Source organism: Arachis ipaensis, chromosome B2, assembly GCF_059453495.1.
Source record: "Arachis ipaensis isolate K30076 ecotype BB chromosome B2, ASM5945349v1, whole genome shotgun sequence".
NCBI lineage: Eukaryota > Viridiplantae > Streptophyta > Magnoliopsida > Fabales > Fabaceae > Arachis > Arachis ipaensis.
Window position 1 is genome coordinate 36,436,514 of NC_142437.1, and position 72,089 is coordinate 36,508,602.

Here is a 72,089-nt window from a genome sequence, read left to right on the forward strand (position 1 = left end):
GATAAGTTGTCGCCACCTTGTGGATAATGCCATGTTTCTTTATCAAACCTGTCATTCTTTTATTACAAAAATGGAAGTCTTGATCACTCACGATTGCTCGTGGTGATCCAAAGCAGAAAATGATGTTATTTCACGTAAAAGAAACAACCACATTAGCATCATCAGCACGGGTTGGAATTGCTTCCACCCATTAGAAACATAATCAACTGCTAACAGAATATATAAGAAACCATTCGAGTTTGAAAAGGGACCCTTGAAGTCAATACCCCAAACATAAAAAATTTCACAAAACAACATGAGTTGTTGGGGCATCTCATCCCTCTTGGATATGTTTCCAAACCTTTGGCATTGGTGGCAAGAGTTACAGAAAAGATTTGCATCCTTAAAGAGTGTGGGCCACCAAAATTCGTAGTCTAAAAATTTTCTGGCAGTTCTTTGAGGGCCAAAGTGGCCACCACTTTCAAAAGAGTGGCACGCCTCTAAGATAAACTAAATTTCAGATTGTGGCACACACCTCCTAATTATTTGGTTAGCACTATATCTATACAAATATGGGTCATCCCATATGTAATACTTGGCCTCACTCTTGAGCTTGTCCTTTTGATGTTTAGAAAAATGTGGAGGGAAGGTATGACTAACCAAATAATTAGTTATGTGTGCATACCAAGGAACCACTTCAGATATTGCTTGCAAGCTATCAAGTGGGAATGCATCATTGATAGGAGTGGAGTCACTTTTTATATGCTCTAGGCGACTCAAGTGGTCTGCCACTAAATTTTGGGAACCATTCCTATCCTTGATTTCTAAACCAAACTCTTGAAATAGAAATATCCAACAGATTAACCTTGGTTTTGACTCTTTTTTAGCTAGCAAGTATTTCAAAGCCGCATGGTTTGAATATACTACCACTTTGGTTCCAAGTAAATAAGCCCGGAATTTATCCAAGGCAAAAATAATTGCTAAAAGTTCCTTTTCAGTGGTAGTATAGTTAGACTGGGTACCATCTAATGTCTTAGAAGCATAAGCTATGATATAGGGATCCTTACCTTCGCGCTGAGCCAGCGCCGCTCCTACCGCATAGTTAGATGCGTCGTACATTATCTTGAACGGCCTACCCCAATCAGACCCTCTCACAATAAGAGTTTGGATTAAGGCAATCTTCAACTTGTCAAATGCTTCCATGCAATCTTCACTCAAGTCAAACTCTACATCTTTCTGCAGCAAACGGGAAAGGGGTAGTGCAACCTTACTGAAGTCCTTAATGAACCACCAGTAGAAACCTGCATGACCAAGAAAAGAACAGACTGACAGGCCCTCAAGCATTTGATCGATGAAAGGTAGTGGATAGTGATCCTTGCGAGTAGCCAAGTTCAAGCGCCTGTAGTAGAAGCACATTCTCTATGAATTCTGCACCCTTGTGGTCATGAGTTCTCCATTCTCATTCTTGACTATGATGATGCTGGACTTCTTATGAACCACTTGTACCGGACTAATCCACTCACTATCCAAGATTGGATAGATAATGTCGGCTTCAAGCAGTTGGGTCACTTCTTTCTTCACAACTTCTAGAATTGTGGGGTTCAACCGCCTTTGAGGTTGACGGATAGGCTTGGCTCCCTCCTCTAAAAAAATGCGATGCTCAAAAACTTAAGGGATTATACTAACTATGTCCGCCAAACACTACCCAATAGCTTTCATGTTCCTTCGCAGTATATTAAGCAATCGCTCCTCTTGTTGAGAAGTAAGCTCCTTTGCAATGATCACCGAGAGCTTTTGATTGTCTTCAAGATAAGCATACTTGAGGTGAGGTGGAAGCAGCTTCAATTCCATGTTTAGCTCATGGCTTGGCACTTGATTATCCGGTAGCACCGGAGGTGGTAAGGTGTCTTCATCATATTTCAGATATTTCCGCACAGTTGCACCTTGAACCATGTTCTTCTCATCAACTATACCATGGTGGACTTCGGCCACAATATCATCAATCATATCACACCGGAAGATAGAATGGTCCTCTGGTGGATGCTTCATAGTGATGCACGGAAAACTTGTCTCGCAACAAATTTCCCTTCGGCAAGTGTACCGAATTGTCGTCAAGTAAAACTCACAATAGAGTGAGGTCGAATCCCACAGAGATTGATTGATCAAGCAACTTTAATTAGAAGAATGTTCTAGTTGAGCGAATCCAGAATTTGGGTTGAGAGTTGCAAAAAATAAAATGGCGAAAATGTAAATAACAGAAAAGTAAATGCTATAATTAAAGGACTAGAAGTAAATGACTGCAAATAAATTGCAGAATTGTAAATGGGAATGGGGGATTTGCTCATAAAAGTAAATGGCAGAAATTAAAGAGAATGGGTAAGATCAGAGATGGGGAGTTCATTGGGCTTAGGAGATGTTGCAATTCTCTGGATCAAGTTCATTTTCATCTCTTCCTCAATCAATGCACTCATTGATCTCCTTGGCAATCTTAATTGATTGAATTACAATTTCTTGCAATTCAATCTCTCAAATCTTGATCAATAGCCAATTCCTTGGTCAATTGCTCATGAGAAGAGATGAAGTATGGTCACTGATTATACCACATGCATTTCCCAAATCAAGTATTGAGAGGGTTATAGTCACATACCCATCCAAACCCAATTTGGTCCAGCATGAGAAAGCACTTCTAGTTTGATCTCTTCATTCCTCTTTCAAGGTTCAGAAGAGATCCAAGTTTGAATAGCTTCTTTTCCTAGATAACTACTCAATTAGATGAAGATCGAAAGCTTTCAAGTAAAATCAAGAGAAAAGATAGAAGAAGAATAATGAAAATTAGTATTGATCCATCAAATTACAACAGAGCTCCCTAACCCAATGAAATGGGTTTAGTTGTTCATAGCTCTAGAAAATGAAAACAAAGATGGAGAATACATCATAAAACTAGAAATTGCAGAGAAGGTAAAATACAGAGAGTAGTTCTCTTTTCCAACTTCCAGAACTCCTTCAACAATTCAAAGCTACTCCTATATATACTACTTCTCTCAGCTTCTAGTTGGCTCTTCAAGTCTTGGGCCTTTGGATCTTGAGTTTGAAGCAGTTCTCTTCTTCATTTGGGCTTGGCTTTACTAGCAGAGAGAAAATGTGAAGTGGGCAGAGACTTTAACTCAGGACGTTAGGGGTGTTAACGTTTAGTGAAAATATAAGTTCGAGAATGTTAGTGACAATCAACTTTCTCACTAACGTTACAAAGTAAAAGCCACGTTAACTTCAACGTTAGTGGCATAAACGTTGCCACTAACGTTGCCTCTAAGTCCTTCGCACACGTTATTGAGACTTAACATTACCAATAACTTTGAAAAGCCCCCTTTGTTCCCACGTTAGAGCCCACGTTAACTTAGTTAACATGGCTCTTTAACATGGGCTTGCCATCCTTCGAGAACGTTAGTGACACTCAACATTGTTACTAACGTTCCAAGGTGCCCCTATGCCTCACGTTAGAGTCCACGTTAACTAGGTTAACGTGGCTTCTAACGTGGCCATGCTTAGCCATCTCCAACGTTAGTGACAATGTTGAGTGTCACTAACGTTGGCCATTCTTTCACTCATCAACGTTAGCTTCCACGTTAACTAAGTTAACGTGGAAGTTAACGTGGCTCCTTGGGGGGTTGTGTGGTTTCTTCCAACATTAGTGACAATGTTGGGTGTCACTAACGTTGTCGACCATTCTTGCTTCTTACGTTAGCTCCCACGTTAACCAAGCTAACGTTGGAGTTAACGTGGTGTGTTTCTCCTTAGGCCAACGTTAGTGACAATGTTGAATGTCACTAACGTTGGCGTTTCTCCCCCTTTCTAACGTTAGAGGCCACGTTAACTAAGTTAACGTGGACTCTAACATGGCCACTTATGAGCATTTGCCAACGTTAGTGACAATGTTAAGTGTCACTAACGTTGGCTCAACTTCCCCTCTCCACGTTAGAGCTCTCGTTAACTTAGTTAACGTTACTCTTAACGTGGTCAACGATGGCTTCGAGAGCGTTATTGGCAATCACTTTTCTCATTAACTTTGCAAGTTACCTCACATTCCTTGCTTCCTTTGGTCCTGAAATCAAGCAATAGAGTGCATCAAAGTTCTAATATAAGTCATGGGCAATGCAGCATACAATTTGTCACTAAACTCATGCAAAATCTTCATGAAATAATGTAAAATGCACAATGTATGCTTGAATTAGGGTGCAAGTGAATATCTACCCAAAACTAGCTTATTTCCTAAGAAAATGCATGAAACTAACCTAAAAACAGTAAAGAAAAGGTCAGTGAAACTGGCCATGATGCCCTGTCATCACAACACCAAACTTAAAGCTTGCTTGTCCCTAAGCAAGTACTGGAACAAGAGAATGATGAATGGTATGCCAAGAGCAGTGAGTCATTCTTGTGGAAGTCATATCACTGATTTTATGGTGGTTTTATGCATAGCAACTTAGGTTCATTCCTGGCTTTCAGACCTTTATCATGTCCTAAAACACTCACTTTGCTTACATCCCATGAGACTTTTATTCATTGATCCCTTTATTGTTATTTCAGAGCTTATTGGTGTTCTTAAGCTAAGTGCTCTGTAAGGGGGCAACTTTTTAAGATAAGCTTTCAGCCAACACTCCCGAACCAGTTGGTTCAAGGTGCTAGGTGTTGAAGCACCCCTAAGGACTTACTTGCTCAAGTCTCTCCCTCATACATACACACCACAGGCACATAGTTCATTTATTTTCCTTCATGAGACCTTGGTGTCCAGCACCTCTTTGGGTTACTAAATGCTCTGTAGTGAGGGTTACTCTTGATAATGGACTTTCAGCTGATAATCCCGGGTTAGTTAACCCAAGTTACCAAGTGATAAAGCACCCCTAAGATCTTATTCATCCAAGTAGATCCCTCACACAAGAACACCACAGACACATATCTTAAGATCAAAACCATTGGTGCCTAGCTTTATTGCTTACTCTTTTTCTTTTGTTTTTCCACTTTTATTATTATTTTCTCTTTTTCTTATTAGGATCTTGTCATATACTTAGTCTCATGAGTATATTCAAAGCAAAGTATTCAGGCCAGATAGTTGTCATCCCACCTTATGGTTGAACCAACTTAGCTAACTTATGATCATACCACAAACTCATGAATGTACTCCATAGTATGAACTCTACTCTGGTCTTTTTAAACATAAACATTCTCTCTTCATTTGATTTAAAGGGACAAGCATACAAGTAAGTAAAGTAAGGATGCAGTGACATAAAGACTAGCACACAGAGACTTTCTTCAATACCAAAAACTTAAAAGACATAATTGAAATAGGTTTAAACATAACATGGAAGCAAGTTCTATTTCATACAAGATCTTCCTTATTTAAAGCATAGAAAACATGGACCAAAAAGAACTCCAGCACCTGTCATTCATGTGGATGCCCATGCTCCCATCCTTGCTTGTCCTCATTGTGTCTCTCTTGAGTGCTTGTACTTCCACTTCCCTTGCCTTTTCCAAGCAGCTTCTTCCAGAAACCACCATCTTCCATCTTCTTCTTGAGTGTCTCCTTTTGCTGTTTCACTTTCCTCTCTTCTTGTTCTACAAAATCTTTTTGGACCTCATCATATGTAGGGATGGCATAGTGTAGCTGATGCATATTACTGGTCATGTAGTTCAACTTGGCTTGAGTGTTCACATAGAACTCCTCCCTATGTAGTTGCCTTCCTTCATTGAGTACACTGAACTCATTGAAAGTTTTCATTTGGGCCATCTGCCGCTGGTTGAGTTCTTGTAAGTGCTTCTCTTGAAGCTCTTGCCTCTCATTCACTTGGTTGATGGCTTGAGTGAACCGGGAGTAGTGTTCCTGCTGCTGCTCCATTTGTTATTTTTGCCATGCTTCCTGTTGGCTCAGCCAGTTGGTTTAAAGGTTCAGTATTTGCTCTTGTCCTTCCATATGTCTCATCCCCAGATCCTCAATGGCTCTTAGAAGGTGATTCATGTTCAAGTTAGCTGGATTATAATACTCTCCTTGTTGATATTCCTCCTGATGAGGTTCCTCTTGGTGAACTCTTTCTTTTGCTTTTGGTTTCCCTATTTGTGGCCTTCTTTGTTGCTGAGTAGGTGTAGTATAAACTAATCGCTTGAGTGTAACTGGCCTCCCTGGGTTCACCCAGTCTGGGTTGCTGTCCTCAAATACTACTTTGGCCTTGTTGCATAAGCAGAGAATGGTGCTGGGGTACCAAAGCCTGGCACCTGAATCAACCTTCTCAGAAGAAATTTGAATCCCCTCGGCAATGAGCTCATTCACATTGATTTCCCCACCTTGTATTAAGCAATGCACCATAGTAGCTCGATTGATGTTTACCTCTGAATTATTTGCAGCTGGTAGAATGGACCTCCTTACGAGTTCAAACCACCCATTGGCTTCAGGGCTCAGGTCTCCCCTCTTGATGAACTTGGGTCTCCCATCTGTGTACCTCTCCCAGTCAGCTGCTATAACACAGATGTCTGACACTATCTCTGAGAGCTCATCATTATCAGGGCTTCTACTTATCCTTGCCTGATAACTGTCCTCATCAAAATGAGGTGATTTCAGGTGAAGAACTCTTGTTATGGCATTTGGGCTGAAGTCCACCTCCTTTCCTCTCACGTAACTTTTGAAGGTTGGGGCCTTGGTTTTATCTTCTCTTACTACATTTGCATAAAATTCTTTGATGAGGTTTCCATTGATCTTCTCCTCTGGACTTGTGAGCAATTGCCACCTCCTCTGTTCGATTTTCTCCAGAATTTGTGGTGACTCATTTGCATTGATTTGGAAGATTAACTCTGGAAATATCTTTCTGGCCCTTATCCGTTCGAATTCACGTTCATGAAAGGCAGTTTTGAATTTCTTCTCATCGAAAGGAACACTCTCCATAGGTTCCTTCCTCTTTTGCCTCTTTGAGCTTGATGATGCCATGAATTGAGTTGCTGTTTTGAGGGGGGGTTGGAGGATACGGATAGATGAGGAATAGGTTGGCTAGGACAGAGTGCGATGAAGGGGGTTGAGCAAGCCAAAAGTATGAAGTGTGGAGAGTGGGAATTTGAGTGTGAGGAATGATCATGCACTAAAGTTCACTTATATAGGGAGATCATGAGTGGATGGAAGGTGTGGATTGCAAGGATTTTTGCTTGATGGACGGTCAGGGTTGTGTACGAAGGAAGGACAAGGATCATCACTTAATGAGAGTGATTGGTTCGGTCTTCAAGGATCTTCCTTCTCCAATGTTGCATGGCAACGTTTCCCCATGCGTTCCCTCTTGAGACATATGTGTAGTGCTCTTCATTAAGTGGCGGAATCTCCCCCCATTTAATTGTCCAATCAATCCATTTTTATGCTTCTTTTCTTTTCCTATAAAGATTTAAAATAAGGAAATTAATATCATAAAAATCAAACTCTACGGCTAGAATAATAAAGAGAAGAAAAAGAGTTTGTTTATTTATGAATTTCAACTAACTAACTACTTGTGTATCCTTATGCATTTTGGTGGCACCATGGGGTGACACCAAACTTAGTTTGAAGCAATGTGATGAAAAGTTTTGTTCAAAGCTCTCAAGACTAGCATGCATCTTGGTTTGCTTTGAACACCAAACTTGTTCTTCACTATATACTGCATGATAAAGATTTCACCAAGTGTTTGTCAAGTTTGGTTTGAAATTCATAAACATTGATTTATTCATTATTTTAAAAACATATAAAACATGGGTTGCCTCCCATGAAGTGCTTCTTTAGCATCACTAGCTTGACGTTTTTCCCTCATCAGGGTGGTTGGTAGTGCTTAAAGTCCTCCCCTCTTGCTGTGGACTTATATCCATTGGTTGGATCAATGATCTCCACATGTTCCAGGGAAAGAACTCTGTTGATAGTGAAGACCTTAGGTAACTGAGATGGTACAGTGGGGAGATTAGGGGGAATATCTGGAAAGTAAGCTGAGACAACTCTATCCCCTGGAGAGAAGTCTTCTGTAGGGATCTTCTTGTTCCTCCACCTCCTCGGTACCTTCTTCTTTGTTTCTTTTGAGGATGCCTTCCGCTTGGTGACCTCTTCTTCAAAAGGAGTTGTGATGCTGTCTTTACCTGCCTCTAGAGGTTTAGGTTCCTCCAATTTTTGCTTGAGCTGTGGCAATTGCTGTTTTCCTTGTTTATCAATTAAGAGGATCTCAGAATGAACTGGCTGTACTTCAGTGCTTGTCTCCTCCTTCAGTGTCTCATGATCATTTGTGCTTAGTTCCTTGTCCTCTTGATCCGTTTCTTGTGAGAGTTTGAAAACATTGAAGCTGAGTCGTTCATCATGGATTCTCAATATTAGCTCCCCTTTCTCTACATCGATAAGTGCTCTAGCCGTAGCTAGGAATGGTCTTCCCAATATGATTGGGTGAGTGTGACTCTCTTCCATATCCAAGATGACAAAGTATGTTGGGAGAAAGTATTTCCCAACCTTTAGCAACACATTTTCCACCACTCCTACTGCTTGCTTTTGAGTTTTGTCAGCCAGTCTGATGATTACATCTGTGGGCATTATCTCATTGATCTGCAGCCTCTTCACCAGGGATAAGGGCAGTAAGTTGATGCTGGCCCCCAAATCACATAGTGCTCTATTGAACATAGTTTCACCTATGGCACAAGGGATGTGAAAACTCCTTAGGTCTCTTCTTTTTGTAGGCAACTCAGGTTGAATAAGGGCACTACATTCCTTGTTCATCACTATAGTCTGGCCTCCTTTGAGTGAGCTTTTCCTGGGAAGAAGTTCCTTCATATACTTGATGAATGCAGGCATTTGTTGAATTGCCTTGATGAATGGTATGTTTACATGCAGAGATGCAAACAAGTCTAGGAACCTTGAGTATATTCTCTTTCCCACAGCACCATTGAGCAGTTGAGGGAAGGGTGCATAGAGCTTCAGCAACTCTTGTTGTGAGATTTCTAGTTCTTGGTGATCTCTATCCTCCTCCTTTGTTGAGTTGTCTTCAGGTTGTTCGAAAAGTGTGCCTTGCTTGTCTTCAGTCTCTTGATCACTTGTAGTGACCATTTTGCAATCTTCCCATCTTACTTTCTTTGCTTCTCCTTTGGGGTTTTTCTCCGTGTCACTTAGGAAGCTATCAGTAGGTTTGGGAATCTTCTTAGCTAAATATCCCACCTGAAATTCCAGATTCCTAATGGTCTCTCCCTGGTTCTTAATATTGGCTCACACCTCCTCTTTGAACACCTTATTTTCTTGAATCTCTTGGCATATTCCTTCAAGTAAGGCTTCAATCTTAGAGAGCTTGTCATCAATTGATGGGTAATTCAGAGCAGATGTGCTGTTTTGGTTTTGATAAGCGTGTGAAGAAGTGTTATTGTGGGGGTGTTGAGATGTCCTCTGTGTGAATTGCTGGTGAGCTGCATTGTTGTTGGAGTTGTAACGTCTCTGGTCTTGGTTTTGATCTTGCTCACTTTCCCACCCAAAGTTTGGGTGGTTTCTCCACCCAGGGTTGTAGGTCTTGGAGTATGGATCATAGTTTTTCCTTGGTGAATTCCCAATGTAGTTGGCTTGCTCCTGACTACCCTCTGCTTCTTCATTCAGTCCTTCTTGGGTTGTTGATGAAGTTGAGATTGCTGCTACTTGGTTCCTCTCCATCTTCTTGGTGAGGTCAGCCAGCTGCTGGGTAATGAGCTTGTTTTGGGCCAACAGAGCATCTACATTGTTTAGCTCCATTACTCCTCCTGTGTTCCCTCTTTCGGAAGCATAGAAGTAGTCGTTCTCTGCTACTGTTTCAATAACATCTATGGCTTCCTCAATAGTCTTCTTCTTGTTCAAAGATCCTCCGGATGAATGGTCTACGGCCTTCTTTGACTCATAAGAGAGCCCTTCATAGAAAATGTGCAGTTGCACCCATTCGTTGAACATATCTGGTGGGCACCTCCTTGTTAGGTCTTTAAACCTCTCCCATGCTTCATATAGAGTCTCACCATCTTGTCGCCTGAAAGTTTGGACCTCAGCTCTCAGCCTATTGATTCGTTGAGGAGGGTAAAATCTTGCTAAGAATTTGTTCACCACGTTTTCCCAAGTTGTCAAGCTTTCCCTTGGGAAAGATTCCAGCCACTTGGCTGCTTTGTCCCTAAGTGAGAATGGAAATAGGAGCAGTCTATAGGCGTCAGGATGAACACCATTAGACTTCACTGTGTCACATATTCTCAGGAAGGTGGTTAAATGTTGATTGGGATCTTCTTGAACACCTCCTCCAAACGAACAGTTGTTCTGAACAAGGGTGATGAGCTGTGGTTTAAGTTCAAAGTTGTTGGCATGGATTGTTGGCTTTTGGATGCTACTTCCACAATTGCCTGGGTTTGGATTGATGTAAGAGCCCAAAACTCTTCTATCCTCCCCAGCATGATTTGCTCTACCTCCTCCCCCATGGTTGTGATCCTCTTCTTCATGATGGTTTTCCATGTTGTCTTCCATGTTTAGTTCAAAGAATTCCTCTTCTTCCTCAGCACCAACCACTTTCTTTCCTCTTGCCTCCCTCCTTAATCTAAGGAAGGTCCTCTCAGGTTCAGAATCGAAGGAAGTTGAAGCCCCGCTTCTTCTCCCTGTCATATAACCATCAAGTGCAAGCAAGAAAAGATAGGTGCAGAAAGTATTTTTGTCAGAATTACTGTTAGTTGTGGGTGATGCAATATATCAAACAGTTAGTGGGTTAGCAAACAGAATTGAAAATAACAAAGAAAAACAAAAGAGTAGGGGGGAAGGGAAGAAGTTTAACTAAAACAGAAAGTAAATCACTCAAACAAAAAAATGAAATTCACAAAAATAAAAATGCTCAATCTAGTGATCTTCCAATTTAATCATTGTTGATGCATAATCAATCCCCGGCAACGGCGCCATAAACTTGATGCACGGAAAACTTGTCTCGCAATAAATCTCCCTTCGGCAAGTGTACCGAATTGTCGTCAAGTAAAACTCACAATAGAGTGAGGTCGAATCCCACAGAGATTGATTGATCAAGCAACTTTAATTAGAAGAATGTTCTAGTTGAGCGAATCCAGAATTTGGGTTGAGAGTTGCAGAAAATAAAATGGCGGGAATGTAAATAACAGAAAAGTAAATGCTAGAATTAAAGGACTGGAAGTAAATGACTGAAAATAAATTGCAGAATTGTAAATGGGAATGGGGGATTTGCTCATAAAAGTAAATGGCAGAAATTAAAGAGAATGGGTAAGATCAGAGATGGGGAGTTCATTGGGCTTAGGAGATGTTGCAATTCTCCGGATCAAGTTCATTTTCATCTCTTCCTCAATCAATGCACTCATTGATCTCCTTGGCAATCTTAATTGATTGAATTACAATTTCTTGCAATTCAATCTCTCAAATCTTGATCAATAGCCAATTCCTTGGTCAATTGCTCATGAGAAGAGATGAAGTATGGTCACTGATTATACACATGCATTTCCCAAATCAAGTATTGAGAGGGTTATAGTCACATACCCATCCAAACCCAATTTGGTCCAGCATGAGAAAGCATTTCTAGCTTGATCTCTTCATTCCTCTTTCAAGGTTCAGAAGAGATCCAAGTTTGAATAGCTTCTTTTCCAAGATAACTACTCAATTGGATGAAGATTGAAAGCTTTCAAGTAAAATCAAGAGAAAATATAGAAGAAGAATAATGAAAATTAGTATTGATCCATCAAATTACAACAGAGCTCCCTAACCCAATGAAAGGGGTTTAGTTGTTCATAGCTCTAGAAAATGAAAACAAAGATGGAGAATACATCATAAAACTAGAAATTGCAGAGAAGGTAAAATACAGAGAGTAGTTCTCTTTTCCAACTTCCAGAACTCCTTCAACAATTCAAAGCTACTCCTATATATACTACTTCTCTCAGCTTCTAGTTGGCTCTTCAAGTCTTGGGCCTTTGGATCTTGAGTTTGAAGCAGTTCTCTTCTTCATTTGGGCTTGGCTTTACTAGCAGAGAGAAAATGTGAAGTGGCCAGAGACATTATCTCAGGACGTTAGGGGTGTTAACGTTTAGTGAAAATATAAGTTCGAGAACGTTAGTAACAATCAACTTTCTCACTAACGTTACTAAGTAAAAGCCACGTTAACTTCAATGTTAGTGGCATAAATGTTGCCACTAACGTTGCCTCTAAGTCCTTCGCACACGTTATTGAGACTTAACATTCCGAATAACTTTGAAAAGCCCCCTTTGTTCCCACGTTAGAGCCCACGTTAACTTAGTTAACGTGGCTCTTTAACGTGGGCTTGCCATCCTTCGAGAACGTTAGTGACACTCAACATTGTCACTAACGTTCCAAGGTGCCCCTATGCCTCACGTTAGAGTCCACGTTAACTAGGTTAACGTGGCTTCTAACGTGGCCATGCTTAGCCATCTCCAACGTTAGTGATAATGTTGAGTGTCACTAACGTTGGCCATTCTTTCACTCATCAACGTTAGCTTCCACATTAACTAAGTTAACGTGGAAGTTAACGTGGCTCCTTGGGGGGTTGTGTGGTTGCTTCCAACGTTAGTGACAATGTTGGGTGTCACTAACGTTGTCGACCATTCTTGCTTCTTACGTTAGCTCCCACGTTAACCAAGCTAACGTTGGAGTTAACGTGGTGTGTTTCTCCTTAGGCCAATGTTAGTGACAATGTTGAATGTCACTAATGTTTGCGTTTCTCCCCCTTTTTAATGTTAGAGGCCACGTTAACTAAGTTAACGTGGACTCTAACGTGGCCACTTATGAGCATTTGCCAACGTTAGTGACAATGTTAAGTGTCACTAACGTTGGCTCAACTTCCCCTCTCCACGTTAGAGCTCTCGTTAACTTAGTTAACGTGACTCTTAACGTGGTCAATGATGGCTTCGAGAGCGTTATTGGTAATCACTTTTCTCATTAACTTTGCAAGTTACCTCCCATTCCTTGCTTCCTTTGGTCCTGAAATCAAGCAATAGAGTGCATCAAAGTTCTAATATAAGTCATGGGCAATGCAGCATACAATTTGTCACTAAACTCATGCAAAATCTTCATGAAATAATGTAAAATGCACAATGTATGCTTGAATCAGGGTGCAAGTGTATATCTACCCAAAACTAGCTTATTTCCTAAGAAAATGCATGAAACTAACCTAAAAACAGTAAAGAAAAGGTCAGTGAAACTGGCCATGATGCCCTGTCATCACAACACCAAACTTAAAGCTTGCTTGTCCCTAAGCAAGTACTGGAACAAGAGAATGATGAATGGTATGCCAAGAGCAGTGAACCTAAGAGGGAAGCAGATACTGGTCACTGAAGAGGCCATTGAGGATATTCTGAAGCTTCTGCCTAAATCTGATCAGCCAGATGGTTATCAAAAGGATGAGGAGGACATGCGCTTCATGAAGTTTGACTGGGATGCCGTCAAGGCAAGGATAGCCCATGATCTGACTGTTCCATGGGTCATGGGTCAGAACACCACCATGTCTAAGGGAATCAAGCGGATTTACTTAAATGATGAGGCTCGGCTATGGCATCAGATCCTGAGCAACTTTGTTATGTCGAGTACCCATGAGACGGAGCTACCTGCCGCTATGATCACCCTCATATGGTGTGTGATGGAGGGTAAGGACTTGTACCTGCCACACTTCATCCGGTACTACATGGCTAGAGTCCACGTCCGAGGCACTCTCCCCTTTCCATATCTACACAACTAGGCCGTCGAGCTGACGTGCCTTGGGAGGATGCTGATGAGAAGCCACCTGCTACAGAATGCAAGAAGATTATCCCTCACAGCAGGAACTTTCTGACTTTGGGCTACAGACCTCCATTCCTCACAGCCCCTGGTGAGACAGCCACACCGTCTGTTGGCCCCTCTTCCTCTACAGCTACCCCAGCTACCCCTGCTACCCCCACTGCACCTCCACCTGCCTCAGAGCCAGTTTATCACCTAGTACATCGCCTGTTTCAGCAGCTAGACCAGATGGAGCACCGCAACCGGCGCCGATATGAGAGATCTGAGCGTCGCAGCAAGCGATGCTATGAGCACCTGAAGCTGATGATCCGTTCTGGCAGCAACATCCCCTCCGAGCCTGACACACCATCAGAGCCAGGAGGAGGTGGATGATCACGAGGCAGAGACCCATCCACATAGAGAGGCTGCGCAGGCAGGCACGGAGCAGGCTGCGTCACAGTAGGAGGCCCCGTCTCTGATTCAGGCTGTAGACCCAGAGATCCCTATTCAGTCAACACCTCCTCTACAGCAGGCAGATCCTCAGACCACCACCACAGAGACTCCGGCTACCCATCTTTCCAGTGATGACACCCCTTCACACCCTGCTTGAGTGAGCATCAGGGACGATGCTTCATTTTAAGTGTGGGGAGGTCTCCATCTCTGGCGTATTTTTTGGTGAACCACTACAGACTCTTTTACTTTATTTCGCTACTTTTCTGTATTTTTTCTTTTTATTTTTTATTTTCTCAGTACTTATACATTGTTATTTTCATGTATTTTTACTATATTTCTGCATGTTGCACTTTAGTTCATATTTTATCCATTTAGTTTAGTTGCAATTCTAACTTATTAGTTATAGAAAATGTGGATTAATTAGTATAGTTTACCCTTTTTAGCATAACATAACTTAGTTTAAATTGAAAATATAAAAAGGAAGTAAACTAGAGACTTTAACACAATAAAAACAATCCACACACCTTGTATATAGCATTACATGTTAGTTAGTTAACAACATTTCATCAAGGAGAAACACTAAAACTTTAAAGCCACCTTAAGATTTACATTGAGAATAATGGAAACTCTTAATTTTTACTTGCATGACATATATAAATGGTATATAATTTTTGAGTTAGAGAACACACAGCCTGTGAGTTTTGAGCTTAATTGTATGGTTACATTTAAACCATAATTTTTATTCCTGTGTGTTCCGCCCTTCCTTTTTATTCTGGTGTTCTTTACTTTGTTTTAATCTATATGTCCGATTATAGAATATAGATACATACCAAGAAAGTGATTGAGGCCATTGTTTGATTCTAGCTCACTTATCCCAAATTAACCTACCTTTTACATCACCCTTGTTAGCCCCTTGAGCCTTTAAATCCCCTCTTATTCTATAAACCACAATACTAGCCTTAAGCAGAAAAACAAAATAAAAATCCCAAGTTGAATCCTTGGTTAGCTTAAGATAGAAAGTGTGTATTGTTTAAGTGCGGGAAACCTATTGGGAACATGGATGATAAAAACAAAGGGTAGAAAGTTAAAAGGAATAAAATAATTCAAAATAAAAATTTTGGGAAGCATGCTCATGTGAAATCAAAATAATTGAATTACCATGTGCATTAAAAAAAATTTTTGAATAAAGGGGATACAAAATAATTTCCCAAATGCAAAATAAAGCAATGCACATGGGACAAAATTAAAACTAATGCATGAGCATGTAACATCAAAAGTGGGAAAATTTGGGTGAACAGGTAAAGAAATTCTTGCTTTACAAAGTATGTATGTTAGGTGAGATCTTAGACTAATCAAGGATTCACTTATTAGCTCACTTAGCCTTATACATATACCCTTACCTTTACCTTGGCCCCATTACAACCTTAATTAAAGACCTCATATTTTTGTATGCCTATATTCTATAATTGTTGATTGGTTAGATGAAGAACAAAGTTATAGAAAGTAAGGATAAAAAGAAGAATAGAGTGATTAACCCAATAAACACTGAGTGACTAGAGAGTAAACACAAAATCCAGTGAGGGTTCAACAGCTCATCAACATATATCTCTGCTTAAATTGTTAATTGTCTTGCAAGTTTGTAAAATATTTTTCTCTCTCATCTCAATTGTAAAAGTGCTTTATCATTATCTAAGGTTTGGCTATGCATATATGATTCTTTGAGAATGTGAATTAATTTAACTACATGTAAGTTTTATATACAAGTGAATACAAAAATTAGAATTGCATGATTCATTTAGGTAGTTGCATTTAGAATAGATTGCATTGCATGAGATTCCACCACTTCAACCTTACCTTACTCTTTATCTTGGATTTAGCATGAGGACATGCTATTGTTTGAGTGTGGGGAGGTTGATAAACCCATATTTTATGATATATTTTATTCTCAATTTAAGTTATTTATTCAATCCTTCACTCACTTATTCATGTTAATTGCATGGTTTTACTTTTTCTTCCTTATTATGTGATGTATGTGAAAAACATGTTTCTTATGCTTTAAAAATAATTATTTTAATTACCCTTTATTTCCATTCGATGCCGTGATTTGTGTGTTGAGTAGTTTCAGATCTTCTAAGGCAGGAATGACTTAAAGGATGGAAAGGAAACATGCGAAAATGGAAGAAAAGCATAAAACGGAGTTTTTGAAGAAGCTGGCAGCGACGCGATCGCATGGACGACGCGGTCGCATGCCAGCGCGAAATGGCAGTGACGCGACCGCGTGATTGACGTGATCGTGCGCCTTGAGCGAAACGCATATGACGCGGACGCATGATTGAGGCGACTACGTGACAAGGAAAACTCCATATGACGCAACCGCGTGACCCACGCGGACGCGTGACAGAGGTCACGCACCAGAAATTACAGAAAACGCTCCCAGTGATTTTTGAAGCCCTTTTTGGCCCAAATCCAAGTCCAGAAGGCATATATCAGAGGTTATGAAGTGGGAGAATGCATCCATTCAAGGAGAGTCTCCAATTATTCACTATTCATGATTTATATGTAGTTTTTAGGGAGAGGTTCTCTCCTCTCTCTTTTGGGATTTAGAATTAGGATTTCTTTTGCTTTCAGGATTATCTCTTTTTATCAGGTTCAATATTCCCTTTTAATTACTTATTTTCTCAATTTAATTTATGAATTCTTCTATATTACAGATTATTCTTTGAATTAATGTTATTTGAGGTATTTCAGTTCATGATTGCTTTCTTTTATTTATATTACTGTTGCTTCCAATCTGAAGACATTTTTATTCAAGTAGATTTACTTTTTCCCTTTTGGTCTTGGTTAAGAAATCAGTAACTCAGGAGTTATCAAACTCGACATGATTGATAATTGTTATCTTTGCTAATTGAATTGAACTTCAATAATCCCAATCTTTCCTTAGGGATTAACTAGGATTTGAAGATCAAACTAATTAGTCGCTTGACCTTCCTTTGCTATAAGCAAAGGTTAACTAAGTGGAATTAAGATTCAATCTTCATCATCATTGAAAAGGATAACTAGGATAGGACTTCCAATTTCTCATACCTTTCCAGAAGTTTATTTTACAGTTATTTATTTATTTTACCTGCCATTTAAATTACTTGTTCCTCATCTTCAAAACCCCAATTTACAATCTTCATAACCAATAATAAGAACATACTTCCCTGCAGTTCCTTGAGAAGACAACCCGAGGTTTAAATACTTCGGTTATCAATTTTTAAGGGGTTTGTTACTTGTGACAACCAAAACGTTTATACGAAAGAATTTCTGTTGGTTTAGAAACTATATTTACAACGCGACTATTTTTATAAAATTCTTTACTAGCAAAAATCCTAACGTCAGGGGCATCTCAAGAATATAGAAATCAATTGGAAAAATCAACCCCTTAATGCTCACTAAGACATCTTTCGCAATGCCAACCACTGAGATTATGCTTTTATTCGCCAAAATAAAATGGGCTGCCGACCTTTTCAACGGTGGAAGCTTCAATGCATCATAAACAGATAACGGCATAATGCTAACACGAGCACCTAAGTCACACATGCAATCAACAAATTGTATACCACCTATTGTGCAAGTAACCAAACAAGGACCGGGATCACCACATTTCTCCAGTATAGCACCCATCAAAGAATAAATTGAGCTACCCAAAGGAATAATTTCTAAATCATGAATCTTCTCCTTATTCATACACAAATCCTTTAGAAACTTCGCATACTTAGGAACCTGACGAATAGCATCAAAAAGGGGAATAGTTACCTCAACCTTTTTGAAGATATCCACCATCTTGGGATCTAGCTCCACTTGCTTTTTAGTCTTCCTAGCTAGGTATGGAAAAGGAATTGGAATAGCCTCTTTCAAAACAGTTTCTTCCTTAGAAACTCCACCCTTTGGTTGGGCAACTTCTTCTTCAACTGACTCTTGTACCTCATTCTCATCTTCAATATCTTCTACCTCAATAACATCTTCATCTTGAGTGGCTTCTCTTGAGCTTGGCTCATCGAGACTCCTCTCTTGCAATGTAGTGTCGGACCTCAGGGTGATGGCATTGATTCCATCTTTGGGGTTGGGTAAGGGTTGAGAGGGAAGTGCATTAGAGCTTGAAGGTTGAGTATTAGAGGTAGAGGGTGGTTTCATACAGGATATAAGAGCTTAGAGAGTAGAGGTGAGACCTGTGAGGCTAGAGGTAAGTGTAGTTTGAAGCTTTTTTTGCCCTTGAACAGAGTGTTTCATCTTGGTTGGAGGAAGAAGGAGGATAGGTAATTTAGGGGACTTGTGGTTGGTTGAGTTGAGGTGCTTGAGCTTACCTTTGGTGAGGTGGTTGTTACCTTTGACCTTGGTTTTGTTGTTGGTAGGAGGGTTTTGTTGATACCGGTTTTGTTGGTAATTATTGTTCTACCTTTGGTTTCCACCATTGTCTCTTCCTCCTTGATTGTAGTTATCTCTCCATCCTTGGTTAGAATTACCTTGCCAACCTTGGTTGTAGTTACCACCTTGATTGTAGTTACTGCCTTGTTGATAGTACTCTTGATTCGGACGGTTGTAATAATCAGTGGTAGCCGCCAAGGTGTTGTCCTCTTAGAGTTGTGGGCATTCATCGATATAGTGAGAATAGCAAGCACAAATCCCACATACTCTCTGAGGGATTAATTGTTGACATTGTTGCTGTGGAGGAGGTGGAGGTTGTTGTTGATTGAGTTGGAGTTGCTTGAGAATATTGGTCATCTCTCCCAAAGTTTTGGTGAGGGCGGACTCGGTACTAGAGAAAACTTCCGCAATAGCCTTGGGATAATTATTCCTGTGCCTTGCATGTTGAGTAGACTCGGCTAAATCAGTGATAAGTTGCCACACTTCTGCCGCCGTCTTATACTTTGTCAAAGAGCCATTACTTGAAGCATCCAAAAGAATCTTATCTTGAGGCTTCATGCCTTAGGAAAAGTAACTAATAAGCACTAACTCGTCAATAATGTGATGGGGGCACGAATCTAGGAGCTTCCTAAAATGTTCCCAATACTCATAGAGAGTCTCTGATTCACCTTGAATGACGCAAGATATTTCCTTCCTCAATCTATCAGAGACCTCCGGTGGAAAGAACTTGTCCAAAAATTCCCTTCTAAGCAAATCCCAATTAGTGATAACATTCTCGGGTTGAGTGTAGAACCACTCCTTTGCCCTTCCGTCAAGAGAAAACGGGAAGGCATATAACCAAATGGTAACCTCATCCGCACCATACCGCCTAGCAGTTGAACAAGCAGTTTGAAAGTCTCTAAGATGCTTGATGGGATCTTGAGCGGGTAGACCATGAAACTTAGGAAGGAGATTAATCAATGAGGTCTTTAGCTCAAAATCTGCATTCAAGTTCGGATGACGCGCTTGAAATGGTTGAAGAGTAAAATCCGGAGCTCTCGCTTCCTTGAGAGTGATCCTTCTAGGAGCGGCCATAGTATCGGTCCCTAAATCAATGGAAGAGACGTCAATAGACTTAGTAGGAGAGGAGTTAGTTTCTTTCTCAAATGATGCTTCGGATTCAACCTCGGGTAAGATTGGTGAATTTGGGGAAACCCCTTCATCATCCTCGGAAGCTATCCGATGCCGAGCTCGCCTAATATGTGAAATAGTTTTTTTCAATTTCAGGATCAAATGGGACTAAGCTCGGATCCGGTAATGAACGTGTCATTCAATAAAAGAAACATAGAGCTCATGGAAACAAAATATACTAAGCAAACTAATTAATAAATACTACTAATAACCAACTAACACACAAATAAAAGATGCAATTATGCAAATATGAAAATATTTACACCAACCAATAACTTAGAACACATATGCAACTCCCCGGCAACGGCGCCAAAACTTGACGAGCGAATAAATGTCAGTCAAGAATTACCAAAAGTATTTTTCAAATCAAAGTCGCAAGTATAGTCTTAACCGACGATATTTCTGCTAATCAGAGTTAAAAAGTGTGTCACAATTAAATTCAATAACCGGGAGTAGAATCTCGAGTCGTTTTCCTAGGGGTTGACACAAGATACAAATTATTGGTTAGGATTTTCTGGAGATTTTTGAAGTCGAGAACAAGAGAAATAAATAACTAGAAATTATAGCAATAGATAACTAGCAAGAGTTGTAAAATAATCAATATAAAAAGCCTTGGTTATGGGTGAGAATCGAAAATTCTATCCTTATTGTCTTTCCCAAGTGTGATGGTAAAAGCTGATCGCTTTCACTTAGTTATCCTCTAACGATTCAAGGAAATTCAAGTGAAACAATTAACTTTAGCTCACAAGTCCTAGTCACTTCGTAGAGAAGAACTAGAGTTGGTGAGTTTCAAGCTAATTAGCAATCTTTATTTACCAAACAACACTTGAGTATAACTAGGCATGGCAATTTTCCCCGGCGGGGCGGGTATCTGCGAGGATTTACCCGCCGGGAAACGGATTTGGGGAGGAATTTTACCCCGCGGGGATGGGGGGCGGGGATCCGTTAAATAAACGGGGCGGGGGTAGGGATCGAAGTCCCCGCCCCGTGGGTACCCGTGTAATACTGTATGTACAAAATAACAAAAATACCCTTATATATATATATATTAGTTTCACATGAATGCGTGAACCCTAAATCTCATTTCATTCACAGTGCCGTCACTTTCTCAGTTTCTCTAAGCCTCTCTTCTCAAATTCGCAAATCCTCTCCAGTCTCCACCTCTTCTCTCACCGTGGTCCGCCACCCTTGTCCCCCTCACCGCCGTGTTCCCCTTTCTCACCGCTTCCCTCCTCTCACTCTCAAAGTCACCGCAGAACCATTGTCCCACATCTGAGAAATCTGGCCGAGGAGAACATCACCGTCGCGTGCCAAACCCAGCCCGAGGAGAATCGTCAAAGGCAGAAGCGTTGTCGTCTTCGTCGCGTGAGAAGCAGAATCATCGCCGTTTTTGTCACATCAGAAGAGGGTTATCTTCGTCGCCGTTCAGAAAAATCGTTGGAGGCAAAATCGTGTTTGTTGCAGTCCAGTCTTCGTTGCCGCCGTTGGTCGCCATGGCCGCCATTCTTTCCACTAACTCAGCCTCTTTGATTTCTGTAATTTTTATTTACCTTAAACATTTGTTAATTACTATGGTATTGTTGTGATTTCCTGTGATTTTCTAAGTTAGCCTCTATAATTTTGCATTAGTTGCTGCCTCTGTGTTAATGATGGAATTTTTTGCCTGTGATTATGCCTCATATGAGTTTGTTTAATTAAACCTATAGTATTTGTTAGTCAATCAATTTTGCAGTGGTTAAAAAGAGTTTGGTTAATTTGATTGAGGATATGTGATAATAGATAATTTAAAGTTTGAATTTTTTCATTGATGCTTGTTTTTTTTCTTCAAGTTTTTCTTATTTTTTCCTTATTTTCTGAATTTCTTTTAAATATCCGCGGATATCCGTGGGGACTAAGTCTCCGGCGGATACGGGGTCCCCATTACCCGCCGCAGGGACGGGGCAGGGACGGGGACAGATTGTGGAGGCGGGGGGCGGGGGGCGGGGGGCATGTCCCCGCCCCATGGGACCCCGTTGCCATCCCTAAGTATAACAATTTAAGTGGCTCCAATCACTCAACCCCAACCAAGAAAGAAAATCTACTCCATGATCTTGGATGACATTTCCTCAAACACTTGGTGAGCGAGGTAAAAGACATGATAAAAATGATAAAATAACTAAAATTTAAATTACCACTAGCAATAATCAACAATAGCAAATCAAGCAATGACAATAGATATGGAAATGACTCAATGCTTTAATAAAATTCAAGAGTAACAAGATCTAAACATGAATTTAAGTAACCAAATGGAAAAGAGTACTAAAGAAATTAAAGAAGAAAACTAGAAGGAGAATGACTATAATTGAAGATAACAGCAGTTTCTCTCAAGATCCAATGAAAAGTAAAACTTAAGAATGCCAAAAATTCTAGAGAGAAGTGGGAGTTTCTCTCACTAAAATTCAAAAAACTCAAAAACTAAACTAAAGTGAAAAGTGTGTTCAGTCTCAGCTCCATCCCAACCTCTAGTCTGCGTTTTCAGGCTTGAAATTGGGCCAAAATCAGCCCAAAAATCTCCCCCAGCGTATTCCTTTAATTGCAGCACGTGACGCTCGTCACGCGTACGCGTCGCGTCAGTAGGCTCTGCACAAGGTCACGCGTACGCGTCGCTTGGAAAATGGCTTGATCATGCGTACGCTTCAGCCATGCGCGCGCGTCGCCTCCAGCTTCTCAAATCTTCAAATTCTTGTATTCCTTCCATTTTAGCATGCTTCCTCCTCATCCTCTATGCCATTCATGCTCTATAAATCCTGTAATCAATTAACACACATATCACGGCATCGAATGATAATAACAGAGGATTAAAATTTAGCGATTTAAAGGCTTAGGAAGCATGCTTTCAATCATAACACAAAATTAGCTTAAAAACATGCAATTTACATGAATAATATGAGAATAGTTGACAAAACTCACTCAATTCAGTCCAAAATATATCATAAAATAGTGGTTTATCATCCGCAAGCGCAGCCATACCACGCTTGGGTGAGCATCCGCATGCACGATGCTTTGATGCTTGCGCTACCTTGGACATGCTTGTTTGTTTATTTTGCAATCTCTTTCATTTTTAGGCCATGCTCTTTGCTTCCACTTGTTTTTAATCCATCCTGAAATACTAACAAACACATCAAAACATCATGTGGATGATTAAAGATTCAAAACATTCAAATTATGACAAGAATTTATGATTTTGTCACTTATTGCAATTGAAAAAGAGAATTATAAATATAGGCAATTAAGCACAAAAGGTATAGAGAAATTAAGTAGAATTCCCTAAAATTTGTACTAAGTAGTCACATAAAAATCAGCTTTATCAACCTCACTCCTCTCGTGTATCTTCTTCCCTTTTTTTTTTTTTTGACTTTTTTTAGTATCTTAATCTCATTCTTCTTATCACCAAAAGGCATTGGATTGAACCAAACTCAAAGCTTACCACAGTTGCCTTTATTGCTGACAAAATTGAAAAGTCTCTTATTTCCATAACCGTTGCCTTTGGTTTTGTTGCCTTCACCTCTCTATGTCGTCATTTTCTTTGTCTTCTTATGTGTTTGCTTGTGCATCTACTTCATGGTAGATGTCTCTCTCTTTTACTTGTGCTTTTGCTACATCACCTCTTTCAACTTGTGGTATTATATTTTCTCTAATTTTTATTTATATATTTGAGTTCTTTCACACTTTGCAAAACTTACACTCTGCATACATCATCTTTTTGTGATTTATGCATAAATTATAATTTTCAACACTATATTCCAAGTTTTTCGATATGTTTAGTAGGCACTTCTAAAATTAAAGTAAAAATGCGTAGACTTAAAAATAACTCTTGGTATAATTTTAACGTACTAAAAATTTCTCTATTACAGCACAATTTGTTACAAAAATTCATATATGTTTTCTATTATATGAATATATACTATTTTTACCCTTTTTCTTTTTCAAGATTTTCTACAAAACCTTTCATAATACTTTTTCAAGTTAATGAATACTATATGTAAATCTTTCTTTTCGTTCGATACATTTCCATTATTAGTCTTAATAAATATATAAACTTCATGGTAGACCTAACCAACATATAACAAAAATTGGTTTTTCAGAATTTGAATATCTTATCTTAGCTTCTACTTTATCATCCTCTCCTACGATTCTATGTTATAGCTCAAGATCTTGATCTATTTATAATTTTTATATTTTTTTTGTGTATATCCCTTTTGTTTTTGTGATTAGAGACTAAGGGAGCAAGGTGGTCATTTTCTTTAATTTTAGTATATTCTTTAACTTATTCTTTATCCGTTTTATAATTTTTTGAACCTTAATCTTTTGAATTCATAAATAGAGAAAAAGTCTTGATACTTTTTTCTTTATATAATTTATTCAAACAAAAATTCTCAAAACATTCATTAAGTAATTTGTAAAAGAGTAAAGTATCATTTTTGTCCTCAATGTTTGGGGTAAATCTTATTTGTGTCCCTAACGTTTAAATCGTCCTATTTGTATCCCTAACGTTTGTAAAAGTGATTCAATGTTATCCTGCCGTCAATTACACATCATGAGCGCTTTAGTTTGAGTTTTAAAAATCTCTTATTAAAGTTAGAATACAAATGTCTGGGATAGAATCGATGATCTACTCCGAAAAATAGCTCATCAAATGTTGAAACTAATTCCTACAACATTTACATAATTCACTTTTCTAGGGACATAATTGAATCTAAACACAAATAGTGGGTATAATATTAAAATCGAACACATCCAAGTGAGACCTAATTGAGAATAAGTACATCCAAGTGAGACCTAATTGAGAATAAGTACATCCAAGTGAGAATAATTGAAAAATATAATCTGATTTGTTAGTATAATTGATAGTAGGATAACATTGAATTACTTTTATAAATGTTAAGAATACAAATAGGACGATTTAAACGTTAAGGACACAAATAGGACTTACCCAAAACGTTAGGGACAAAAATGATACTTTACTCTTTGTAAAATTAGCTCTTCTGTCTTTTATTAATTCTTTTTTTTTTTTCCAAAATTTCATCATACTTATCCTCTTTAATACACTAGTATATTAATCAAATTTAATATTAATGTAAAATATTTTAAATTATAATTAAACAAAATAATTGAAATATTTAAAATTATTATTGTAATAGTGTTTGTAATAGCATATGATAATTAAATTATTTTAATTAATAAAAAATATACTTTATAATATTTCAACTGAAATATCTAAATAATCATTTTCTATTTTCTATAAAGCCCCACAAATTTTTCCAATTATTATTAATATAATATAATATAATATAATATAATATAATATCACGAGTTTGACTAAACAATTATCATAAGAAAATGAAATTTATTTGTAATTTGATATGTATATTTTAAGATGTAATAATAACAATTATATTCACATTAAAGGAAAACTTTTGAAAAAGAATAAAAAAAAATGTTTCATATAATCATATTTGAACGTTTGTTCTAATAATAGCATCACAAAAAGCATCCTATTTTATAGATTCCTACAACATGATGTAAAAGGGTATAGTATATACATAGTGAGTCGTGGCTCGAATGACAATTATTAAAGGGAAAATTACAAGAATGGTACCGGTTAAACGCCGTCGTTTGAAGTTGGCACAAAACATGAGTTTTTTAATTGTTTTTCATTTTCTTTTGTTTTTCCCCTCGGCCTCGATGCAACGCGGCACATTTCGGCCAATGATATTGTTTTTCCGAACAAAAAAAACGAAATTTCTGGACAAAGCAAAAATATAATATATAAAAAATTAAAAATTCAAAAATAATTAAAAAAATTATTTATATATTAAGATCAACAAAAATAATTATTTTCCGAAATTAAATGATTATTTAAATAACGATATAATTTAACAGCTGTGAAAACTATTATAGGTTTGACCAAAAAATAAATTAGAAACGCACACATTAAAACATAGACCCAATAAGAAGGGGAAAATATAAAAAGAAAGGAAAGGAAAAAGCATAGACCAATTTAAGGGTTTCAAGCGATAAATACAGCACACAAGTACATTACACACAAAAAAAAGACCCAGATGATTATTAAACAAATTGAAGTGTGAGAGAATAGAGCAACACTGTGATCAGGCTCGTGTCTTGCTCTGATTTTTGTTTTTTAATTTTTCCGTTGATTCTTTGTAAGAAGAAGATAATGGGTTGGATTCCATGTTCTGGAAATTCAAATGCTAAGAAGAAGGTGAAGAAGAAGATGGAAGTGGAGGAAAGTGTGAAGCCTGATCCAATCAAAGGTACTCAAATTTGTTATTTTACATTTCAGCGTGGGAAAAATGCAAATTAAAAAGAAAATAAAAAGTGATCAGTGTTTTGTGACTTTGTCAAATTGATGCTCCTTCCATGTTGGTGAATGTAATTGAGACTGTGATATGTTTTGTACTACTTTGTTTCTTGCTTTTGTATGGATTTTTATTTTAACTACTGGAATCGTGTTCTTTAATTATTATTATTATTATTATTATTATTATTATTATTATTATTATTATTATTATTATTATTATTATTATTAAAGTCTTGCGTTGACATGAATGAAATTGCTAGACTAAGGTATCGCGATTTTGCAAGCTTTTCTTTTTATCTTATGGGGAAAAGGTACTTTTCTTTTTGGAAAATTGGGATGAGGTTAATCTGCTATTCTATATGGTTCTATCATATAAGTGAGATCTTTTGTTTGGTTTGTGTGGTTTGTTGGATTTCAACAATTTGTGTGTTTTTGCCTTTATCTTTTAATTGAAAACTTTATTTTTCAGATTTTGTTTTGGCACATTACACTAGCATAATTGAGTTATGTATGTAACTATATACCCTATGTTGGTAAAGTTGCCTGAAATTTTCGATTTAAGTTTATTTAATCATTAGATTATGATTTTTGTTATGTGAGGGTTTTTTCTCCCTCAAGCTTCCTGGTTTCTGATTTCCTCATTGATAATATATCCACTTTAACTTTGATATTTATATGATAATTAATTGCTTCTTTCTGAATGATGAACATGAATTAATCTTTGTATTTCAATCTAAGAACTTGGTGTTTCATTTTGCTTATGCTCACTTAAACAATATGTCTTTGGAATTGAGTGCAGGGAAATTGAAGAGGAACTCGTCCATTAATTCGGCAGATTCATCTAAAAATGGGAATACTGATCACATTGCTGCACAGACATTCTCCTTCCGTGAGTTGGCAACTGCAACTCGACATTTTCGGGCAGAATGTCTTTTGGGTGAGGGAGGCTTTGGTAGAGTATACAAGGGCCGTTTGGAAAGTATTAATCAGGTGAGTTCTGTTTCTCATGATTTTTTTATGAAGAGTAGGAGAAAGTTTCTGGGGAACTAAGTAATGCTTGATGAATAGGATAAAGCAGCCGGTGAATGAATTATTGCTTCCTCTCTTTGCAATTCATCATTTCCCTGATATCCACACTGCTTTGTTGTCATAATTGAAATAATAGCTTATGAATTTTCCCAGCTTGAAAATGAAGCCTAACTCTATTGTTGTATGTAGATTGTTGCAATTAAACAACTTGACCGAAATGGCCTGCAAGGGAATAGAGAGTTCCTAGTTGAAGTGTTGATGTTAAGTCTTCTTCATCACCCGAACCTTGTCAACCTTATTGGTTATTGTGCTGATGGAGATCAAAGACTTCTCGTTTATGAATATATGCCATTAGGATCCTTGGAAGACCACTTACATGGTATTAATTTGTCCTAATTAGTATATTTGTTCCCTTTGTTATTCAATATCCTTTATTATCTTTTAATGCATGTCGGTAACACGCACACATTTTGCAGATGTTGCTCCTGGCAAGGAACGACTAGATTGGAACACACGAATGAAAATAGCTGCCGGAGCAGCAAGCGGATTGGAATATCTTCATGACAAAGCTAACCCTCCTGTTATATACCGAGATTTAAAGTGCTCCAATATTTTGCTCAGTGAAGGGTATCATCCCAAGTTATCTGATTTTGGTTTGGCTAAACTTGGCCCAGTTGGGGAAAACACCCATGTATCAACAAGGGTTATGGGCACCTACGGATATTGTGCTCCCGAGTATGCAATGACAGGTCAGCTGACTCTGAAATCAGATGTTTATAGCTTTGGTGTAGTTCTTCTGGAAATCATTACGGGAAGGAAGGCAATTGACAATTCAAAATCTGCAGGAGAGCAGAATCTTGTTGCATGGGTAAGAAATAAGTGCTACCATTTTCTATTCTCTTAGGTTTTCTGCGGATGAATTTAATTCATTGGAGGAGGAAATTTAGTTGTTGAATAACTTTTGAAAAGTTTCATTGTGATATTAATAGTTAAAAGTAAGTAGTGTGGATAAATGAGGCGAGGAATCTATATGAATTTCTTTTGAATTGGCCATGCTTGGAAAATTGGATCTGGTTAATTGTGCTTAACCTTCAAATTTAAGTTTGATTTCTATGCACCATCATTGTTAAAACATCCAATTAGGTGCTGCTATGCACATAAAAGTGGTTGTTTTAAGATAGCCTGTGCAGTACTTTAACTTTTTGTTTACGTGGCATCCCTGGATTGGATACTAGTAAAACTTTGACATGCGCACGAATTAATCTCTCAATATAATCTATAGTTCTCTATTACCTCGTAGTTGAAGGTAAGAAAACATGATGTATGATTAAAGATGTAATTGTTAAGTACTGAAGGAAAGTGGGAAACCAGTCAAACCACACCTTAAAAACTAGTTGTTAAGAAGGAAGAACCATTCTTCTTAAATACAATATGCATCCCATACTACCCGATTTGAGACTTTGGGCACTCCATAATATCCAAGTCCCAAACAATACACCACCCTTGGAAAGCTGACGTCCACGGTGGCTTTACTCTATTGACACTGACCCAGAAGTAACCACCTTGCTACCGGCTATTAGTATTCAGTATTTATCTTAATCTAGCCTATAGGTAGTCCTTTCCATGGCGCCAACAACCAAGGCTGTAATACTATTGTTAAGTACCTAAGTAAAGTTGGATACCACACCTAAACTAGCTGTTGAGAAGAACCACTCTCCTTAAATATAACATCAAGCATCCCATACTACTTGATGTGAGATTTTGGGCAACCCATAATATCCAAGGTCTTAACATAAATTTTTGAGAGGAAAACAATGGTGTGAAGTTTCTAAATAAATCAAGTGAGATTAGTGAAGGGGCCCCGCATGGGGGGGGGGGGGAGTTGGTTAAAGTGTAATACTAGTGCACAATTTTTCGTTCTTACAGTAGTCTTTTTTGGTTTGCCTCTTCTTTGTTTTAATCCCTTCTATGAATTATTTTCATGAAAAGAAACTCCTTTCATTGTGATGGTTGAAAAGTTATTGGTCAAACTTTTGCATATCTCTCTTTGCTATTTACCTGAATTGAAGTTATTTTGATATGGTTAATTGTGATATTAGTAACTTAGGGGGAGACTTTCCCTTAATTGCAGGCTAGACCCTTGTTTAAGGATCGAAGAAAATTTGCGCAAATGGCCGATCCAACGCTTCAAGGTCAATATCCTCCAAGAGGACTCTACCAGGCCCTTGCTGTGGCGGCAATGTGTGTTCAGGAGCAGGCCAACATGCGTCCAGTTATAGCCGATGTTGTTACAGCTTTGAGTTACCTTGCTTCCCAAAGATATGACCCGAATACACAAACAGCACAAAATTCTCGCTTCGCTCCTGGCACTCCTCCTAGAACCAAGAGGGGACACTGATATGGAAGCTCAAAGTTTTGCAGCCATACGAAGCCTCGTGCGAGTCTTGAATACCTTACATTCTGAAAAGGGATTCTCACTTTCTTAGCGCGCTGCAAGAGATATAGGTTTCAAGATGTTTATATTCAAGTTGCATGTCGGGGTGTTCTTAGTTCAGATTATAGCGTTACTAGAAGTCTTGAGTTTTGCTCTCCTTGCTGTGCATAGAACTGCTCCTATTTCCATTTGGGGCCAAGATAGTTGTTTCCACCGTTCTTTTCTCCGTATATTTATAGTTAAGGTCAAATTTCTGGATTCATAATTGGTGTTCTTTCTCTATAGGCAATGGTTCTGTAGCCAAATTGCATAGATGTCATAGCTTGTGCTGTTTGGAGTTAGAGACAAATACAAAGAGTCAAAGACTGAGGAATATAAAAATATGTTTGGAGTTAGAGATAGTACAAAACAATATTTCTGTATTTTCTGTCTTTCTATAATGTGGAGTTGGAGGAGACATAATTTTTTTGTCTCCTATATTTATGTCACCTCTCATTTACCAATCTGTGCCTTGGTGTCTTATTCCTGATCATGTTAGTTATATAGTTATAAAACCATGTAGAAATATAATATAGTATATCTTTTCTCCAAGCAGGAAAGTATGGATACGCTACAGCTACAATACAATGTGATTTTTGGAAGTTTATTTTACTATTTGGTGGATATTTTCAGGGAGTAATTATTCAAATCAGTTCATACACAATGTAGTCCCTATAATTTACCTTGGTTAGGCAATGCAGTCTCTTGCCAATTTGTGCTATTAGTCAATATCGTTGACTACAAATCTGACTACTAACATAAAACGCTAACTCGCATACTTAACGCCATATTTAAAGATCCAAAATGATGCGTTTGAGAGGTGCGGTAAGTGAGGCTTTCCTCAACCCTCCATGGCGCACAAAATGTCAAAATGACCCCAAACCCACCCTCTTTTCTTGATTTTTATAGAGAACCCTAACCTCCTTCCAACGTAACACCCACCTCATCTCCCACATCATTCTCGCCCCCTACATTGGTCCAATTCACCATCTCCGTCATGCATCCATCCGTCACCATCACGCTGCAACCCCACCGTTAGCATGATTCGCGCACACAACAGAGGTGCATGTAACCACAGTAAACTTGTGTCGAAGGTGAGAAATAATTCACCATTGTTGACTTCTAAATGTGTTTAATAATAGATTAATTTAATTTATTGTGTTGTTGTCTGTATAGAAATTAGTGAAGAAAGAAACCGTAACAGATTATAATAGTTTGTGTTTAGCTGTTGATGCTTTCTCCTAACATGGTAATAACTGCAAAAGTTAATTTAACTTTCCACAAGTAATTTATTTCGTTGAATGTGCACAAACCACTCCATGGTTTCTTTATATGCTTTATTCTTGTGTTGAACGTGTCTCTTTGGTTGCGAGAATAGGTGAATCTTTGCCCCTTTTTTCTTCTTTAAAAGTTGTCAATTTTTGTAGGGTTGTCAACATGAGTTAAATTCATTGAGCCCAACTGTTTATCCATTTTAACGGACAGATTTTGCCTTTAAACTTAAGTTCATTTAATTGTGAGTTAAACAGAGTAATTTGCAAACTAAATGATTGACCCGTTAAAATTTTTATTTTTATTTTTTTGTCTTTTTTCAATAAAATTAGCACTTTTGACTAACTCCCATATTGATATTTGAGATTGACAATTTTCACTCTTTTAGTCTTTTAAATTTAAAATTTACTATACTAGTCCCCAAGACCCAACTCTAGACACCATATTAGTCATAGGACCATTTCCAGTGCTGAGTCAATGAACGAAATGCTGAGTTAACTTTGAATTTTTGTTTTAACTCTTAAATAAGGCAAAAACGATGTCGTTTTGGAGAATGAAAAAAGATATAATGATTTGCACATTATATAAATTTTTCTTCTTTTTTTGTCTTGTTTAAGTGACAAAATGAAACGGCACTATTTAGCCATGTGTCCAGCATGACAAGTTAGAGCCAGCACTTAGTTCGCAATATTATTCACGATCCGGCTCATTAACTAAAAAAATATGTTTTATTTAAAGTTTTTGACCTAAACGTAATATTTTTTGCTAAAATATTTTTCAAAAAAAATAAAATGAAAGGATAAATGGGCCAATCCGTTTAACTCATCGAAATGGCTATACACGATTTGGGCTAAAAAACTATGGCTCATAAATAAAATGGGCTTAAATAGACAAGCCCATTTAATCGGCAGACTTAGACAGACCGAATTTAAATGGGCCGAACTAGTCCATTTGACAGCTCTAAATTTTTTTATCACAAGTTATAATCTCTTATGAGAAAGAGCATTCAAAAAATTGTGTTTCAATTTAAACCTTGCTTTTTTACCTAGTTACTGTAAGATCCGGTTAATTAACGGCTAATTAACTCATAAATGAGAATTTATTCTAGAAAGCCAAAAATGTTATTTTTATTGCTTAATATGATAGAGGAAATTGAGACGAGAATTTCGGTACCAATTTTATAGAAATCGGACCAAGATTGGACCGAACGGGCCAAACCGGGCCAACCGGACCCAAAGTGGGCCCTTGGCCCAACTAAACTAAACCAAAACCCTAGTTTTCAGCACTCTCTCTCCTCATTTGAGACACTAAACACGCTGAAATGGAGGCCATGGAGGGAAGAACACTCTCTCAACTTCCTTCTCTCACTTGATCTTCAAACCACCATAACTTTTGATCTAGAGCTCCGATTGCCGCTCCGTTTGCGGCCACGCGTTCACCGCGGAGAGCTCTACAAAACCCATACAATCAATCTTGAGGTAAGCCACGTTTTACTGTTCGAAATTCCAGCCCTTGATTTCGAGTTTCATGAGCAAAAATGTTGAGATTTTGGGTTCTTTGATGTTATAGGACCCAACTCTCTTGAAGGAGAAGGTTAATCTTGTCTCTTTGGACCTTGGGTGTGGTAAGATTCTCAACCCTAGTGTAATTTGTTGTTCTATGAGGTTTGGGCATTGAGATGTTGTGTATGGGTATGATGATTGTGGCTTAGGTTGTGTATATGTGAATATTGGAGCTTGATTGGTGATTTTGGAAAGCTTGGAAGAGGGTTTTGTGTGATAAAATCTGTTCTTGGAGGTGTTGATACCTTGAGAGCTTGTGGACAAGTGGTTTGGAAGTGCTCCGGTTGAGCTTGGGAAATTGGCTAAGGTATGGTTTCGGTTTCCCGTATCTAATATGTAATGTGGTAGGAAATACTTAGGCTAGAGGCCCTAAGATAGGCATTGAATTGATGATGTTGTGGAATGGTTGAGATATATGATGTGATCATATGTGTGATTATGAATATTGATGCCTTGATTGTGTGATATGTGAGAAAATGCATGTTGTGATATATGCTTAATGAATGATTGAGGTTGAATTGATGGGTGGTGCCATATTGTTGGTGAGTATGATGATTATGTATAATGATGGTTGATTGAAAATTGATATTGTTAGAAATTGGGATGAGAAGGATGTATGACATAATATTGTGTTTATCCTTTGGCCTTTTGATTGAGAAGTGTTAAAATGGTTGGAGGTAGTTTTGAGAATTTTGGTAAAATGTCAATGCGTGAGTTGAGGATGACTTGTTGTTGAATTTGGTACACTTTGATTGATTTCAAAGAAAAGGGATGAAATTGGAATGTTTTAATTGATTTTGAAAAGAGTTGAAAGTGGCTTGTTTTGAAAATGGCACTTTGTGGTTTTGAATGAAAATATAGTTTTTGGGCATACTTTGACGGGACATAACTTGGACTACGGATCTTTGATTTGTGCCAATTCTGTTTAGAAATGAAATTGGATCCGGGATGTCCATGCCATTCGAAGAACGGGTGAAAAATGATTTAAAATGAGAGAGTTATGACCGTCGGAAGATTGGGGGTTGAATCTGTGAATTCTGCAGCTTTTAACTTAGAAAATTTTTAGCAGAATGACCCCTCGCGCGTAGGCGCACTTGGCGCGTATGCGCCGTTCTTCGAGAAAGCATCATCCACGCGTGCGCGTGGAGTGCGCGTACATGTGGTCCTGTTTTCATCCCAAAGTTGATTTTTGAGTTTTAAAAGCCAAACTTCATACTTCTAAGCCTCCAATCTCACCACGTATGTCTTAAATCATTATGATATGCCTAGCATGAGAAAAAGGGCTAGTGAATGTGGTAACTTGCGAGTGAAGCAAGGGAAAAATGAATGATCCATGAGGATCAAAGATGATTATGTGAGATGTGGAGGATGGCGGTGGAAGTGCTTGTTATGCCATGGGCTGAATGGCCGTAATTGTTAATGAATTGGCTGGTTATGGATTTAACCGTGAGCCGGATGGCTGGATTATGCCGTGTGGCGGCGGAGCCATGTTTATGGCTAAGTATAAATGCATATATGTTGTTGAATGAATTGTGAATGTTGGCACTTCCACCATTGGAGATGAGGGTTTCCCTGGGTAGTAGCAATGGCTAGCCACCATGTGCTCCAGGTTGAGACTCGAAGCTCTGTTAACCCAATGTCGTAAGTGTGGCCGGGCACTGTGAAAGGCCCGGATGAGCTCGCCCCCATAAATATTCACCAGTGATGGTGATGGATAAATATTCACCAGTGAGGGTGATGGATATGGATCATGATTATGATCAAGTTTATGATGAGTATAACTCGAGTTGGGGATGCACGACAGAGGGACAGTCCAATGGCTAGCTACCAGGACTTGTCGGGTTGGCTCTATAACCGACAGATGATATCATCAGCCACTAGGGACAGGCATGCATCATAAGCATACTACATGAATTGTTTGAGATTGCCTATTTGACTGCATATTACTTGCTAATTGCCTAAATGCCTTATCTGTTCCTATTTGTAAATCTCTTGTCTGATATAACTGTGTTTGCTATATTATACTCCTGCTGGTGGTTGGGAGGTCTGAAGGAATTGGAAAGGGAAGTATTAGTTAGACTGAAGAATCTTTAGTCAGTTGCCACTTACGGTTTAGCTTGTTTATAAGCTTTGATATTATCTGGAGGAAGTTCTAGGATTTGCCGTCGGCTTTCCTCTATTATTATGTATTATATATGTGGAAGCTGTTACCGTGCTGGGGACCTCTGGTTCTCACCCATGCGGATTTTGTGGTTTTCAGATGCAGGACGCGAGGCTTCTCGTTGAGGCATGCTGGAGACTTCTGGATTAGCGAAGATCCTTTGTTCTCGGGACTCTGTTTTGGGTTATATATCTTGTTTAGATACTTTTATCTCCATTAAATAATACAAACTGTGATGACTCCTTCTAGAGGGGATTTTTGGAGAATAGGTTTTCTGTATTTGTGTCCCTTTGGGTTTCCTTTGGGGTTTCCTTATTTTATAATATGTATATATTGCTATGCTCGGACCGGTTCTCTTCGCAGCCAGGTTTTGAGTCTTGATATTCTTGTTTTTGACACTCTTTATATATATGATCTCGCGTTAGCTTATCCCGGTTCGTTACGTTGTCGATCGGAGTGTTGCCCGTTCGAGTTACGGTTTTTGTTTACCCCCTTTTTCTACAAAGGCTCCTAGTTATAATCAGTTATTCATACTACTATACGTACTAAATTTTTGTTTTAGAGGTCGTAATACCTTGCCATCTCTGAATTATGACTTAAGCATAAGACTTTGTATGGTAGGGTGTTACATTATGGTATCAGAGCAGTTCGTTCCTGTAGAGCCTGAAGAATGGACTGACTATGCTTCTGTGCATTCTCTGTATGTGTGTTATGTGCTGTTAGTATATCTACTTGATATAGTTGGCATAAATGTTCATGAGCATGCATTTGGGACTTTGAAGCACTAAACTTCGGATATTGAGACTGATCAACTTAATATCGATTGCTTGGTGTGTATAGGAACCAGATGGCGCCTCGTGGACGCGGTAGAGGTCGTGGGAGGAGTTGTAATAATACTCGTGCGCCGGAGACTAACCCTAATGATCCGGTGAACTTTATGACTGCGTTGGAGAACATGGCTGCTGCTATGCAAGCCACTGCTGAGGCTCTTGGTCAACAGATGAATAACCATGGTAATGATGGAGGTGGAGTTCAGGGCCCGATGACACTGGCAAACTTTTTGAAGGTTAATCCACCTAAGTTCAAGGGAACTACTAGCCCGACTGAAGCCGATACGTGGTTTCAGGCTATGGAACAAGCACTGCAAGCACAGGTGGTACCTGAAGGGCAGCGTGTGGAGTTCGCTACCTATTTGCTCACTGGTGAAGCGTCGCATTGGTGGCAGGGTATCCGACGCCTCCTGCAGCAGGGTGATGATTATATCACCTGGGATGTCTTCCAAGAGGAGTTCTATAAGAAGTACTTTCCGACTTCTGCTAGGACGGCCAAGGAGCTTGAATTGTTGCAGCTGAAGCAGGGTACTATGTCCGTATCTGAGTATACTAACAAGTTTGAGGAGCTGTTCAGATTCTCTCGTATGTGTCAAGGGACTCCGGTGGAATATGAGGAATGGAAGTGTGTTAAGTACGAAGGAGGACTCCGGAGCGATATTTTCAGTTCAGTGGGACCAATGGAGATTAGGACTTTCTCCGAATTGGTGAACAAGTGTAGGGTTGCTGAAGAGTGTGTGAAGAGGGTAGCCACTGAGAAAGGAAATCACAAGGGATCATTTCCACAAAACCGAGGGAAGAGCTTTGCACCTAGAGGTCCGTCCTTCAAGAGGGGAGGTTCTTTTAGGAGGCCCAACAACAACAACTCCCAAGGGAAAAGGTTTGGGAAGCAGCCTCAGAATGATCAAGCTTGTACTAGGTGTGGAAGTCACCATCCGGGAGTACCATGCAAGGCTGGATGGGGTTTGTGCTACAATTGTGGAAAGGCGGGGCATAAAGCCGCAAGTTGTCTGGAGAAGCAAAAGCAAGGTGCTGGGAAAGCACAACAGACTGGTCGGGTGTTCACCACCTCAGCTGTGGGTGCAGAGGGATCCGAGACACTCATTCGAGGTAACTGTGAAATGGCTGGTCAAACTTTAAATACTTTATTTGATTCGGGAGCATCGCATTCATTTATTGCATTTGAGAAAGCCCATGAGTTAGGATTGAAGATCGTAACCTTAGGTTATGACCTAAAGGTACATAATGCTACCCATGAAGCCATGGTAACTAGGCTAGGATGCCCGAAAGTTTCGTTCAGGTTTAAGCAGCGTGATTTTGTCCATAATTTAACCTGCTTACCGATGATCGGTCTTGATCTTATCTTGGGATTGGACTGGTTATCTGAGAACTATGTCATGCTTGATTGTTCTACAAAGTCAGTGTACTTTATGCCGGAGGATACAGAAGGGCCGGTTGTGGTGAATAATTATTACTTGAATTCGATGATGGTGAACTGTTCTGGAATCGAATGTCAGGGTATCCTGTTGTTAATCGCGGGTGTTTCGGGTGATGATCAAAGGTTGGATCAGATTCCGGTAGTGTGTGAGTTTCCAGAAGTGTTTCCCGATGATATTGAGGAATTTCTACCTAACCGAGAGGTCGAGTTTGCTATTGAGTTGGTGCCTGGGGCGGGACCAATCTCAAGTGCTCCTTATAGAATGTCACCATTAGAGATGGCCGAGCTAAAGTCTCAGTTAGAGGAATTGTTGGGTAAGAACTTTATTCGACCAAGTGTTTTCCCGTGGGGTGCTCCAGTGTTACTGGTGAAGAAGAAAGATGGAAGTATGCGGCTCTGTGTGGATTACAGGTAGCTGAACAAGGTTACAATAAAGAATAAGTACCCATTGCCGAGGATTGATGATCTCATGGATCAGTTACAAGGAGCTGGGGTTTTCTCTAAGATCGATTTGCGATCCGGTTATCACCAGATAAGGGTGAGGGGTGAGGATATCCCTAAGACCGCTTTCAGGACTCGTTATGGTCATTACGAGTACACTGTAATGTCCTTTGGGTTGACGAACGCTCCTGCAGTATTCATGGATTACATGAATAGAGTATTCCATCCGTTTTTGGATAAATTCGTTGTTGTCTTTATTGACGACATACTGATTTACTCCAAGACTGAAGAAGAGCATGCGGAACACCTGAAGACCGTGTTGCAGATTCTAAAGGAGAAGAAACTCTATGCGAAACTGTCTAAGTGTGAGTTTTGGAAGGATGAGGTGAAGTTTTTGGGTCACGTGGTGAGTAAGAAGGGAATAGCCGTAGATCCAACTAAGGTAGAAGCTGTGATGGATTGGAAGCAACCAACCACAGTAACTGAGATAAGGAGTTTTCTGGGTTTAGCTGGCTACTATCGAAGGTTCATCAAAGGCTTTTCGCAATTAGCTTTGCCGTTGACAAAGTTAACTCGCAAAGACACTCCGTTTGTTTGGACTCCTGAGTGCGAGGAGAGCTTTCAGACATTGAAGAAAAAGTTGACCACTGCACCTGTGTTAGTGTTACCTGAGCCGAACGAGCCTTTTGAGGTGTACTGTGATGCATCATTAAAGGGCCTAGGATGCATGCTGATGCAGCATCATAATGTGGTGGCGTATGCCTCACGACAGTTGAGACCTCATGAAGTTAGTTACCCTACGCACGATCTGGAACTCGCTGCGGTCGTGTTTGCCTTGAAGGTGTGGAGGCATTATCTCTATGGGGTTAAGTTCCAAGTCTTCTCCGATCACAAGAGCTTGAAATACCTCTTTGATCAGAAAGAGCTTAATATGAGGCAAAGGAGGTGGATGGAATTGTTGAAAGACTATGACTTTGAGTTAAATTACCATCCTGGAAAGGCGAATATAGTGGCGGATGCGTTAAGTCGGAAGTCGTTGTATGCGTCTTGGATGATGCTACAAGAGGAAAAGTTGCTCAAGGAATTCGAGAGTCTAAAAATTGGTGCTCGAGAAGTATCTGGAACCTTGTGTTTGAGCCGATTAGAAATCTCAAGTGACTTTAAGTCCGAACTCCTAAAGGCTCATGAAAACGATGAAGCGTTATGGAAGGTTTTACTGGCTATCGAGCAAGGAAAACAGTGGAGAGTGTCGGAAGAAAAAGATGGGTTATGGAGATTCAAGGGTAGGATCATTGTGCCGGATGTTGGCACTTTGAGGCAAGATATCTTAAAGGAGGCACACAAAAGCGGATTCTCCATTCACCCGGGGAGTACTAAGATGTACCATGATTTAAAGGCGATGTTTTGGTGGCCGGGTATGAAGAATGATGTGGCGGAATATGTTTCAAAGTGCTTAACTTGTCAAAAGGTAAAGATTGAACATCAAAGACCTTCCGGGATGTTGCAACCTTTAGAGATTCCGCAATGGAAATGGGAAAGTATTGCAATGGACTTTGTGTCGGGATTGCCAAGGACTAGTACTGGTTTTGATGCTATCTGGGTGATCGTGGACCGACTGACGAAGTCAGCTCACTTTTTACCCGTTCGGATGACTTACACCCTTGAGGAGCTAGCTCGGTTATACATAAAGGAGATTGTGAGACTCCATGGTGTACCTGCTACTATAATCTCTGATAGAGATCCTCGTTTCACTTCGAGGTTCTGGGGTGCATTTCAGAAAGCTTTTGGAACTCGATTAAGCTTGAGTACAGCGTACCATCCTCAAACAGATGGTCAATCCGAGAGGACGATCCAAACACTAGAGGATATGTTGAGAGCTTGTGTTTTGGACCAACCGGCGAGTTGGGATCGGTATATGCCGTTAGTAGAGTTTGCATACAATAATAGTTACCATGCGAGCATCGGAATGGCTCCGTATGAGGCATTGTATGGGAGGAAATGTCAATCTCCGCTATGTTGGTATGAAGCTGGAGAGAAAGGCTTGTTGGGGCCGGAAATGATAGCTGAGACCACTGAACAAGTCAATAAAATCCGAGACAGAATGCTTACGGCGCAGAGTCGCCAAAAGAGTTACGCCGATCAGAGGCGGAAGCCCTTAGAATTTGAGGCAGGAGATCATGTTTTCCTGAAAGTTACTCCGACCACAGGAGTAGGTAGAGCGATTACAGCAAAGAAGTTGAATCCTCGATACATTGGTCCATTTCAGATCTTGGAGAGGATTGGGCCGGTGGCGTATCGGGTGGCTCTACCACCCCATCTTTCAAACCTGCACGACGTATTTCACGTGTCGCAGCTTCGAAAGTACACTCCTGATGCTAGCCATGTGTTAGAACCCGAATCGGTTCAGTTAAGAGAAGATTTGACGCTTCCAGTGGCTCCAGTCAGAATTGATGATACTAGTATCAAACGGTTGCGTGGAAAAGAGGTTTCATTAGTCAAAGTGGCTTGGAGTCGAGGCGGTGTTGAGGAACACACTTGGGAACTTGAGTCGGAGATGCGAACGGATTATCCGCACTTATTCTCAGGTAATTGAATTTGAATTTGAATTTTGTGGGCAAAATTCCCAATTAGGTGGGTAGAATGTAAGATCCGGTTAATTAACGGCTAATTAACCCATAAATGAGAATTTATTCTAGAAAGCCAAAAATGTTATTTTTATGGCTTAATATGATAGAGGAAATTGAGACGAGAATTTCGGTACCAATTTTATAGAAATCGGACCAAGATTGGACCGAACGGGCCAAACCGGGCCAATCGGACCCAAAGTGGGCCCTTGGCCCAACTAAACTAAACCAAAACCCTAGTTTTCAGCACTCTCTCTCCTCATTTGAGAAACTAAACACGCTGAAATGGAGGCCATGGAGGGAAGAACACTCTCTCAACTTCCTTCTCTCACTTGATCTTCAAACCACCATAACTTTTGATCTAGAGCTCCGATTGCCGCTCCGTTTGCGGCCACGCGTTCACCGCGGAGAGCTCTATAAAACCCATACAATCAATCTTGAGGTAAGCCACGTTTTACTGTTCGAAATTCCAGCCCTTGATTTCGAGTTTCATGAGCAAAAATGTTGAGATTTTGGGTTCTTTGATGTTATAGGACCCAACTCTCTTGAAGGAGAAGGTTAATCTTGTCTCTTTGGACCTTGAGTGTGGTAAGATTCTCAACCCTAGTGTAATTTTTTGTTCTATGAGGTTTGGGCATTGAGATGTTGTGTATGGGTATGATGATTGTGGCTTAGGTTGTGTATATGTGAATATTGGAGCTTGATTGGTGATTTTGGAAAGCTTGGAAGAGGGTTTTGTGTGATAAAATCTGTTCTTGGAGGTGTTGATACCTTGAGAGCTTGTGGACAAGTGGTTTGGAAGTGCTCCGGTTGAGCTTGGGAAATTGGCTAAGGTATGGTTTCGGTTTCCCGTATCTAATATGTAATGTGGTAGGAAATACTTAGGCTAGAGGCCCTAAGATAGGCATTGAATTGATGATGTTGTGGAATGGTTGAGATATATGATGTGATCATATGTGTGATTATGAATATTGATGCCTTAATTGTGTGATATGTGAGAAAATGCATGTTGTGATATATGCTTAATGAATGATTGAGGTTGAATTGATGGGTGGTGCCATATTGTTGGTGAGTATGATGATTATGTATAATGATGGTTGATTGAAAATTGATATTGTTAGAAATTGGGATGAGAAGGATGTATGACATAATATTGTGTTTATCCTTTGGCCTTTTGATTGAGAAGTGTTAAAATGGTTGGAGATAGTTTTGAGAATTTTGGTAAACTTTGATTGAATTTCAAAGAAAAGGGATGAAATTGGCATGTTTTAATTGATTTTGAAAAGAGTTGAAAGTGGCTTGTTTTGAAAATGGCACTTTGTGGTTTTGAATGAAAATATGGTTTTTGGGCATACTTTGACGGGACATAACTTGGACTACGGATCTTTGATTTGTGCCAATTCTGTTTAGAAATGAAATTGGATCCGGGATGTCCATGCCATTCGAAGAACGGGTGAAAAATGATTTAAAATGAGAGAGTTATGACCGTCGGAAGATTGGGGGTTGAATCTGTGAATTCTGCAGCTTTTAACTTAGAAAATTTTTAGCAGAATGACCCCTCGCGCGTAGGCGCACTTGGCGCGTATGCGCCGTTCTTCGAGAAAGCATCATCCACGCGTGCGCGTGGAGTGCGCGTACACGTGGCCCTGTTTTCATCCCAAAGTTGATTTTTGAGTTTTAAAAGCCAAACTTCATACTTCTAAGCCTCCAATCTCACCACGTATGTCTTAAATCATTATGATATGCCTAGCATGAGAAAAAGGGCTAGTGAATGTGGTAACTTGCGAGTGAAGCAAGGGAAAAATGAATGATCCATGAGGATCAAAGATGATTATGTGAGATGTGGAGGATGGCGGTGGAAGTGCTTGTTATGCCATGGGCCGAATGGCCGTAATTGTTAATGAATTGGCTGGTTATGGATTTAACCGTGAGCCGGATGGCTGGATTATGCCGTGTGGCGGCGGAGCCATGTTTATGGCTAAGTATAAATGCATATATGTTGTTGAATGAATTGTGAATGTTGGCACTTCCACCATTGGAGATGAGGGTTTCCCTGGGTAGTAGCAATGGCTAGCCACCATGTGCTCCAGGTTGAGACTCGAAGCTCTGTTAACCCAATGTCGTAAGTGTGGCCGGGCACTGTGAAAGGCCCGGATGAGCTCGCCCCCATAAATATTCACCAGTGATGGTGATGGATAAATATTCACCAGTGAGGGTGATGGATATGGATCATGATTATGATCAAGTTTATGATGAGTATAACTCGAGTTGGGGATGCACGACAGAGGGACAGTCCAATGGCTAGCTACCAGGACTTGTCGGGTTGGCTCTATAACCGACAGATGATATCATCAGCCACTAGGGACAGGCATGCATCATAAGCATACTACATGAATTGTTTGAGATTGCCTATTTGACTGCATATTACTTGCTAATTGCCTAAATGCCTTATCTGTTCCTATTTGTAAATCTCTTATCTGATATAACTGTGTTTGCTATATTATACTCCTGCTGGTGGTTGGGAGGTCTGAAGGAATTGGAAAGGGAAGTATTAGTTAGACTGAAGAATCTTTAGTCCGTTGCCACTTACGGTTTAGCTTGTTTATAAGCTTTGATATTATCTGGAGGAAGTTCTAGGATTTGCCTTCGGCTTTCCTCTATTATTATGTATTATATATGTGGAAGCTGTTACCGTGCTGGGGACCTCTGGTTCTCACCCATGCGGATTTTGTGGTTTTCAGATGCAGGACGCGAGGCTTCTCGTTGAGGCATGCTGGAGACTTCTGGATTAGCGAAGATCCTTTGTTCTCAGGACTCTGTTTTGGGTTATATATCTTATTTAGATACTTTTATCTCCATTAAATAATACAAACTGTGATGACTCCTTCTAGAGGGGATTTTTGGAGAATAGGTTTTCTGTATTTGTGTCCCTTTGGGTTTCCTTTGGGGTTTCCTTATTTTATCATATGTATATATTGCTATGCTCGGACCGGTTCTCTTCGCAGCCGGGTTTTGAGTCTTGATATTCTTGTTTTTGACACTCTTTATATATATGATCTCGCGTTAGCTTATCCTGGTTCGTTACGTTGTCGATCGGAGTGTTGCCTGTTCGAGTTACGGTTTTTGTTTACCCCCTTTTTCTACAAAGGCTCCTAGTTATAATCAATTATTCATACTACTATACGTACTAAATTTTTGTTTTAGAGGTCGTAATACCTTGCCATCTCTGAATTATGACTTAAGCATAAGACTTTGTATGGTAGGGTGTTACAGTTACTATGCTAAGTCAAATTTGATTAGACATTATATTGAAAAGTTTTTCTAGAATAAAAGTATTATATTCGAGTCAAATTTGAGAGACAATGCAAAAGTAAAATAGAAGAAAGAATTATATTTGATTATATCTTGGGCTTCATACTAATAGTTTTTCTTTAGATTTTGTTTAGATACAGAAGATTTTGTGGCAAATTTTATTTAAATAGTTAATAATTTTTGTTTTATGAGCAATAAATTTATAAACTAGTAAGAAGTATCTTAAAATACTTTGAATAATGTTGTTTTAGGAGATTTTGAAGATAAACTAAACAAAATAAAGACCAAGATAAACAAAAAGAAGCTTAGAACATATTTTGAAGCCAAAGACACGCTTTGAAGCTAAGGAGACACTTTGAAAGACACACTTTGAGACTCAAATTCACCAAACTGAAGCCTAGACTCATTTTCTGTCTAACACCAAATGAGTGGCGTCCAACGGCAAAAGGGGGATCGTGCATACGTACAAATGTAGCAGAAAAAGAAGTCATGCGTACACATCCTACAAGCGAACACGTTTTTGGCATAGTCTCCAATGTTGTGCGTACACTTCCCACATTTGTACGCACGGCTCCCATTTCGCGTCCCACGGCAGTTCCTTGGCGTTTCACGGCTGATTCAAATAGGGAGCAATTTTGCGCCAAATTGGAAAAAGAAAGCAAGTCGTCCCACGCCAACATTGTGTGTCCCATGAAAAAATCTAACCAAGACTAAATTTGGCCCAAAGTGGTAAAAGAAAGCTAGTTGTCCCATGACTCTTCTTTGGTGTACCACAACAAAATTAAACAGAGAGTAAAATTGGGCCATTTGGAAGGCCGGGTGTGTCGTGCAACGACTAAATTGGGCTCTCAACGGCAAACTTCACAATATCAATTCCAACTCTTGGAGGCTTGAATAATCAACTAATTTGGGGAAGTTGACAAGAGGAATTAACATTGCTAAAACCCATGAGTTGAATTAGACTTGAATCTAAGTTGAATTGGACCTGAATTTCAGAGGAATTTGCATTTGAAGTTGGAGGTAATTTGGGGAAGGAAGTATAAAAGTTGGGAGGAGAGAACTAAGAAGGACTTTTTGAAATTTTCTTGACTTTTACATAATTCTCTATTCTTGTAATTCTTCTGAGACATGAATCACTAACTCTTCTTCATTCAGGGAAAGAGTTGTGTTAATCTCTAACGGAATGAATTCATTGCTTCTCTATCTTTGATTTGTTCATTATTACTTCTAAGAGAGAATTTTCTTTCTTTTATTTCAATGATTAAAATCCATTAGAAAATGGTTTGAGTCTGAATTGAATTTCATGATCAATTGAAAAATTGAATCATAGGAACTAAGCGTGAAGATCCTCTCTCTCAATACTTATTGTTTTGAATTTAGATTTAATATGTGACCGTGAATCAACTAAATTCAGATCATAAGAATTGTGTGATTTAGAAATTAGGAAATGTGCTTCATCTCTTCTCATGAGAAATTGATCAAGGAATTGGCAATTGATCAAGTCAAGAGAGGTTGAGTTACCATGAAATTAGAGCTCAATCACTTATAATTTTCCAGAGATCTACAATTACATGATTGAGATAGAGTTGAGATTTATCATTTCGGAGAAATTAACATCTCTGAACATCAATGCTCTTTCTCATCTTATCTTTTTAATTGCTTGCTTTCTATTTTTATTTATTGCTTCATTAAACTTCTGCAATCGAGATCTATTTACTGCTTATGTTCTTAATTCATTTATGAGCTTTGTTGTCATTTTATTAAGGGATAAGTATTGTTTTGGTCCCTAACGTTTAGGATCAGAATCGAAACCGTCCCCAACGTAATTTTTGATTTAGAATCATCCTTAACATTGTATTTCATATTAAAATCGTCCTTTTAATTTTTTACGGACAAAAATACCCTCCACCACCACCACTTCCCTTACTCCCATCAAATACTAATAATCATATTCAAGAACACCAACAATATCACATTATTCAAATTCAGAAACAACAACATCAAATTCAACAACAAAATCAACACACAACAACAATGAAATCAGAAAAATAATAAATCAAAATTAGAAGCAGAAACAAAACAGAAGCAAAAGCAGACACAGACGCAGAAGCAGGAGAAGAAACAGATGCAGATGTAGATGTAAAAGCAGAATTGGAAGCAGATGCAGAAGAAGAAGCAGATGTAGAAGACGAAGCAGAAGAAGAAGCATAAGAAGAAGTAGATGCAGATGCAGAAGCAGAATCGGAAGTAGATGCAGAAGTCGAAGCAGAACCACCTGGCGCCGCCCGTGCCTCTTCCCCTTCCGTCATTGCTTCGCGCTTTGTCCTTTCTCCTTCCTCGTGCACCACCCACCGCGGAACGAGCCAAGCTCTCTCCCTGGCTCGCGTCTCCTCTCTCCCTCACGAGCTCTGATTCCCGATGGCGCCGTCCCGCTTCCCCCTCGCGTTCTTTCCTTTTTTTTAATTTCATAATTTTTTATTAGAATAGGGGTAATTTAGTAACAAAATTAAAAATTTTATTAAAAAAGATGATTTTAATACGAAATAAAATGTTAAGAATGATTCTAAATAAAAAATTACGTCCAGAACAATTTTGATTTTGACCTTAAACATTAGGACCAAAATAATACTTACCCCTTTTATTTATTTCAATCATTTACCTTCCAGCTATTTACATTCTTGTCATTTACTTTCGTCACCTACATTACAGTTATTTACTTTAATTCCAAGTTATCTAGTTTCATGATATGCTCTTTGATTAATTCTCATCCAAATTTGATTTGTCTAACTAGAATAGTCAATTGATTATTGTTGCTTGATCCATTAATCTTCGTGGGAACGATAGCCCACTCATCGTGGTATTACTTGATGCGATCCGGTGTACTTGCCGGTAGTTTGTGGATATTGTAAAAATCCGTATCAAGTTTTTAACGTCGTTGTCGAGGATTGATTGTGATTGACAATGACCATGTTAATTGACTACTTAGATTATACATTTTTTTATTTGTTTTGTTTTTATTATTTTTGCCGTTTAATTGCATACTGCACTTATTTATTGTATTCGTGCTTGTTATTTGTTTGTGATATTGCATCATTTAGAACTATCCCCACTTTAATTGAGAGGTCACTTTTTCTTTTGGTGATTTTGTGTGCATGGTGATTTTGTGTGCATGCAGGGTAACCAAGAAAAGGAACCTCTCCTCTTTGATTCAGAAATTAAGCGAACCCTTTGGAGGTTAAGAAAACAAGCTAGGAACAAGAGAATTGTTGAGGAAAGTAAAGAAGAATATAAAAACAGTATGGCTGAGAATCCTAATCATAATCACAACATCAATGTTGGTGGTAACAATGCTCAACCTTCCAGGAGAACATTGGGTTCATATACTGCCCAAATTCTGAAAATTGTGGCAGCAGCATCCTTGTCACAGTCCAAAATGCGTCATGACCGGCGCTCAGGAAAATAATCCCATAGCAAGCCTAACATACTCAAATATAAGTTGAATAAGAAGGTTACAAATATTTTACAACTTCTAAAAGAAATAGTTATACATTTTTAACAAAAATTAAAATAATTAAGAATGATTGGATCCTGCTTGTGATATATGTAGCATATACATATAGAAACTCGACAAAGAATAGATACATTGCAGATCGTTACTTTTGAATAGAAAGTCTCACATAGTCAAGCATTTGTTCCTGAAAAATATTTTTAGAAAAACGGGGTGAGTTTTACAACTCAGTGACTAGACAATACATCTATAATCAACATGAGATCGTATAAATATTATTATCAAAGTAATTTTAATTAGAAAATAATAGTTGATCATAATAATTGAATCAATAAGGGAGTTCTCATACAGAAATCAAATCAAAAGTCACCACTTGGGCGGCTCCACCTCTAAGGGTAGCCCTTTTCTTTCGTGTGTCTTGAAAGAGCGTAACCGTCGGCTAAGAATTTCTTCTTGGTTAGAGGAAATTACTTCGTTGCAAGTATAGTTCCCAACCGACAAGCAAAGCTCAATCAAAGTTTTAATAATTGGTTGTCACAAGTACAAACCCCAATGAAAATTAACTGAAGTATTCAAACCTCGGGTCATCTCACAAGGAATTACAATAAAGTGATCAATTATTGGCTATGAAAGAACAAGGGGGTTTGATTTGATAAAAAGGGAAAGAAAATAAATGGCAAGAAAATAAAGCAAACAATTAAAGAAAGCAATTAATAAAGAGAGACATTCATGGCAATGATTGAGAATATAGGTTTTCTATCCTAGTCAATAATCATAACAATAATTAACAAGAATTTATCCTATTTATTCAACTCCAACAATGGAAGAAGGTACAATGTTAACTTCACACGAGAGAAAGTCAAATAAGACTAGTTAATCTCAATCCAAAAGTCCTAGTCAACTTACTAATTGAATTAGCAAGAGATTAGAGTCAATGGAAACAATATTAACTAACAACTTTAGATCACCCAATTTCTCTTATCAAGCCAATAATGCTAAAAAATCTACTCTAACATCCAACCAAGCATTTTGTCAAACACTTGGAAGGCATAAAAGGAAAGCATGGTAAAATTGCAAGAAATGTAAATCTACAACTACCAATTGCAAGAAAATTAACAACAACAACTCAAATCAACAAGAAAGGAACATAAAACAAAAATTGCATTAAAAGAAAATCAAAATCCAACAATAGTGCATCAACATAAAAGCAAAAAAATAAAGGAAATGACAAGTAAAACTAGAGGAGCTAAGATAAAAGAACAATAAATTGCAAGAAAAAGTAAATGAAAGCAAGAATTAAGCCCTAGATCTAAGATGCAATTAACCTAAGAACTCTAATTCTAGAGAGAAGAGGGAGCTTCTCTCTTTACAAAACTAACCTACATGCTTCCTAACCTAAACTAATTGCTCCCCCTATGTCCAATCTTCAATTTTGCATGAAATAGCCTCAGGAATGAGTTGGATTTGGGCATGGGAAGCTCAGAAATCACCCCAACGTTTTCACTTTAATGAGGTCATGTACTGGCTGTGTCGCGTACGCATGGGCCACGCGTATGCGTTGTCTGGCTTTTTCTTCTCACAGTTACGCGTCATGTCATGCGTACGCGTCGCCGTCGACGATGCACCTCTTCACGCGTGCGCATCTGTCACGCTTGCGCGTCGCTCTAAGCACTCCAAATCCTTGTTTTTCCATGAATTCCCCATCTTGCATGCTTTTCTCTTCATTTCTTCCATCCTATCCTTTCCTTATAAGCCTGAAATCACTCAAAAAACATATCAAGGCATCGAATAAAATTAAAGTGAATTAAAATTAGCAATTAAAGTCCTAAAAAGCATGTTTTCACACTTAAGCACAAATTTAGGGAGAATTACAAAACCATGCTATTTCATTGAGTAATGTGAGATAAGTTGATAAAATCCCCCAAATTAAGCACAAGATAAATCACAAAATTGGGGTTTATCATGTCCGTACAGAATAACAGATCCAATGTTTTGCCTACACGTTAGGCTAGCAACGCCTCTGCTAGCTGAGGTTTGAGCCAGATGCATCTAGGTTAACGTCATAACCGTCATTAACTACGGTTTTCTGATACGAGCCTCACAAACTAGTTCAAAACATATAATTTCAAATACAACCAATCTTTTGATCTTTCAAATATATACAAATATCAAATCAAATCAAATAATACTTTCTCATCAAAAATTCCTTTCAATCATATGAAATGTCGAATATACTTTACAAGTTCAAAGTATATAAGTGAGTATCAACAATATTTCAATGATATAGAAACACATATTCAAATAAAATTGAACATTCTAAAATAACACAAAACTTCACCAAACATGTATATAGTCTCATGTGCAGATTGAAAATTTAAATTTCTCAAAAATAAATATTTAGTTATAATAAATCCATTATTAAAATCAAATTCAAATCTTTGTTGGTAACTTGTAAGTATAGTCATAAATTCAAGCAGCATATATCAAAATAATTATAGATGGTAAAATCAAATAATTATAAATGTACAGCCTACTCACAACTTGGTACCAAGGGACCAAAGAGACCAAACTTGGAGTGCCAAATTAAATAGCGAGGAAGATTGAAATAGAATGAAACGAAAGAGCACAGAATTTGGACCCAGCCAGTGGCAGCAACCTCAATTCTCACAGCAACAGCAACTCTAACAACAACGTTACAGATGTAGTCTCAACAACAACAACAATATCATTACCAGTTCTAGCCCGTAACAAACAACAACAAAAGCAAAGTAATCAAGAAAGATAGCACGAAAATGGAGCAAGACTGACGAACAAAAGATTGATGGTTTAGAATTCACAATAAATTCTCGTTGCAAGTATAGTTTCTAAACCAAGCAATAATTCTTTCATACAAAAATTTGTTTGTCACTTAAGCAAACCCAATAAAATTGATAACCGAAGTATTGAAACCTCGGGTCGTCTCTCAAGGAATTGCAGGAAAGTATGATTTATTTTTGGTTATGGAAAAAGGTAAGTTTTTGGATTTTTGAAAGGTTGAACGGGGAAATTAAATAGCAGTAAATTAATAACCAGAAAAACTCTTGGCAAGGTATGAGAACTGGAAATTTCATCCTAGTTATCCTTATCAGGTGTGATGAGAATTGTTTATTGCTCCCACTTAGTTAACCCTTACTAAATAAAGGAAAGTCAAATGGACTAATCAATTTGATTACTCAAGTCCTAGTGAACTCCTATGGAAAGACTAGCTTTAGAGGGATCCAAATTAATCAGGAAATCCCAATTTTTAATCAACAGCTGAGTTTGACAACTCAAGTGTCACCAATTACTCAACCAGAGTCAAAAAGGGAAAATCCAAATTATTTATATCATAAATAGAAGGAAACAATAATAAATTTGAAATACCTCAATTTATATTAAATAGAAAATCAAATAAAACATAGGGATTCATAAACCAAATTGGCAACATCAAGTAATCAACTAAAGTAATAGAATGAATAAAAGTAGAAGAGAGACTAAAGTAAAGGAACATTGAACCTGGAATGAAGAAATAACCATAAACTAAGAGAAATCCTAATCCTAAAAACCTAAGAGAGAGGAGAAAGCCACTTTCTCTCTAAAACATCTAAAACCTAAAATTGTGAATAATGAATGTTGTCTTAATGAATGAAGGGATTTTCCCACTTTATAGCCTCTAATCTGTGTTTTCTGGGTCGAGAACTGGGCCAGAAACAGCCCAAAAATCACTGGAAGCAAATTTTGCCACGTGCAGGTCGCTGATTTGCGCAGATCCACACGTGCGCGTGAAACCACGCGTGTGCGTGAAACCACGCATGCGCGTCACTTATTGTCAGGAAAACTATGATATATTATATATCATTTCGAAGCCCCGAACGTTAGCTTTCCAATGCAACTAGAACCGCCTCATTTGGACCTCTGTAGCTCAAGTTATGATCGTTTGAGTGCAAAGAGGTCAGATTGGATAGCTTAGCAACTCCTTCAACTTCTTGTATTCCTTCCACTTTTGCATGCTTCCTTTCCATCCTCTAAGTCATTTCTGCCCTATAAACCCTGAAATCACTTAACAAACATATCACGACATCGAATGGTAATAAAAGAGGATTAAACATAGGAAATTTAAGGCCAAAGAAGCATGTTTTCAATCATAGCACAAAATCAAGAAGGAAAAATGTAAATCATGCAAATCATATGAATAAGTGAGTAAAGAATTGATATAAATAACTCAATTGAGCATAAGATAAACCATAAAATAGTGGTTTATCAGAGACCGTAAGGTAGATAAAAGTGGAATAGAAATGGAAAGAGATGTTAAGTACAAGCAGAATGGGTTTTGTTTTCCAAGGTAAAGGAAGAGTAGTGGTGGCTCTTGATAGCAACAATTTCGATGACTCTGGCAGCAACATTCATGGCCCTAGAGACTCCGGCAAACAATGAAAAACCAAAAGCAGAAGCAGAACAGAACAATCCCTTCTCCAGTGACCCCCTCCACCTGTAATGGAGGCAACCACAATGACAAGGGAAGAACAGAAGGTTGGCTCTATCTCGCGGTGTGGTGGAAGGTAGCAGCAACTTGGCGACGGGGTCCAACAAAGCTCCCCCTTTTCTCTCTCCTATTCGCTTCTCCCTTCTCTGCCCTGTTTGGCGATGATGATGGCCTCAATCGGGATGACGACAGTCTCGATCAACGACACCGGCAGCGACGGGGCTCTTTCCTTCCTCTTCTCCATCGCGCGCATTCCTCTTTTTCCATGGGAGTTCTGCGACCTCACTCTTTCTCATCTCTCTCATGCATCTCTTTCTTTTTCTCTGCGGCAGCCCCACCGGCGTCATCCTCCTTCTCTCCCTCTCCTTCCTTTCTTCTCTCTCTCTGTTTTCCCTCTCTCTTTTTCTTTCTTTGATTCTCAGTGTTGTCTGTGTATGTGTGTTAGGAAAGGGTTAGGGTTTAAAAAAGGTAAGGGGTAGTTTAGGTATTTTGATAAAATTTGAGGGTAAATGTAAAATGTTTCAAAAAAAACTTGGGATATTACATTCTATCCCCCCTTAGAAAAATTTTCGCCCTCGAACATTGATACAGTATGAAAAATGTTACATGGTTTTAGCCTTTTACCAGACATGAGAAAGAAGTATAATCGAGTACAAAAGTTACAACATAGGTGTGTTAAAAGGATGCGGTTGACATTGACTGACTCTCATTCCCTTGACAACTCAAATATACAAAGCCTTCGTTCGTCAATCTCCTCAAAATACAATCTTACTTCATAATCTCATTAGTTCTGTTGTCTGTATCCATGGTAGTAACCAATCTTATGCCAAGCCTTAAAATTACAATTTTCTGAACTTCAGCATTGATAAGCTGTGTGCTAAAAACTAGCGTATCGCTTGCTATATCTAGAAATCGCACGTGACATGGAAACAAACTCGAGTTTTACCCAAAATGATACAAAACTTATTAAAGAAGAGCAACATCACAGATGAGGTTCTCAAGGATTCGGAAGGATGCATAGGATCATAATTAAGCAATGATGTACAAAAACAATGAAGTGTGCTAGAAAGAGAGTCAATTACATCCTAACAAGAAAATCTGAGTTAAGGAACTTTGATAGAAACAATAAAAAAAAAAAAGATAAAGTATTAGGCCGAAACAAGTTCAAGTTAAATAAAATAATGCGAAGTTCACAAGAGATGGCCACTATAGTCCATGACAATGTTCACAAAGATTTAAGAGAATGACTATAAACACAATCAAATAACACACAATCTTTCAGAATCAAAGAAGAGGAAGAACATACAAGGCCTAAAATTTATAATATTTATAGATCAAAATAAGAACACTAAGACAAATGAAGTTAAAGAAAACTGAATAGCAATAAACATACAATGTAAATAAAATGCCCACAAAAATTGTAAATCAAAATCCCAAGCAACAAGACAAAGACAATAACAGAGGAGCAAAGCAAAACAACAAATTGAAGATTTGACCGCACCTTTTACAAAGACAAATGAATAGTTATGAATATTAAAAACAGTAATTGTCACAAAAATTAACATGCTCATTTTCTCTTATCTAGAATTATTTGACAAAGTTTATTTGAAATAATTATTGTCATAACTTTGAATATTAAGTATACTAGAATAAAATTTAATAGCTTTTGACTATAAATAATAGATAAATAACGTAAAACATGACGAGAAAATGTAAGAAATTATCTCATTATCCTCAAGGCCAAAATTCACATGTACATTTAACTTATTATTATTGTAAAATAGACTCAAATATTTTATATGATCATACAGTTATAACTTAATTTACGAATAATGCACATGTAAGATAATGAAATTAAAACTAAATTTTGACATAATTACAATTAAGACAAACTAACATTAATTATAATAAATTAACTGCTACTTTTTATTTTTCCTAAATCTTCAAACATAATTTAACTCTCAACATAATTCAAGTACATAGCAAAAGAATTTTATGAAATTAGTATGGATCATAATTTTTGTAAAGATAAAACACCAAAAAGATAACTCATATTCATAAATAGTTACTTGAACTTAAAACTCACGAACTAAAGACAAACTCAAATATATATATATATATATATGTTCTTGGTAGCAAAGACTAATATATGTAGAAATTAATAAACTTGGACGTCAAACTTGTAGTCATGAATCTCCATGTTCATTTTAATGTGCATTTCTATTCACGCTGCATAACTGATATTTTGAATCACATCGTCTTGCGGTGTTCTCCTTTTTTTTTTTTTGTAAAAAGATCCACCAATAAAATTGAATACCAGGAGAAACCTTAGTAATTTAAAAGCTATATTTTTAAGAAAATATCTTTTATTAAAATGAAATAAAAATCATAATAGTCATAAATAAATTTTTTTTGAATCTAACTATCAAAAATATATCTCTCAAATCTTTGCCTTATTTTTAAATATATAATATCATAAGAAAGTTTTTTTTTATAAATCCCTTACTCATTTCCAACCCGAAAGTGAACTTAACAAGCACAAAAGCAACAACTACATACAAATCAAGAAACACAAAAGTTCAATCACAAAACAGTACCACTACTCACTACTAACTACTACTAATAATAAAACCAAATCAATTAAACAAATTTAAAACACTACCTACAAAGTCGTCATTTAAAAATAATAAAGACGTGATGTTTTTAATATCAAAGGCACCTAAAATATCATGCAGAGCATACTGAATTGAAAAAAGAAAAATTATGTGAGAGACCAATAATAATAACAATGAGATAAAAGCGAAAAGATACTTGAAAACCTGAGAAAACACTATCGAGTCACTATTGAATAGAAAATCAAATCATAACTATATCAATATGCAAGAATTTACTATTTACAAACAATAATAGTATCGATCACACGCAATGATGACTTAAATAGCAATAATAACAATTCATAGGAAACAACCTATTCGAATGGCTAGAGATAAAATATTCAGCAATAATATCATATATCATAATAGAAAATTGTATCTGAAAAAAAGTTGTAACATATAAATACTCAATAATACGAATAATAAATATAGAAGCAACTTTGTTACCAGAGCACAGGCATTTCAAATTACCAATCTTTTAAAAAAAAAAATCCTAACTTGCTGAAAAATTTATCAAAGTAGTCTTTATATGTAATGAGATTATCCCAATAAAATCTCAAGTTATTTTAATATTGATTCCCACTTTTAATTTAGAAGCAACAAAGTTCACAAGAATTCTATATTATTGTTTTAAGATAGTTGATATCTTTCCAATCCTAGTAAAATTTTACTTCAAAGCACCATTGTATAGATCAAATTAGTACCTTAGTACATAATTTTACTTACACTATTTTATTCCACGGACCTAACTAAATGTGAATCATGAAACATTAGGCCTCGTTGAGAAATCAGATAATTTAAAACTAGAGTTAGTAAGGAGTTCATAAAAAAAGTATGGTTTATAATAATTAGTTGAACGTAACAAGGAGAAAAACTCGTATAAAGAATTTATTCAACTTTAAGAAATTGAATATCTAGTCCCTTTTGTCGAAAATTGCCAGCAATTCTTTTCAATATCTAAGATCTACAATCTCAATCTCATAAGGATACTACAAACCAAGAAAACAAATCTTCTAAATCCCTAAAAATAAGAACAATCGTTGAGAACAAGAGAATAAATGACAAGAAAATAAAGCAAACAATTAAAGAAAGCAATTAATAAAGAGAGACATTCATGACAATGATTGAGAATATAGGTTTTCTATCCTAGTCAATAATCATAACAATAATTAACAAGAATTTATCCTATTTAGTCAACTCCAACAATGGAAGAAGGTACAATGTTAACTTCACACGAGAGAAAGTCTAATAAGATTAGTTAATCCCAATCCAAAAGTCCTAGTCAACTTACTAATTGAATTAGCAAGAGATTAGAGTCAATGGAAACAATATTAACTAACAACTTTAGATCACCAACATGAGTTGGGTATTAATGACTCAAGATCACCCAATTTCTCTTTTCAAGCCAATAATGCTCAAAAATCTACTCTAACATCCAACCAAGTATTTTGTCAAACAATTGGAAAGCATAAAAGGAAAGCATGGTAAAATTGCAAGAAATGTAAATCTACAACTACCAATTGCAAGAAAATTAACAACAACAACTCAAATCAACAAGAAAGGAACATAAAACAAAAATTGCATTAAAAGGAAATCCAAATCCAACAATAGTGCATCAACATAAAAGCAAAAAAATAAAGGAAACGACAAGTAAAACTAGAGGAGCTAAGATGAAAGAACAATAAATTGCAAGAAAAAGTAGATGAAAGCAAGAATTAAACCTTAGATCTAAGATGCAATTAACCTAAGAACTCTAATTCTAGAGAGAAGAGGAGCTTCTCTCTCTAGAAAATTAACCTGCATGCTTCCTAACCTAAACTAATTGCTCTCCCTTTGTCCAATCTTCAATTTTGCATGAAATAGCCTCAGGAATGAGTTGGATTTGGGCCTGAAAACCTCAGAAATCACCCCAACGTTTTCACTTTAATGAGGTCACGTGCTGGCTGTGTCGCGTACGCATGGGCCACGGGTATGCATTATCTGGATTTTTTCTTCTCACGGTTACGCGTCATGTCATGCGTACGCATCGCCGTCGACGATGCACCTCTTCACGCGTGCGCATCTGTCACGCTTGTGCGTCGTTCTAAGCACTCCAAATCCTTGTTTTTCCATGAATTCCCCATCTTGCATGCTTTTCTCTTCATTTCTTCCATCCTATCCTTGTCTTATAAGCCTGAAATCACTCAACAAACATATCAAGGCATCGAATGAAATTAAAGTGAATTAAAATTAGCAATTAAAGTCCTAAAAAGCATGTTTTCACACTTAAGAACAAATTTAGGGAGAATTACAAAACCATGCTATTTCATTAAGTAATGTGAGATAAGTTGATAAAATTCCCCAAATTAAGCACAAGATAAACCACAAAATTGGGGTTTATCATGTCCGTACAGAATAACAAATCCAACGTGTGGCCTACACGTTAGGCTAGCAACGCCCCTGCTAGCTGAGGTCTGAGCCAGATGCATCTAGGTTAATGTCATAACCGTCGTTAACTACGGTTTTCTAATACGAGCCTCACAAACTAGTTCAAAACATATAATTTCAAATACAACCAATCTTTTGATCTTTCAAATATATACAAATATCAAATCAAATCAAATAATACTTTCTCATCAAAAATTCCTTTCAATCATATGAAATGTCGAATATACTTTACAAGTTCAAAGTATATAAGTGAGTATCAACAATATTTCAATGATATAGAAACACATATTCAAATAAAATTGAACTTTCTAAAATAACACAAAACTTCACCAAACATGTATATAGTCTCATGTGCAGATTGAATATTTAAATTTCTCAAAAATAAATATTTAGTTCTAATAAATCCATTATTAAAATCAAAATCAAATCTTTGTTGGTAACTTGTAAGTATAGTCACAAATTCAAGCAGCATATATCAAAATAATTATAGATGGTAAAATCAAATAATTATAAATGTAAAGCCTACTCACAACTTGGTCCCAAGGGACCGAAGAGACCAAACCTGGAGTGCCAAATTAAATAGCGAGGAAGATTGGAATAGAATGGAACGAAAGAGCGCAGAATTTGGACCCAGCCAGTGGCAGCAAACTCAATTCTCACAATAGCAGCAACTCTAACAACAACGTCACAGATGTAGTCTCAACAACAACAACAACAACAACAACAACAACATTACCAGTTCTAGCCCGTAACAAACAACAGCAAAAGCAAAGTAATCAAGAAAGATCGCATGAAAAGGGAGCGAGACTGACGAACGGAAGTTTGATGGTTTAGAATTCACAATAAATTCTCGTTGCAAGTATAGTTTCTAAACCAAGGAATAATCCTTTCATACAAAAATTTGTTTGTCACTTAAGCAAACCCAATAAAATTGATAACCGAAGTATTGAAACCTCGGGTCGTCTCTCAAGAAATTGCAGGAAAGTATGATTTATTATTGGTTATGGAAAAAGGTACGTTTTTGGGTTTTTGAAAGGTTGAACAGGGAAATTAAATAGCAGTAAAGTAAATTAATAACCAGAAAAACTCTTGGCAAGGTATGAGAACTGGAAATCCCATCCTAGTTATCCTTATCAGGTGTGATGAGAATTGTTTATTGCTCCCACTTAGTTAACCCTTACTAAATAAAGGAAAGTCAAGTGGACTAATCAACTTGATTCCTCAAGTCCTAGTCAAATCCTATGGAAAGACTAGCTTTAGAGGGATCCAAATTAACCAGCAAATCCTAAATTTCAATCAACAGCTGAGTTTGACAACTCAAGTGTCACCAATTACTCAACCAGAGCCAAAAGGATCCAAATTATTTATATCATAAATAGAAGGAAACAATAATAAATTTGAAATACCTCAATTTATATTAAATAAAAAATCAAATTAAGCATAGGGATTCATAAACCAAATTGGCAACATCAAGTAATCAACTAAAGTAATAGAATGAATAAAAGTAGAAGAGAGACTAAAGTAAAGGAACATTGAACCTGGAATGAAGAAATAACCATAAACTAAGAGAAATCCTAATCCTAAAAACCTAAGAGAGAGGAGAGAGCCTTTTTCTCTCTAAAACTACATCTAAAACCTAAAATTGTGAGAAATGAATGTTGTCTTAATGAATGAATGGATTCTTCCACTTTATAGCCTCTAATCTGTGTTTTCTGGGTCGAGAACTGGTCCAGAAATAGCCCAAAAATCGCTGGAGGTGAATTTTGCCACGTGCAGGTCGCTGATTTGCGCACATCCACACGTGCGCGTGAAACCATGCGTGCACGTCACTTATCGTCAAGGCAACTATGACATATTATATATCATTTCAAAGCCCCAGACGTTATCTTTCCAATGCAACTAGAACCGCCTCATTTGGACCTCTGTAGCTCAAGTTATGACCGTTTGAGTGCGAAGAGGTCAGACTGGATAGCTTAGCAACTCCTTCAACTTCTTGTATTCCTTCCACTTTTGCAAGCTTCCTTTCCATCCTCTAAGCTATTCCTGCCCTATAAACCCTGAAATCACTTAACAAACATATCACGGTATCGAATGGTAATAAGAGATGATTAAACATAGGAAATTTAAGGCCAAAGAAGCATGTTTTCAATCATAGCACAAAATCAAGAAGGAAAAATGTAAATCATGCAAATCATATGAATAAGTGAGTAAAGAATTGATATAAACCACTCAATTGAGCATAAGATAAACCATAAAATAGTGGTTTATCAGAGACCGTAAGGTAGATAAACGTGGAATAGAAATGGAAAGAGATGTTAAGTACAAGCAGAATGGGTTTTGTTTACCAAGGTAAAGGAAGAGTAGTGGTGGCTCTTGATAGCAACAATTTCGATGACTCTGGCAGCAACATTCATGGCCCTAGAGACTCCGGCAAACAATGAAAAACCAAAAGCAGAAGTAGAACAGAACAATCCCTTCTCCACTGACCCCCTCCACCTGTAATGGAGGCAACCGCAATGACATGGGAAGAACAGAAGGTTGGCTCTATCTCGCGGTGTGGTGGAAGGCAGCAGCAACTTGGCGACGGGGTCTAACAAAGCTCCCCCTTTTGTCTCTCCCGTTCGTGCCTCCCTTCTCTGCCCTGTTTGGCGATGATAATGGCCTCAATCGGGATGACGACAGTCTCGATCAACGACACCGGCAGCGACGGGACTCTTTCCTTCCTCTTCTCCGTCGCGTGCATTCCTCTTTCTCCATGGGAGTTCTGCGACCTCACTCTTTCTCATCTCTCTCGCGCATCTCTTTCTTTTTCTCTGCGGCAGCCCCACCGGCGTCATCCTCCTTCTCTCCCTCTCCTTCTCCTTCCTTTCTTTTCCCTCTCTGTTTTCCCTCTCTCTTTTTCTTTCTTTCATTCTCAGCGTTGTCTGTGTATGTGTGTTAGGAAAGGGTTAGGGTTTAAAAAAGGTAAGGGGTAGTTTAGATATTTTGATAAAATTTGAGGGTAAATGTAAAATGTTTCAAAAAAAACTTGGGATATTACATTCTATCCCCCCGTAGAAAAATTTTCGCCCTCGAACCTTGATACAGTATGAAAAATGTTACATGGTTTTAGCCTTTTACCAGACATGAGAAAGAAGTATAACCGAGTACAAAAGTTACAACATAGGTGTGTTAAAAGGATGCGGTTGACATTGACTGACTCTCATTCCCTTGACAACTCAAATATACAAAGCCTTCATTCGTTGGTGCACGAAATTGTGATGTCCAGGCTCGAACAGTCCCTGGCAACGTGAGCAACTTGGTACGCGTAATCGTGATTACACTGTAATTATGTAAAATTCATGGCTCTTTCTTTCCCTGGCAATGGCGCCAATAACATGGTGCCAATACCATGGTTCACAACTTCGATACAACTAACCAGCAAGTGCACTGGGTCGTCCAAGTAATACCTTACGTGAGTAAGGGTCGAATCCCACGGAGATTGATGGTATGAAGCAAGCTATGGTCACCTTGTAAATCTCAGTCAGGCAGATATAAAGTGATAATGATGTTTTCGAATATTATATAATAAAATAGGGATAGAGATACTTATGTAAATCATTGGTAGGAATTTCAGATAAGCGAATGGAGATGCTTTTCGTTCCTCTGAACCTCTGCTTTCCTGCTATCTTCATCCAATCAGTCTCACTCCTTTCCATGGCTGGCTTTATGTGATACATCACCACTGTCAATGGCTACTTTCGGTCATCTCTCGGGAAAATGATCTAATGCCCTGTCACGGCACGGCTAATCGTCTGGAGGCATCACCCTTGGCAATGGCTTCATCTTATCCTCTCAGTGAATAATATGCTCACACACCCTGTCACGGCACGGCTATTCATCTGTCGGTTCTCGATCATGCTGGAATAGGATTCACCCTCCTTTTGCGTCTGTCACTAACGCCCTGCAATCGCGAGTTTGAAGCTCGTCACAGTCATTCAATCATTGAATCCTACTCGGAATACCACAAACAAGGTTTAGACTTTCCGGATTCTCTTGAATGCCGCCATCATTCTAGCTTACTCCACGAAGATTCCGATTAAGAGATCTAAGAGATATTCATTCTAGCTTATTTCATGTAGAACAGAAGTGTTTGTCAGGCACGCGTTCATAAGGGAGAAGGATGATGAGCGTCACACATAATCATCACCTTCATCACGTTCTTGGGTGCGAATGGATATCTTAGAAGCAAAATAAGATGAATTGAATAGAAAACAGAAGTACTTTGCATTAATCTTTGAGGAACAGCAAAGCTCCACACCTTAATCTATGGAGTGTAGAAACTCTACCGTTAAAAATACATAAGTGAAAGGTCCAGGCATGGCCGAGATGGCCAGCCCCCAAAACATGATCAAAGGATCATAAGGTAATCCAAAGATGCCTAATACAATAGTAAAAGGTCCTATTTATAATAAACTAGCTACTAGGGTTTACATGAGTAAGTAATTGATGCATAAATCCACTTCCTGGGCCCACTTGGTGTGTGTTTGGGCTGAGCCTGAGTGTTTCACATGTAGAGGTCCTTCTTGGAGTTGAACGCCAGCTTTTGTGCCAGTTTGGGCGTTCAACTCTGGTTTTGGCTCCTTTTCTGGCGCTGGACGCCAGATTTGGGCAGAGAGCTGGCGTTGAACGCCAGTTTACGTCATCTATTATTGGCCAAAGTATGGACTATTATATATTGCTGGAAAGCCCTGGATGTCTACTTTCCAACGCAATTGGAAGCGCGCCATTTCAAGTTCTGTAGCTCCATAAAATCCACTTTGAGTGCAGGGAGGTCAGAATCCAACAGCATCAGCAGTCCTTCTTCAACCTCTGAATCTGATTTTTGCTTAAGTCCCTCAATTTCAGCCAGAAAATACCTGAAATCACAGAAAAACACACAAACTCATAGTAAAGTCCAGAAATGTGAATTTAACATAAAAACTAATGAAAACATCCCTAAAAGTAACTAGATCCTACTAAAAACATACTAAAAACAATGCCAAAAAGCGTATAAATTATCCGCTCATCACAACACCAAACTTAAATTGTTGCTTGTCCCCAAGCAACTGAAAATAAAATAGGATAAAAAGAAGAGAATATACTATAAATTCCAAACTATCAATGAAACATAGCTCCAATCAAATGAGCGGGACTTATAGCTTTTTGCCTCTTGAATAGTTTTGGCATCTCACTTTATCCATTGAAGTTCAGAATGATTGGCTTCTATAGGAACTTCAGATTTCGAATAGTGTTATTGACTCTCCTAGTTCAGTATGATGATTCTTGAACACAGCTTCTTTATGAGTCTTGGCCGTGGCCCTAAGCACTTTGTTTTTCAGTATTACCACCGGATACATAAATGCCACAGACACATAATTGGGTGAACCTTTTCAGATTGTGACTCAGCTTTGCTAAAGTCCCCAATTAGAGGTGTCCATGGTTCTTAAGCACACTCTTTTTTTGCTTTGGACCTTGACTTTAACCGCTCAGTCTCAAGTTTTCACTTGACACCTACACGCCACAAGCACATGGTTAGGGACAGCTTGGTTTAGCCGCTTAGACCAGGATTTTATTCCTTTAGGCCCTCCTATCCACTGATGCTCAAAGCCTTGGGGTCCTTTTTATTTGCCCTTGCCTTTTGGTTTTAAGGGTTATTGGCTTTTTGCTCTTGCCTCTTGGTTTTAAGAGCTTTTGGCTTTTTCTGCTTGCTTTTTCTTTCTATTTATTTATTTTTTTTTCTATTTTTTCGCCTATTTTTTTTTTTCTGCAAGCTTTGTTCTTTGCTGCTTTTTCTTGCTTCAAGAATCATTTTTATGATTTTTCAGATTATCAAATAACATGTCTCCTAGTCATCATTCTTTCAAGAGCCAACATATTTAACATTCTCAAACAACAACTTCAAAAGACATATGCACTGTTCAAGCATACATTCAGAAAACAAGAAGCATTGTCACCACATCAATATAATTAAACTAAGTTCAAGGATGAATTCGAAACTCATGTACTTCTTGTTCTTTTGAATTAAAACATTTTTCATTTAAGAGAGGTGATGGATTCATAGGACATTCATATCTTTAAGACATAGTTACTAACTACTAATGATCATGTAATGAAGACACAAACATAGATAAGCACATAACATAGGAAACGAAAAACAGAAGAAATAAGAACAAGGAATGAATCCACCTTAGTGATGGTGGCGTTTTCTTCTTGAGGAACCAATGATGTCCTTGAGCTCTTCCTTGTCTTTGTTGCTCCTCCTTCATTGCTTTTTGATCTTCTCTTATTTCATGAAGCATGATGGAGTGCTCTTGATGTTCCACCCTTAGTTGTCCCATATTGGAACTCAATTCTCCTAGGGAGGTGTTGATTTGCTCCCAATAATTTTGTGGAGGAAAGTGCATTTGAGGCATCTCCGGGATCTCATGGAAATGAGCTTCTTGCACCTCTTGAGCTCCATGACTAGGCTCTCTTGCTTGCTCCATCTTTTTCTTAGTGATGGGCTTTGTCCTCTTTAATGAGGATATCTCCCTCTATGTCAATCCCAGCTGAATTGCATAGGTGGCAGATGAGGTGAGGAAAGGCTAACCTTGCCATAGTGGAGGACTTGTCAGCCACCTTGTAGAGTTCTTGAGGTATAATCTCATGAACTTCCACCTCTTCTCCAATCATGATGCTATGGATCATGATGGCCCGGTCTATAGTAACTTCAGACCGGTTGCTAGTGGGAATGATTGAGCATTGAATGAACTCCAACCATCCTCTAGCTATAGGCTTGAGGTCCAATCTTCTTAGTTGAACCGGCTTGCCTTTGGAGTCAACCTTCCATTGAGCTCCTTCTACACATATGTCCATAAGGACTTGGTCCAACCTTTGATCAAAGTTGACTCTCCTTGTGTAGGGGCGTGCGTTCTCTTCCATGTTTGGCAAGTTGAATGCCAACCTCACATTTTCTGGACTAAAATCTAAGTATTTCCCCCGAACCATTGTAACATATTTCTTTGGATCCGGGTTCTTACTTTGATCATGGTTCTTGGTGATCCATGCATTGGCATAGAACTCTTGAACCATTAGGATGCCGACTTGTTGGATGGGATTTGTTAGAACTTCTCAACCTCTTCTTTGAATTTCATGTCGGATCTCCGGATACTCATTTCTTTTGAGTTTGAAAGGGACCTCGGAGATCACCTTCTTCTTGGCCACAACATCATAGAAGTGGTCTTGATGGGCTTTGGAGATGAACCTTTCCATCTCCCATGACTCGGAGGTGGAAGCTTTTATCTTCCCCTTCCCCTTTCTAGAGGATTCTCCGGTCTTAGGTGCCATCAATGGTAATGGAAAAACAAAAAGCTTATGCTTTTACCACACCAAACTTAGAATATTGCTCGTCCTCGAGCAATAAACAAAAGAATAGAAGAAGAAGAAGAAGAAAGATGGAGAGAGAAAGGGAGATGTGGTTTCGGCCAAGAGGAGTGTAGAGGGATGTGTTGTGTGAATTTGATGAAGAATGGAGGTCTTTATATAGGGAAGGGAGGGGGGAAAGGTTTCGGCCATATGGGTGGGTTTGGGTGGGAAATTGGTTTTGAATTTTGAAGGTAGGTGGAGTTTATGAGGTAGGTTTATGGGGAAGAGTGGATGGATGTGAGTGGTGAAGAGGTGATGGGGAAGAGAGTTTGAGGTGATTGGTGAAGGGTTTTTGGGAAAGAGTGTTTATGGGGTTGTGTGAAAGAAAGTGGTGAGAAGAAGTGAGTGGAGGTAGGTGGGGATCCTGTGGGGTCCACAAATCCTGAGTGGATCCTGTGGGGTCCACAGATCCTGAGGTGTTCAAGGATTTACATCCCTGCACCCATTAGGCATGTAAAAATGCCTTTGTACCCAACTCTGGGCGTTCAGCGCCAGGTTGGTGGCCATTTTAGGCGTTCAACGCCCATTTGTGTGCCATTTCTGGCGTTGAACGCCAGAACCATGCCTGTTCTGGCATTAAGCGCCCAGAAGCTGCCCATTTTGGGCATTCAGCGCCAGCACCATGCTCTGTTCTGGCGCTGAACGCCAGACAGATGCTCCTCTAGGGTGTGATTTTTCTTCTGCTGTTTTTGATTCCGTTTTCAATTGTTATATTTATTTTGTGACTCCACATGATCATGAACCTACAAAGACATATAACTAAGGAAAATATAGTTAGATAAATAAAAATTGGGTTGCCTCCCAACAAGCGCTTCTTTAGTGTCAATTGCTTGACAGTGGGCTCTCATGGAGCCTCACAGATGTGCAGAGCATTGTTGAAACTCTCCAACACCAAACTTAGAGTTTGGATATGGAAGTTCAACACCAAACTTAGAGTTTGGTTGTGGCCTCCCAACACCAAACTTAGAGTTTGACTGTGGGGGCTCTGGTTGACTCTGCTTTGAGAGAAGCTTTTTCTGCTTCCTCTCCATGTTTGCAGAGGGAGATTCTTGAGTTTTAAACACAAGGGAGTCCTCATTCCATTGAAGGACTATTTCACCTCTGTCAATATCAATCACAGCTCTTGCTGTGGCTAGGAAAGGTCTTCCTAGGATGATGGATTCATCCTCTTCCTTTCCAGTATCCAGGACTATGAAATCAGTAGGGATGTAAAGGCCTTCAACCTTTACTAACACGTCCTCTACTTGTCCATAAGCCTGTTTTCTTGAACTGTCTGCCATCTCTAATGAGATTTTAGCAGCTTGCACCCCATAGATTCCCAGTTTCTCTATTACAGAGAGGGACATGAGGTTTATTCCTGAACCAAGGTCACACAGAGCCTTAAAGATCATGGTGCCTATGGTGCAGGGTATTATGAACTTTCCAGGATCCTGTCTCTTCTGAGGCAATGTCAGTTGATCCAGATCACTTAGTTCATTGATGAACAAGGGAGGTTCAACTTCCCAAGTATCAATGCCAAATAATTTGGCATTCAGCTTCATGATTGCACCTGGAAAATTGGCAGTTTGCTCTTCAGTAACATCCTCATTCTCTTCAGAAGAGGAATACTCATCAGAGCTCATGAAGGACATAAGAAGGTTCAATGGAATCTCTATGGTCTCTAGATGAGCCTCAGAGTCCTTTGATTCCTCAGAGGGAAGCTCCTTATTGATCACTGGACGTCCCAGGAGGTCTTCCTCCTTGGGATTCACGTCCTCTCCTTCCCTTACAGGTTCGGCCATGGTGCTTATGTCAATGGCCTTGCACTCTCCTTTTGGGTTCTCTTCTGTATTGCTTGGGAGAGTACTAGGAGGGATTTCAGTGATCCTTTTACTCAGCTGGCCCACTTGTGCTTCCAGATTTCTAATGGAAGACCTTGTTTCATTCATGAAACTTACAGTGGCCTTAGATAGATCAGAGACTAGATTTGCTAAATTAGAAGCATTTTGTTCAGAGTTCTCTGTCTGTTGCTGAGTTGATGATGGAAAAGGCTTGCTATTGCAAAACCTGTTTCTTCCACTATTATTAAAGCCTTGTTGGGGCTTTTGATCCTTCCATGAGAAATTTGGATGATTTCTCCATGTTGAGTTATAGGTGTTTCCATAAGGTTCACCTAAGTAATTTACCTCTGCTATTGCAGGGTTCTCAGGATCATAAGCTTCTTCTTCAGAAGATGCCTCTTGAGTACTGTTGGATGCAGCTTGCATTCCATGCAGACTCTGAGAGATCATATTGACTTGCTGAGTCAATATTTTATTCTGAGCCAATATGGCATTCAGAGTATCAACCTCAAGAACTCCCTTCTTCATAGGCGTCCCATTACTCACAGGATTCCTTTCAGAAGTGTACATGAACTGGTTATTAGCAACCATGTCAATGAGTTCTTGAGCTTCTGCAGGTGTTTTCTTTAGGTGAATGGATCCACCTGCAGAAGTGTCCAGTGACATCTTTGATAGCTCAGATAAACCATCATAGAATATATCCAGGATGGTCCATTCTGAAAGCATGTCAGAAGGACACTTTTTGGTCAACTGTTTGTATCTTTCCCAAGCTTCATAGAGGGATTCACCTTCTTTCTATCTGAAGGTTTGAACATCAGCTCTAAGCTTGCTCAGCTTTTGAGGAGGAAAGTACTTGGCTAAGAAAGCCGTGACCAGCTTATCCCAAGAGTTCAGGCTGTCTTTGGGTTGAGAATCCAACTGTAATCTAGCTCTGTCTCTTACAGCAAAAGGGAAAAGCATGAGCCTGTAGACTTCAGGATCTACTCCATTAGTCTTAACAGTATCACATATCTGCAAGAATTCAGTTAAGAACTGAAAAGGATCTTCAGATGAAAGTCCATGAAACTTGCAGTTCTGCTGCATCAGAGAAACTAATTGAGGTTTCAGCTCAAAGTTGTTTGCTCCAATGGCAGGAATGGAGATGCTTCTTCCATGTAAATTGGAATTAGGTGCAGTAAAGTCACCAAGCATCTTCCTTACATTATTATTATTTTCGGCTGCAATCTCCTCTTCCTGTTCGAAAATTTCTGAAAGGTTTTCTCTGGATTGTTATAATTTAGCTTCTCTTAATTTTCTCTTCAGAGTCCTTTCAGGTTCTGGATCTGCTTCCACAAGAATGTTCTTATCCTTGCTCCTGCTCATATGACAAAGAAGAAGGCACAGAAAAATAATAATAATGATAATAGAGATCCTTTATACCACAGTATAGGGATCCCTGTGTGAGTAGAAGAAGAGGGGGAGACAAAGAATGTAATATAATGGAAGAAACACAACTGTGAGGAGGGTTTAGATGTGAGATGAGATGTTAGTAGATGAATAAATAAATAGAATAAGATGGGAGAGGGAGAATTTTCGAAAATAATTTTTGAAAAGGAGTTAGTGATTTTCGAAAATAGTTTTTGAAAAAGGTTAGTAGTTTTTCGAAAATTCAAATAAAAAAAATAATTAGTTAATTAAAAAGAAATTTTTGAAAAAAAAGGGGGGAGATATTTTCGAAAATTAGAGAGAGAGAGTTAGTTAGTTGGTTTTGAAAAAGATAAGAAACAAACAAAAAGTTAGTTAGTTAGTTGAAACAAGTTTTGAAAAGATAAGAAGTTAGGAAGTTAGAAAAGATATTTTGAAATCAAATTTTTGAAAAAGATAAGATAAGAAGATATTTTGAAAAGATATAATTGAAATTAGTTTTGAAAAAGATTTGATTTTTAAAATCACAATTAATGACTTGATTCACAAGAAATCACAAGATATGATTCTAGAACTCAAAGTTTGAATCTTTCTTAACAAGCAAGTAACAAACTTGAAATTTTTGAATCAAAACATTAATTGTTATTGTTATTTTCGAAAATTTGATATAAAATTAAGAAAAAGGTTTTTGAAAAATATTTTTTTTTGAATTTTCGAAAATAACTATGAATTTTGAAAAAGATTTGATTTTTGAAAAGGATTTTGAAAAAGATAAGATTTTCAAATTGAAAATTTGATTTGACTCATGAGAAACAATTTGATTTTAAAAATTTTTGAAAAAGTCAATCCAAATTTCGAATTTGATGAGAGAAAAAGGGAAAGATATTTTTTTGATTTTTGAAATTTTTATGAAAAACATGAAAATTATGCAATGCATGAAATTTTTAGATCAAAACAATGAATGCATGCATGAATGATATGAATGTCAAGATGAACACCAAGAACACTTTGAATGTCAAGATGAACATCAAGAACATATTTTTGAAAAATTTTTAATGCAAAGAAAACATGCAAGACACCAAACTTAGAATTCTTTAATGCTTAGACACTAAGAATTCAAGAATGCATATGATAAACATGAAAAGACACAAAACAAAAAATTATCAAGATCAACCAAGAAGACTTACCAAGAACAACTTGAAGATCATGAAGAACACCATGAATGCATGAGAATTTTCGAAAAATGCAAGATGCACATGCAATTGACACCAAACTTATGATATGACTCAAGACTCAAACAAGAAACAGAAAAATATTTTTGATTTTTATGATTTTCTAATTTTTTTGGTATTTTTCGAAAATTATATGAAAAAGAAAAAATAAGGATTCCAAAATTTTTAACATGAATTCCAGGAATCTTGCATTCTTAGTCTAAAGCTTCAGTCCAGGAATTAGACATGGCTCACTAGCCAGCCAAGCTTTCAAAGAAAGCTCCAGTCCAAAACACTAGACATGGCCAATGGCCAGCCAAGCTTCAGCATTTAACACCAGAGTATATTGCTCTTGATAACAAATTGCTGCTCATTATTTATCAAATATGTAACTTGCCTCTGATGGTTTGGAAGCCTCAGTCCAAGAGAATTTAGACATGGCTTTACAGCCAGCCAGGCTTCACATGCTTCATGAAACACTAGAATTCATTCTTAAAAATTTTGAATAAAATTTTTGAAAACATTTTTATTATTATTATTTTATTTTATTTTTTTTTGAAAAACAGATGAGAAAATTTTAGAAAAATTTTTGAAAATTTTTGAAAAGAAAATAAAAAGAAAATTACCTAATCTGAGCAACAAGATGAACCGTCAGTTGTCCAAACTCAAACAATCCCCGGCAACAGCGCCAAAAACTTGGTGCACGAAATTGTGATGTCCAGGCTCGAACAATCCCTGGCAACGTGAGCAACTTGGTATGCGTAATCGTGATTACACTGTAATTATGTAAAATTCATGGCTCTTTCTTTCCCTGGCAATGGCGCCAATAACATGGTGCCAATACCATGGTTCACAACTTCGATACAACTAACCAGCAAGTGCACTGGGTCGTCCAAGTAATACCTTACGTGAGTAAGGGTCGAATCCCACAGAGATTGTTGGTATGAAGCAAGCTATGGTCACCTTGTAAATCTCAGTCAGGCAGATATAAAGTGATAATGATGTTGTTGAATATTATATAATAAAATAGGGATAGAGATACTTATGTAAATTATTGGTAGGAATTTCAGATAAGCGAATGGAGATGCTTTTCGTTCCTCTGAACCTCTGCTTTCCTGCTATCTTCATCCAATCAGTCTCACTCCTTTCCATGGCTGGCTTTATGTGATACATCACCACTGTCAATGGCTACTTTCGGTCATCTCTCGGGAAAATGATCCAATGCCCTGTCACGGCACGGCTAATCGTCTGGAGGCATCACCCTTGGCAATGGCTTCATCTTATCCTCTCAATGAATAATATGCTCACGCACCCTGTCACGGCACGGCTATTCATCTGTCGGTTCTCGATCATGCTGGAATAGGATTCACCCTCCTTTTGCGTCTGTCACTAACGCCCTGCAATCGCGAGTTTGAAGCTCGTCACAGTCATTCAATCATTGAATCCTACTCGGAATACCACAGACAAGGTTTAGACTTTCTGGATTCTCTTGAATGCCGCCATCATTCTAGCTTACGCCATGAAGATTCCGATTAAGAGATCTAAGAGATATTCATTCTAGCTTATTTCATGTAGAACAGAAGTGTTTGTCAGGCACGCGTTCATAAGGGAGAAGGATGATGAGCGTCACACATAATCATCACCTTCATCACGTTCTTGGGTGCGAATGGATATCTTAGAAGCGAAATAAGATGAATTGAATAGAAAACAGAAGTACTTTGCATTAATCTTTGAGGAACAGCAGAGCTCCACACCTTAATCTATGGAGTGTAGAAACTCTACCGTTAAAAATATATAAGTGAAAGGTCCAGGCATGGCCGAGATGGCCAGCCCCCAAAACGTGATCAAAGGATCATAAGGTAATCCAAAGATGCCTAATACAATAGTAAAAGGTCCTATTTATAATAAACTAGTTACTAGGGTTTACATGAGTAAGTAATTGATGCATAAATCCACTTTCTGGGCCCACTTGGTGTGTTTTTGGGCTGAGCCTAAGTGTTGCACGTGTAGAGGTCCTTCTTGGAGTTGAACGCCAGCTTTTGTGCCAGTTTGGGCGTTCAACTCTGGTTTTGGCTCCTTTTCTGGCGCTGGACGCCAGATTTGGGCAGAGAGCTGGCGTTGAACGCCAGTTTACGTCGTCTATTCTTGGCTAAAGTATGGACTATTATATATTGCTGGAAAGCCCTGGATGTCTACTTTCCAACGCAATTGGAAGCGCGCCATTTCAAGTTCTGTAGCTCCAGAAAATCCACTTTGAGTGCAGGGAGGTCAGAATCCAACAGCATCAGTAGTCCTTCTTCAACCTCTGAATCTGATTTTTGCTCAAGTCCCTCAATTTCAGCCAGAAAATACCTGAAATCACAGAAAAACACACAAACTCATAGTAAAGTCTAGAAATGTGAATTTAACATAAAAACTAATGAAAACATCCCTAAAAGTAACTAGATCCTACTAAAAACAATTCCAAAAAGCGTATAAATTATCCGCTCATCATTCGTCAATCTCCTCAAAATACAATCTTACTTCATAATCTCATTAGTTCTGTTGTCTGTATCCATGGTAGTAACCAATCTTATGCCAAGCCTTAAAATTACAATTTTTCGAACTTCAGCATTGATAAGCTGTGTCCTAAAAACTAGCGTATCGCTTGCTATATCTAGAAATCGCACGTGACATGGAAACAAACTCGAGTTTTACCCAAAATGATACAAAACTTATTAAAGAAGAGCAACATCACAGGTGAGGTTTGCAAGGATTCGAAAGGATGCATAGGATCATAATTAAGCAATGATGTACAAAAATAATGAAGTGTGCCAGAAAGAGAGTCAAATACATCCTAACAAGAAAATCTGAGTTAAGGAACTTTGATAGAAACAATAAAAAAAAGATAAAGTATTAGGCCGAAACAAGTTCAAGTTAAATAAAATAAATGCGAAGTTCACAAGAGATGGCCACTATAGTCCATGACAATGTTCACAAAGATTTAAGAGAATAACTACGAACACAATCAAATAACACACAATCTTTCAGAATCAAAGAAGAGGAAGAACATACAAGGCCTAAAATTTATAATATTTGTAGCTCAAAATAAGAACACTAAGACAAATGAAGTTAAAGAAAACTAAACAGCAACAAACATACAATGTAAATAAAATGCCCACAAAAATTGTAAATCAAAATCCCAAGCAACAAGACAAAGACAATAACAGAGGAGCAAAGCAAAACAACAAATTGAAGATTTGACCGCACCTTTTACAAAGACAAATGAATAGTTATGAATATTAAAAACAGTAATTGTCACAAAAATTAACATGCTCATTTTCTCTTATCTAGAATTATTTGACAAAGTTCATTTGAAATAATTATTGTCATAACCTTGAATATTAAGTATACTAGAATAAAATTTAACAGCTTTTGACTATAAATAATAGATAAATAACGTAAAACATGACGAAAAAATGTAAGAAATTATTTCATTATCCTCAAGGCCAAAATTCACATGTACATTTAACTTATTATTATTGTAAAATAGACTCAAATATTTTATATGATCATATAGTTATAACTTAATTTACGAATAATGCACATGTAAGATAATGAAATTAAAACTAAATTTTGACATAATTACGATTAACACAAACTAACATTAATTATAATAAATTAACTGCTACTTTTTATTTTTCCTAAATCTTCAAACATAATTTAGCTTTCAACATAATTCAAGTACATAGCAAAAGAATTTTATGAAATTAGTATGGATCATAATTTTTGTAAAGATAAAACACCAAAAAGATAACTCATATTCATAAATAGTTACTTGAACTTAAAATATATATATATATATATATATATATATATATATATATATATATATATATATATATATATATAT

General features: G+C 38.0%; 2 protein-coding genes and 1 non-coding gene across 5 annotated transcripts; all 3 read left to right on the forward strand.

Moving 5' to 3' along the window:
• Window positions 1–25,705: 25,705 nt before the first annotated feature.
• LOC107625248 (putative serine/threonine-protein kinase PBL7) lies at window positions 25,706–30,071 on the forward strand. The gene is made up of 5 exons (XM_016327835.3): window positions 25,706–26,058; window positions 26,905–27,095; window positions 27,324–27,513; window positions 27,611–28,002; window positions 29,266–30,071. Exons 1-5 carry the CDS (start codon window positions 25,962–25,964, stop codon window positions 29,530–29,532), a joined length of 1,137 nt encoding a protein of 378 aa, XP_016183321.1. The 5' UTR covers window positions 25,706–25,961; the 3' UTR covers window positions 29,533–30,071.
• Window positions 30,072–31,190: 1,119 nt separating this feature from the next.
• LOC148573599 (uncharacterized) lies at window positions 31,191–46,538 on the forward strand. Of its 3 annotated transcripts, none has more exons than XM_088505423.1 (5): window positions 31,191–32,357; window positions 32,449–32,503; window positions 32,591–32,748; window positions 35,443–36,542; window positions 46,423–46,538. In XM_088505423.1, the coding sequence occupies exons 4-5, from the start codon at window positions 35,450–35,452 to the stop codon at window positions 46,425–46,427; spliced, it is 1,098 nt and encodes a 365-aa protein (XP_088361549.1). In that variant the 5' UTR covers window positions 31,191–32,357; window positions 32,449–32,503; window positions 32,591–32,748; window positions 35,443–35,449; the 3' UTR covers window positions 46,428–46,538. The 3 variants fall into 3 exon arrangements, with proteins under 3 accessions (XP_088361549.1, XP_088361547.1, XP_088361548.1); XM_088505421.1 differs by lacking the exon at window positions 46,423–46,538 and adding an exon at window positions 42,677–42,916; XM_088505422.1 differs by lacking the exons at window positions 31,191–32,357; window positions 32,449–32,503; window positions 46,423–46,538 and adding an exon at window positions 42,677–42,916 and having other exon boundaries at window positions 32,581–32,748.
• Window positions 46,539–66,302: 19,764 nt separating this feature from the next.
• On the forward strand, window positions 66,303–66,410 carry LOC148573600 (small nucleolar RNA R71). The gene has a single exon (XR_015906304.1). It is a non-coding gene; the product is annotated as a small nucleolar RNA R71 (small nucleolar RNA).
• Window positions 66,411–72,089: the final 5,679 nt, after the last annotated feature.

Bases quoted from the DNA above. Each gene is read 5' to 3' on its own strand.
- LOC107625248 (XM_016327835.3), top strand. From the start codon at position 25,962: ATGGGTTGGATTCCATGTTCTGGAAATTCAAATGCTAAGAAGAAGGTG. The intron at 27,096-27,323 runs GTGAGTTCTGTT...TGTTGTATGTAG, and splicing joins GTTTGGAAAGTATTAATCAG to ATTGTTGCAATTAAACAACT. The intron at 28,003-29,265 runs GTAAGAAATAAG...CCTTAATTGCAG, and splicing joins AGCAGAATCTTGTTGCATGG to GCTAGACCCTTGTTTAAGGA.
- LOC148573599 (XM_088505421.1), top strand. From the start codon at position 35,450: ATGGCGCCTCGTGGACGCGGTAGAGGTCGTGGGAGGAGTTGTAATAAT. The intron at 36,543-42,676 runs GTAACTGTGAAA...TGTGGTTTTCAG, and splicing joins ATCCGAGACACTCATTCGAG to ATGCAGGACGCGAGGCTTCT.